The sequence below is a fragment of the Physcomitrium patens genome, chromosome 23 (assembly GCF_059467195.1).
Source record: "Physcomitrium patens ecotype Gransden chromosome 23, ASM5946719v1, whole genome shotgun sequence".
Taxonomy (NCBI): Eukaryota; Viridiplantae; Streptophyta; class Bryopsida; order Funariales; family Funariaceae; genus Physcomitrium; species Physcomitrium patens.
In genome coordinates this window covers 13,953,103-14,022,491 of record NC_143432.1, presented here as the reverse complement: position 1 = coordinate 14,022,491, position 69,389 = coordinate 13,953,103, and the positions used below count along the sequence as shown (strand labels likewise).

The 69,389-nt window shown below is 38.3% G+C and overlaps 9 protein-coding genes across 14 annotated transcripts in view; 4 read left to right on the top strand and 5 right to left on the bottom strand.

Annotated features, from left to right (window-relative positions):
- The window catches only part of LOC112275819 (cysteine proteinase mucunain), a 3,051-nt gene extending 2,010 nt beyond the window's left edge, over positions 1-1,041 (top strand). The window contains exons 4-5 of one of the 2 annotated variants that reach the window (XM_024506489.3): positions 1-413; positions 575-1,041. The exon at positions 1-413 is cut by the window's left edge and continues 101 nt beyond it. In XM_024506489.3, coding sequence (XP_024362257.1) covers positions 1-413; positions 575-648 — 487 coding nt within the window. In that variant the 3' untranslated portion in view covers positions 649-1,041. The remainder of the gene's footprint in view (positions 414-574) is intronic. The other variant, XM_024506491.3, reaches the window with a different exon arrangement.
- A 1,150-nt stretch (positions 1,042-2,191) lies between these two features.
- On the bottom strand, positions 2,192-4,831 carry LOC112276094 (glyceraldehyde-3-phosphate dehydrogenase, cytosolic). Its single transcript, XM_024507099.3, has 6 exons — positions 4,681-4,831; positions 4,280-4,378; positions 3,838-4,007; positions 3,590-3,708; positions 2,741-3,463; positions 2,192-2,611 (listed from the first exon to the last, which is right to left on the bottom strand). Exons 1-6 carry the CDS (start codon positions 4,829-4,831, stop codon positions 2,548-2,550), a joined length of 1,326 nt encoding a protein of 441 aa, XP_024362867.1. The 3' UTR covers positions 2,192-2,547.
- An 8,493-nt stretch (positions 4,832-13,324) lies between these two features.
- On the bottom strand, positions 13,325-15,552 carry LOC112276095 (uncharacterized). The gene is made up of 2 exons (XM_024507105.3): positions 15,172-15,552; positions 13,325-14,561 (listed from the first exon to the last, which is right to left on the bottom strand). The coding sequence occupies exons 1-2, from the start codon at positions 15,247-15,249 to the stop codon at positions 13,857-13,859; spliced, it is 783 nt and encodes a 260-aa protein (XP_024362873.1). The 5' UTR covers positions 15,250-15,552; the 3' UTR covers positions 13,325-13,856.
- A 15,094-nt stretch (positions 15,553-30,646) lies between these two features.
- On the bottom strand, positions 30,647-32,319 carry LOC112276194 (protein CURVATURE THYLAKOID 1A, chloroplastic). Its single transcript, XM_024507297.3, has 3 exons — positions 32,046-32,319; positions 31,252-31,346; positions 30,647-31,109 (listed from the first exon to the last, which is right to left on the bottom strand). The coding sequence occupies exons 1-3, from the start codon at positions 32,209-32,211 to the stop codon at positions 30,843-30,845; spliced, it is 528 nt and encodes a 175-aa protein (XP_024363065.1). The 5' UTR covers positions 32,212-32,319; the 3' UTR covers positions 30,647-30,842.
- A 1,704-nt stretch (positions 32,320-34,023) lies between these two features.
- Positions 34,024-36,023, top strand: LOC112275463 (uncharacterized). Its single transcript, XM_024505793.3, has 2 exons — positions 34,024-35,432; positions 35,861-36,023. The coding sequence occupies exon 1, from the start codon at positions 34,516-34,518 to the stop codon at positions 35,161-35,163; it is 648 nt and encodes a 215-aa protein (XP_024361561.1). The 5' UTR covers positions 34,024-34,515; the 3' UTR covers positions 35,164-35,432; positions 35,861-36,023.
- Positions 36,024-37,018: 995 nt separating this feature from the next.
- Positions 37,019-39,626, top strand: LOC112275495 (binding partner of ACD11 1). 2 transcript variants are annotated; one of them, XM_024505880.3, is made up of 6 exons: positions 37,019-37,197; positions 37,698-37,801; positions 37,953-38,025; positions 38,262-38,366; positions 38,460-38,805; positions 39,043-39,626. In XM_024505880.3, the coding sequence occupies exons 1-6, from the start codon at positions 37,192-37,194 to the stop codon at positions 39,345-39,347; spliced, it is 939 nt and encodes a 312-aa protein (XP_024361648.1). In that variant the 5' UTR covers positions 37,019-37,191; the 3' UTR covers positions 39,348-39,626. The 2 variants fall into 2 exon arrangements, with proteins under 2 accessions (XP_024361648.1, XP_024361649.1); XM_024505881.3 differs by having other exon boundaries at positions 39,026-39,626.
- Positions 39,627-40,710: 1,084 nt separating this feature from the next.
- On the top strand, positions 40,711-48,134 carry LOC112275533 (uncharacterized). 4 transcript variants are annotated; one of them, XM_024505968.3, is made up of 17 exons: positions 40,711-41,270; positions 41,499-41,898; positions 42,020-42,110; positions 42,471-42,549; positions 42,726-42,905; positions 43,310-43,464; positions 43,585-43,729; positions 43,972-44,104; positions 44,226-44,352; positions 44,490-44,579; positions 44,768-44,820; positions 45,178-45,250; positions 45,559-45,714; positions 46,072-46,248; positions 46,521-46,668; positions 47,134-47,465; positions 47,798-48,134. In XM_024505968.3, exons 1-17 carry the CDS (start codon positions 40,871-40,873, stop codon positions 47,984-47,986), a joined length of 2,928 nt encoding a protein of 975 aa, XP_024361736.1. In that variant the 5' UTR covers positions 40,711-40,870; the 3' UTR covers positions 47,987-48,134. The 4 variants fall into 4 exon arrangements, with proteins under 4 accessions (XP_024361736.1, XP_024361735.1, XP_024361738.1 ...); XM_024505970.3 differs by having other exon boundaries at positions 41,143-41,270; positions 41,499-41,624; XM_024505967.3 differs by having other exon boundaries at positions 40,711-41,898.
- Positions 48,135-51,984: 3,850 nt separating this feature from the next.
- Positions 51,985-55,294, bottom strand: LOC112275851 (uncharacterized). The gene is made up of 6 exons (XM_024506529.3): positions 54,683-55,294; positions 54,108-54,418; positions 53,528-53,880; positions 53,245-53,382; positions 52,846-53,133; positions 51,985-52,735 (listed from the first exon to the last, which is right to left on the bottom strand). Exons 1-6 carry the CDS (start codon positions 54,751-54,753, stop codon positions 52,628-52,630), a joined length of 1,269 nt encoding a protein of 422 aa, XP_024362297.1. The 5' UTR covers positions 54,754-55,294; the 3' UTR covers positions 51,985-52,627.
- A 758-nt stretch (positions 55,295-56,052) lies between these two features.
- On the bottom strand, positions 56,053-59,408 carry LOC112275850 (nucleolar GTP-binding protein 1). Its single transcript, XM_024506528.3, has 6 exons — positions 58,852-59,408; positions 58,306-58,585; positions 57,518-58,139; positions 57,122-57,333; positions 56,546-56,906; positions 56,053-56,387 (listed from the first exon to the last, which is right to left on the bottom strand). The coding sequence occupies exons 1-6, from the start codon at positions 59,223-59,225 to the stop codon at positions 56,212-56,214; spliced, it is 2,025 nt and encodes a 674-aa protein (XP_024362296.1). The 5' UTR covers positions 59,226-59,408; the 3' UTR covers positions 56,053-56,211.
- Positions 59,409-69,389: the final 9,981 nt, after the last annotated feature.

Genomic DNA, 69,389 nt, shown 5'->3' with positions numbered 1-69,389 from the left:
TTCATGGGGTCCAAGCTGGGGAGAGAAGGGCTATATCCGCATGGAGCGAATGGGATCCAATTCCACTAGTGGTAAATGTGGCATCAACATTGAGCCATCCTTCCCAATCAAGAAGGGGGCTAACCCTCCTCCTGCGCCTCCTTCCCCTCCTACTCCTGTGAAGCCACCCTCCCAGTGCGACAGCTCCCACTCCTGCCCCGCGTCCAGCACCTGCTGCTGCGCATTTAACATTGGCAAGTACTGCCTCCAGTGGGGTTGCTGCCCTATGGAATCTGCCACTTGCTGCGAGGACCACTACCACTGCTGCCCCTCGGATTTCCCCGTCTGTAACTTGCGCGCTGGACAATGTGTCAAGGCAATATACTCTTCACTTTTTGCACACGATTGGAATGGGCAATTAGAAAGCCTAGTTGGTGAAACCCCGGTTCCTACGCTTTGCTTGGGGGCTTTCTTGGGATTGTTTACGTCCTATGCAAGTTTTTTATAGGTTTTGAGGGAGTTTCTTACCATTGGGGAGAGGTTAGGATGTATGAAAAATATCATGGAAGGTTCTGATTGCTCTCATCTTTTGCAGAGCAAGAACAACCCATTTGGTGTGCCAATGCTGGAGCGAACGCGTGCCAAGTTCAACTGGCCAAAGGTCAGTGATGATTCTGAGAAGGGGAGGGCTTCTTTCTAAGGGAGCTTTTTATTTTTATTTTTTAGTTTAGGGTGCGGGCCCTGTTGGTCCAAGAAGGATATTATTGATTTTCTTACCCATCGGCAACCATTCTTTCATTCATTCATAAGTAGAAACCTTGAGCTTCAGATTGTAGTGGAGATGGGTGCTCCCCTGTGGGAAATGTCTTCCAGATATGACCAGTGCGTATCGTAAGGAGAATGCTCAAGTATATTATTAATTGTTTGCGCTATCCCAGTCATGAGGAAGTCAATTGTAATAGCTACCTTAATGAAGGATAAGTGGAACTTTTCTAGTATGTTTAAGAAGACATTACATGTTTTTGTAATATAATTTTATGGAGTGATGTGATTATTATCTTATTGCCCATGTTACTAAGAATTTTTAGTTATGTTGTTTCCAAATTTTGGATTTTTTTGACATTGACAATCATATAAATAGCCAAGTTTAGTAGTCAGCTGGTATTTTCACTGCATTATTCATAATAACAAAAATAGCTAATAAAATCATATATCCATAAAAAGATTATATGTAAGTAAATACTAATAATATATTGAACTTTAGTTTTTTGAATAAAAAAAACATATCGTTATAAATTACTTTTATATTCAATAAAAAATAAAAAAATAATAAAAATAATGTCAATAATGTAAAAATCAATTAAAAAAAATACTATAAAAAAATTAAATATGGATAAAAATTTAAGTTAAATTAGAGCTTAATTAGAAGACACATGCATGCCAAAAAAAATACTATTTCAAACCATAGTAACAAAAAAAAAGATTTTTTTAATCGAAATTCATTATTTTAAACAACACTACCTACAGTTATAAAATGAAAGAATCCAATCAAAACCAATAAAAAGTATAAATAAATTAGTGATTAGTGTTAATACTACTACCAATTCCAACATTATACTTTTAAAACCCAAGCATATAAACTGATGAATATTCAATCTTACTATGAATAGGTCCTTCAAACATGTAAACCAAATATTCTCAATGTTAAATTCTAATGCCTTTTGAGTGCTCACTTTCTATGATTACTTTCTCAGCATATCAATCTGCACTTCCTTCCCAACAAGTTCACCGTATTTTGACAGTTATCTCAAAACGATCCTGATTCTTAATAATAATTTATTCGATATTTAATAAAAATATTTTTAATATATATATATATATATACACACACACACTAAAATTTTGAATACGTACACATAGGGAGATTGGTTTTGGAATAGACATGTTCCTTGATATCTAAGAAGTGAAGTATCTGATGAGCGTCACCTAGACGATTAAAGGAGCAGGTTATTGCTTAAGTGGGTTTCTGTCAATGAATCCAAAACTTGGCAGCCTTAGTAAAGATAGAATTAATACAGACAGACAGACATAGACAGACCTCAAGTAAGCAAGCGAGTAAGCATGAAACACACAGCATCATGGTGCAAAAACAACATCCAAAGCCCTAAAAAAACCAGTTTGCACATCACCGCGGCAGCCAAGCACGTTGGTATCAGACAAAAAAAGAGCTCGTCATTTGCATGTCAAGTATGATTTCGGTACCGCGCCCCAACAGTGCGCACATCGTGTTTTCTGAAGCACAGTTGGGAATGATCGAAGCGAAGCTCATCATCCTGCCGAGGAAATTGAAGAATTGCGACATCTCTGCCCTCCGCTGCCGGAGGTGGACACCTTCACCTTCTCAAGATGTATGTAGCCAAATTTACAGATTCATGCAGCTTTGCTGCGCTACTCTCTAGCTAGCCCCCTTAACTGTCACTAGTTTTATATCAGTGACTTGTGTGTGTGTGTGTGTACAATCTACAAAGGGGGAGCGTTATCTCTACATGGAATTCTACGGTGCGGCGGTCAAAAATGGTATCGAGAGTGCTGCACTGACGACATGTGGACGATGAGATCCACCACGCGGTGACTGCAGCACATATCCAAACAAAGGAAACAACGTCAGAGTGAGCTGAAACATTGCAATGTTCAAGAGGCTGGAGACATGGCGCGAAGCGATTTTAGAAGAGGAAGAGTGGAGGTGGGAGATGGATGATACCTGTAGCCCCACTCGTTGTCATACCACGCGACGAGCTTCACAAAATTGTCGGCCATGGCGAACCCAGCTTTAGCATCGAAGATGCCGGACCGGCTGTCACCCACGAACTCACTAGAGACAGGATCGTCGTCGCTGTAGCCCAAGATGTCCTTCATCTTCCCCTCGGCCTCCTCCCTGATCGCGGCACAAATCTCTTCGTATGGAACTCGCCTGTAGAACCTGACGGTCAAGTCCACGAGGGACGCGTCTGGAGTGGGAATCCGAAATGCTTGGCTGCGGATCTTGCCGTTCAAGGTGGGTATGAGGCGGCCGATTGCCTTGGACGCTGTCGTAGAGCTTGGGATGAGATTGAAACCCGCCACGGCTCCGCTGCGCCAGTCCTTCAACGAGGGGCCCTCCAACGATTTCGTGATGGCAGTGAGAGAGTGCACAGTGGTCATTTGAGCTTCTGCCACCCCGAATCTGTCGTGAAGTACCTTCATGAGGGGGATCATGCAGTTGGTTGTGCAACCGGCCATGGATACGACATTGTGCTCGGGTCTATAGTCGCGCTCGTTCACTCCCACGATGAACGTCGGCGCGTCTTTGCTGTAACCCGTAATAATCACTTTCTTCGCTCCGCCCTTTAAATGCGCTGCTGCGCGGTCTTTGTCGGTGTAGTTCCCCGTGCACTCCACGACGTAGTCTACTCGGTGCTTGCCCCACGGGATCTTAGCAAGATCTCTGTTAATCAGAAAAAAGAAGTTCTCGAGTTAGCATCAATCTCCGGTTGACAACGCGCAATTATGATGCCGATGACAACGCGACTTTCACTATCACCTTAGCAATGGAGCATGATCCGGGACTCACTTCTGTCCGTAGACGGCAACCTTCTTGCCGGCGAAAGAAACTGTGTGCGCGTCCTGAGCATAGATGTCGGCCATGGCACACTTCTGGCCGTGAACTGAATCGTATGCAAACATGTACGCCTGCGTTTCAGAGAACTCGAACTGATCAGCATAAACAGATTATCAGCCACCTTGAGTGTCCATGCAACACTGACTCAATCGCAGGTGCAAAAAACACAAGCAAGATTACGCAGTGCTGGAATCACGAACCATGTAGTCTGTGCTGATGAAAGGATCATTGACAACGACCAGTTCGATGTCGTCTCTCTCGAGGGCCACTCTCGCAACCAAGCGACCAAAGCGACCAAAGCCATTGATCCCAATACGAACTTTTTCCAATCTCCCAGCTGTCTGCGAAACTTTAACAGCGGTGCCTGCACCTGCTCAAGCAGAAGCCACACATCCAATTAGACTCAACAATCACTCTTGCAATTTCCTTGTAGCTGGGCACCTTATCTTCATTTTTATTTATATCTATCGTCAAAAAACAACCTGCTCCCCCGAAGGCGGCCAGACATCGGAAGACCAATGACACCAAAAGCCTAAAGCTGGACTAGGTGTGTTCCACTCCAATTCCGACATTCAAAACGGATTATTCAAGAAAATCGGACCTGCGATAGGAATATTAGATTGAAACTGTGAAGGAGATTACCTCTTCCCATCTTCAGCGTCCTGAAGGATCCACTTTGTCTCCAAAAATTGGAAACTCCACTTTGTTTGCCTTCAATTCCCAACACTATAAAGCTAGGCTCTGCGAACACGAGCAACAAGCAGCACTGGTTTAAAGCGTGCTGAACTCGCGAGTACTTCTTTGATAGTGTTCGCCGGCTAATGTAGCCGGCTAAATGGACATAACCACTCTCTGATCACGCACTTCTGGACCTGGAGATACAATTTAGAAGCCCATCAGGAAACGCCGTTGCCAGCGAGTCCAGCAAAAAATCTACCAGCGATGCAAATTGAAAGACTTCCCAAACTTTCCACAATCGTGTGAACCAATCTCTAAAATCACTGAATCATGTCAACCTGAAACACTCAGAAATATCGATCAACCTTTTTGGTGCGCTGGATTCGTAGCCTCCAGTACCCTGTGAACTGAAGCGACAAGGGCAACGAAGACAAGCGAAGTTCCACGGAGACGCGTGAATCTCACCTCGACAAACCACGAATCGTCTCGCAGCCACCCCTCGTAACGGCACCTCATACCCAGGTCGAGCTTTTTTGGACCAGACAAAACAAATACGACAACACTAGTTGGCGCTTCTCTTGAAACTTATTTAATCAGAAACATGCAAAAGATTGCCTGAGAGATCGCGCAGCCTTGTAGGATATTGCTTAGAAAACTGAATGACCACTGTAGATAGGTGCTTCGAAATGTTACGCAAAAAGACCACCGTGAGCAGGCAGTCTTATATGGCATCTGGTTCCCCGAACATGAGGCTCGGGAAAGGCCTGCTGGTGGCAGTTGCCGAGGTCATTTCAGCCCTGCGACGATCTGGAATCGCTGGGACTAGCTTGGCAATCATCGTCTGCCACGAAATTAGAAAGGTGCACGACCATCCAGCTGCAAATTTGGGCGGCAAGCGACACTCTCCCTGGGTGGATCTGGTCAGACAGGCCGCGGTGAAAACCCGCCTCCTTGTTAATGAGGCTCCCTGACATAGTTCCAAAGCCAGCAATCTCGCCCAGCCGGATGAAGGAGGGTGCGAAAAATCTGCTTCTCCAATCGGGGAATCCTTGCTCATTCAAAGGCATCTCTCAGCTCGTTTGGGAGCTTGAAAGAAAGAAAGGGAAACAAAAAATTAATAAAAAATGATAAGTAACACACTCCAGAGTACTCTTATTTTCAATACTTTTCATAAGAATTTCATCTGCATGGAACGTTTCCTATTGTCACGCTGTTGACAAATGAAACTTTCATGTGCACGGTCTATTTTAGTACATTTTGAAGCTTTCTGTTTACTTCTGACAAGAAGTTTTCACGCTCATAAAGGTGGACTGACGAGTCGTGGATTCCATTTCGATTCGGTTCGTTTATTTAAAGCAGTTTTGGATCCAAGAAAATCTGGTTTCCAAGTTAATTCCCGTCGTTCTATTGGGGATTCTTCGGTGGGCACTTTTTTCCTTTCCTTTTCCCTTTTATCCTTTTCTTTGATATTATCTTACTACGGTAAAGCAAATTTGAGTGCACAACTAGCAGATGCAACGCCATCGTCAGCAGGTCATAAAGTGTCTGTCACAGATACAAACTCCAGACTTGTTTCTCCGTATGATACAAGACAAAGTGAAGGCTAGAGTCATGAGCGAGAGAGAGAAAGAAAGGGAGATCACTCCTGAGCTCTCTCAAGTGAACATTCTGCTAAGCTCCAACAGTGAGTAAGAAAACTGTGCCGCGGTGAATATCAAGGCCCCACTTACTCAACATCACCGAAATGGGCACCTTTCAGTCTCGTCAAAGGCTAGGCGAAGCCGGGGCCACAACAAGAGCCCGTAAACCCAATAGTGAGGACCAGGGAGAGGGAGGAGCAGGAGCAGCGCGGCGATGAAGTAGGATGCGAATGCCAACACGCTCGTCGAACCAGGAATCGAACCAAGCGGCTGGGAGCGTGAACAAGCAAGCAAAGCAGCACGGCGCGGAAGGATGTGGTCAGAGCCCGTAGTGGCAGTTCATGCATCAGAGTGCATGAGCTTAGAATTGCACGAACCCAGGACCACGACGACGACGACGACAGACGGACTGGTTCCTAACGGCTCTGGAGCTGGCAGTCTGGATCGCCCAGTCTCATCGCTGGCATTGATCTCCGGGACAATGGAAGCCTAGACGTATGAGGTGGATGCCTAGCACTAGATCCATTGACAAGTCTTGGAAGTGAAAATAAGCTTCCAAATCTCGGGCTCGAACGAAAGCTCGGCCCTAGAGGGCGGTGAAAGCAGCGTCTGCTTTCTAGATACCATGATAGAGGTTTATTTTCAGTAGTTTTTCAATTGGGAGGAAATGGTGTTTTGCAACGGGTACTCCTGCAAAATCAAACAAGAAAACTTGAACAAGCAAATAAATTTCTGTTTTGAAGTTTTATTATCTTTTATTTTTGTTTTGGTTGAGGGATTAGTGGTAGTAGTAGTAGTAGTGACAATTCAACTCATGGCATTTCCGGTAATTTGTTGAGAAAATGCAATATTTGTTTAGCGACTGGGGTCATCGGACACAACTGCACATTTTTGTCGATTTTTGGCAACTTCGTCTAAATTCCTTAAAGAAGCGATGAGGAAAGTACAACTACCAACAAGTTAAACCAATTTGCTGTAGATGAGTGTCATCAATCTAAGTTCAATAAACTAGCTAACAATCACATCGTGCTCAAAAGCTTGAAGAGGAAAGTGGTGTGTAAAAGGCAAGTTGGGTGTATGAAGATAGACAAGAACTCCACTCTTTCGGCAGCTTACGTGACCAGGATGCGATTTCTCTTCGTGTTGGATTCGTAATCGGGCAGGGAGAAAACTCTTCGCTGATCTACGGATCTCTCAATTGATCAACCGAACAATCAATGGCGTAACACCTGGCTCTTTCTCCGCATCCGAGCGTACGACGAAAACGTGGAGGATTCACCCAAAAGATTTTGTGAAGCACGACAGGAGCATCTGCATCAGGTAGTTCCAACGAAGAGTTTTCTCCCTGCCCGAGTCCGCACCAGCAGATCAATTCATTCGGGCCCTGTGTGAGGAAGTGACGACGATTGAGGACGAGGAATCCGTGTCCTGAGCTGTGTTCTCGACACCTTCCTCCCCAGTTGCTAGAAGACTCACTAGATGATAGAATCTACGAAGCCGTGGACCGCATCTAGAATGAAATGAAATGAAAAAAAAAAAAAAACAAAAAAACAAAAAAAAGAAGAGAGCAACAGGACTATCTCCGTGAATGGGAAATCCGGCCCGCAAGCTTATCAAGAAAGAGTCCGGCGAGGTCGTGTCGATTTGGCGAGGGTGTGGGAGTGGGAACGGATGCTAGCGTGGGCTTCGAAGTGCTTGCGACGCGACGAACGCATCCGTGGTTCCAGGTTCCAGGTTGCGGGCCTCTTAATCAGGGCATCCCTGTCTCTGGGGATGGTGATCCGCTGCTGCAGGCTCAGCATGGATGGATCTGCTTGTATCGATCGCCGCATCCACTCTCCCTTCACTTCGCCCATTTCTATCTTCTCTTCGCCGTGAGCTAAAGCCCTCTTGCGCTGTTGCCGCGGCGGCACCTTCCGACAACTGCCACACAGTAAAGTGAAAACACTAGACATACATACACACACACTCCCTCTCTCCCTTCACCCATTCCTATATTCTTCATATTATATATATATATATATATATATAGTTTTATAATTACTATATGTGAATTGACACATTGACTTGACTGGGGTTTTTACTTGATTAATTGGGTTCTGATCACAGTATCTTGTTGTGTACCACATAATTTCAACACATAATCTTTTGTGTTGAAGAAGAACAAAAACATGTTCATATTTATTATTGATATGTGTTACAACTAGTTGAAGTGTTAAAACTAAGTTAGCATGTCACATTCATAAATTGGTATGTGTACACAGTAAGATAATGTGACCAAAACCCAATCAACAAAGTAAAAACCCCAGTCAATGTATCAATTCCCTCAATACATATTGTTTTTATATTGGTTGCTGACTACAAGTGGGATGATTTTGACGGACACACACTTCTCATTTACAAAATAAGAAACATTTTCTGTTTTATATGTTGCCCGCAGAATTGTGCTTTAAGAGATCACACTTTGCAACACAATACACTGCTACTATTACACATCACTTGATTGATTGTTTGATTGATTGATTAATTGATTGATTGATTTGTTGGTACAAAACAAGCTCTGTCAGGAGTAAATAAAGTATGTGCTGATTTGGGTAAGTTTCCTTTTTAAATTTAAATTTTTTATTTTTAATTAAGTCCATGGAGATGCATATTTTTTAGTGGGAGGATATTCTACTTATGACATAGTCTCCCATGTTCTTGATATTAACTTGGAAGTAGGGTTCATTGTCTAGTTGCTACATTTGATTTCTTGTTTTTTTTTTTTTTTTTTTTTTTTTCCTTTCCTTTCATGGGATTCTTGTTTTTTCTCAATGCATAATATCTTGCACATGGGTGGTGATATGAACGAGGATGTTGTTATTGTTGGTATTGTTAATGGCAGATTGATAAGATTAGTGCATAGGTATGGGCTTCAGTGGAGTGGGTGGAGGTTCCATGCCATGGGACACTGGGTCACCATTACCAATGAGTGTACATACCCTCTTCTTCTGTTTTCCATAGAGAGATGTGGGGTTTTTTTTCATGGTGGGTGGAGAAAATGATACAAGTCTTGTGGTCATGGTCAAGATATTTTCCCCTTTTGTGCAAATATCTTATTGATTGAAATTTAATATGTATTTTTTGAGATAGTTGTACAATTGTTTAATGCCATTTGCATGTGCTCTCTCTTGAAATGAATGTTAAACATATCTTTCCTTTTTTTTTGTAGTTCCAGCTATATTTTTTACAATATTACTTCAAAAAAATAAAAAAAAATAAAAAAACAGAAAAAAATTATTTTTATACATTGGCAAGAATCGAAGAGGTAATTTTTTTTTACAATTAAAACATTACATTAATAATAATAAATCATATATTGTAAAATTTTGGCTTAAAGTTGAATTTACTTGTTTACAATCATACAATTGTCAAAAGCAATTCTGGTGAAAGCATCAATGTATGATGGTAAAAATATACATTTGAAACAACATTTGAATATTTTAGTTTTTATCTTCCTAAGACGTGCTTGGAAAAATAAATATAATAATAATAATAATAATAAGATACCAGATTTTTGAGATGTTTCAAGAAGACCTCTATTTGCACTAAAATTCTGATTTTATAATGAATTAATGCATATACATATCATATATATGTATATATGTACACATGTACATAGTGCATTAAGTAAGGACTTCTACAAATAGTTTACAGGCCTGATTTAAATGCACATTTGTGGAAAATTAAAATTTACTCTTCCCAAAACAAATCACAGTCAAGCTTTTAAAAATCATACACAGAACATGCTAAAATAACACACACACACACAAACTATCAAACACACAAACAGAAAAGATTTTTTCTTTGTTTAAAGACTATCAAACAAAAAGTCAATATTGCAATCATTGGAGATTTAGGAATCACTTAAAATGATTTCAAAATTCAATACTCCCAAAATAACCCAAAAATTAAAAAAATAAGAATTGTTAAGTTGATAAGGCTTAATACAAAGGGTCTTCAAAGAAGGCACAATCTCTCTCTCTCTCTCTCTCTCTCTCACACACACACACACACACACAAATGATTCAAGTTTCCACAAGTTTTGAAGGTACCAAAAATAAAATCTAAAGGTTCAATTACTTGTTCCACCTAATATGGAGAGATAATTGAGATTCTATAAAGCCTTAGAAGAAGTGGGGCCCAAACCATGAGGATTAGCCACTTCTAAATAAAAGAGAGACTAAGCATCTCAAAAAGAATTTTTTCCAACACATTTCAATGTAAGATATTTTTCTACCCTTTGTTGACTTCTTTTCTTTTGAATGTCATCTCTTGCTTAGCCAAAATAGATTCAAACTATATTGATTGCTTTAGAAGAAGATATCTGCAAGCATGTAAATAAATAAACACACATATAAAATACATATTATGCATAGTATTGTATAATGTCACTCTAAAATCTTCAATGAACAACTATTAATTTGATTTTAAGTTAAACCATGAATTATGAAATGTGTAACTAGAACCTGAATGTGATTATGTGATTGATAAGAGAGACAGGGCTACATGTAATTATTGTTTAATTGAAGATAAAAAAATGCCAATACCTATATATATATATATATATATATATATATATGTTTATTTATTTATATGTATTTGTATGTATAAATACATATATAGTTTCATAATCAAGCTTCATTTATATTAAAAGAATAATAAACATGATCATTAAAAATATTTTATTCATGTGTATGGATGTATTTACAACATACCTGTGTATTTGTATAATTAACATGAAATAAATTAGTTTGGTGACGAGGAAACTTAATAAATTACATTTTAGATTGAGGTCCACTTACAAAACTTGCACAACGATCAGATAAAGGGCAAATATTTTAATATCATCTACTTGAATGATAAATGTTAATAAGAAACATGAAGCCTAGCATGCACAAAAGCCAGCCCTCCACAGATGGTAATAACCTTTGTGAGGCACAGATCATAAAAATAAATGCTGCATGACAAGGATTGGTTCAACATTGGAAATGGATATCCAGCCATGCCTTGTCAGCTGCATTTTCTGTGCAAGACTTGGTGGATGCAATGTAACCAACAGATTACCAATATTTCAGGGCTCATGGGACAGCTCTCTCTCTCAAGGACTGCATGAAATCACTGGGGAAAAGGGGAAGCAAGAGACATGAAGAAGAGGACATAGTCAGAGAAAATGAAAACAGAGAGATCCACCCCAGCCCTGGCAAGTGGATCGCCTGCACTGGTTCATTTTCTTTATGTTCTCCATTAAAATAATAATAGTAATAATAATAATAATAATAAATGTGTGCACTCACATATTCATACATACTTACACACACCACACACAATTATATATATATATATATATTTATTGGTGGTTTTGTAAAGCATGATGAGCCATCTGGTTGAAAGAAGAAACCTGCATGGGCAGCTTACAAAAGTGAGATTCTGGAAGAGGATGAGGTAGAACAAAGGAGGACCGTGGAGCGAAGGGAATGTGACAAGGAATCAAATATGTGTTTTGGTCCTTACTCTTCCATTGACAGTTACAATTCTAGCTTTACATTGAATTCGCTTGAATTTGGTTAACTGTAGCCTTTCACACTTCTGCAATCAATCACTCGCTCATAAAGTTTTATTGGAGAAAACAAACAAACAAAAAAAAAAAAAACAAAACAAAACAAAGAACGTAGTGTTGGGTGCACTTTCTAAGAAGCTTCAGAGAATGCAGCAGGCAGCTTCAAATGGTGATGAGTGAGACTGCAGGCGTTGGTCGCAGGTTTGGAGCTCCCAGTGGCAAGAGGGCAGGAATCACCCACAATCTGCGCAGGAATTCATGGGGCCGGCCAAAGCTCCATTCATGAGCCAGAGGGGCATACAATACTGCCCAGATAAGTACAAGGTGAAAAGGAAAAAACTTGAACAACGTGCCAGATGAATGAATGCTTCGAAAGTGGAGGGTTACCGAAAGGGAGCCATCAATGGAGGTCAGGAATTCTCTCCCGGTTTCCATCCTGGTTTCACCCATTCCGTCACAAAAATGGGAACAAGTAGTAGACAATTTGCTCACTTGATGAATCAGGTCGTGAGCGCAACCAGGATGATTGCACATGAGTCGGTGGGGCCGAGACCATGGAGAGGGCCCCAAAAAGCACTGGCATGGGAAGAGAGGGACCTATTCTTGGTTGAGTGAACCGCATCTCCCCCAAGTCCTTGGTTTAAATTAGTATTCCACCTTTCGATAGGACCAGTTCAAGCCGTTGCTTTAGATGTACCCTGAGCAGCAACCATGTTCAGGGATCAAACTCTGCAACGCGATTCGCCCGACCACTACACCTCTATGAAAAGTATTCTAATTTTGGAGTAGGAATTCCACATCTGAGCCGGAAGTCGAGTCTCAACAGTTCCATGCATGTTCTCTAGGTCTCATGTTCGTTGTGGAAGTTGCCATGTGGAAAAATGGCGTACGGCCCATACCCAGTCAGTCCCTGAAACGGGGTCGTTCACAACAAATTCCTTTCGGCTAAGATGAGTTGGCTAGGGGGCATTGGTGCGCAGCGTCTTCAACCTCAACCTTCACGGCAACGCAAAGCATTTTGATCTCTTCGTGGTGAATGTACAACCTGCGAAGTAATTGGCGTCCTAGAAGTCGCCCTACCGCCAACGCGAGATTGATTGATAGCCCGGCCGCAAGACCTACCCCCACGTTATTCAACGATGAGTTAGGCTGCGCATAGAGGTCTGCGAAGTCTCTCAGATCTGATAAACCAAAAGAGTAAACTAGGTAGATTTGATAGAGCAAATGTGGTATAGTTACATTTCTTTTGTTGGCATTCAAATGATCCTAGAGTTCATAATATTGCAATGATCGTTACAGGAGCATTTTCAGATTGTCCATGTTGATTGGTACATGAAAAGAGGATAAGCTCCCAGAAAGATAGGTCCTCGATAATTTGAAGTATACACCAGGGAGAAAATGGAAGGTGAACTTAGATTCAAATGCGTGATTGCGTACCTACTGTACTCGACGTTCTTAATAGCAGTGGTTAAAAGCTCTTCACAGAACTATTGTGATGCTCGCAACCTCCAACAAATGTAGCAACCACCAATCATGCAGAGCACAGTCGTGCTGTACAACGCATGACCTCGAAGTCTCTGGTCAACAGTGGTAACAGCATTGTGCTATCCATTTTGACCAGCTATTCCATCGACAGTAATAGTAAGCTAATCATGGTAAACTACAAATATTCTAAGTGGCGCTCTTTGAAACCCCCGAGTCGATGCAACACATTCAGAGGAAGAAAAAGGTGGATTCTCTACAGTGCAGACATGAGAAGCATACAGTAGCTCATTTGGAAACCATATCGATTCTGACTCTCCAGTTGGTGGAATCAAGGGTACGTACAGTTAGAGTTCTGGTCAAGTTCACCACAGCTACACTGATCGTTGTGAAGCGGTGTAAGGTGTTAGCAGCAACAGAAGTCAGTCTCTACATGAAAGTGTTCAACTGTTTCAGCAGGGCACTGAAAAAAAAGGAAGCCTACCATCCATGCCAGAGGTTTTGAGAGAAGTAGATGTATAATCTCTGCATCATCTCATAATCTAAGTGAACGAGCTCCGTCATACACCAAACCGATCTCAAGGCTGTCTGTGGGGTGAAATATGCTGAAGATTTTCTCAAAAACTCACTACGTTGAAGGTCTATGAGTTTGGCATCCTCTTGGAAACAAATCTCACTTTGGATTCTGTTGCTCATGTCCATATGGTAAGAAATTCTGTGTTTACAACACAAACAATTACCACAGATCATGGTGTGTGTGTATGTGTGTATGTAGGTGTGGGTACGCGAGCGCACGTATTCTATTCAGGAAGAAAAGAAGCTAAGAGTCGGGCAAATTTGAAGTTGATCCGTCTTCACTACCCTGCACATCATCATCATCATCTTGGAAAGCATCCGGAACAACCTCCTTGTGGAAAACGTCTGGATATTCAAAACGAATGTCTACCATGCGGAAATTGCCCTCTTCTTCCTCATAGTCGAATGACCTGAGCTCTGTATTCACAAGCTCATGACTAAACTCCTGGTATTGAGGTCTCACCCTCCGAACAGGTACTGTCACCGAGTAGACTGTTCCTAAATCAGGATCAGAGGAAACGTTTAGCTGGATTTTGTCCTCGGACTCGATCTCCACAAAATCAGAGAGAGCCCCCACAATGTTGGTCACAATTCTCCTCTTAGCGTCGTCGCTCACAGAGCATCTATCCGAAATAAGAATCATTTTGAGGCGCTGTTTAGCGATGGATGCATTTGACGATGGGTTAGATTTCACTGGGAAAATAATAGCCCATGCGCGCACCAACCGCTCGAAGAAGCTCTCCTCTTTCTCCTCGCTCGAAAATGCCTCCTCATTGTTCATCCTGGATGGCTGTCTCTCATCGAATTGTGCTCGGCATGGCGATAGTTTTCTATTCTGTGAGTTGTCACATATGTCTGAATCTGCACCAGGTACTTGAAAAATCCTTACCCTGCCTCCAACTAAATGCTTATCCGGAAATGAAGAAAATCCGCATGGCCTCTTATTCACCTGTGCATACAAACCATCCAACTGTTGCAAATGAAATTCCAAATCCTAATGCAATATGAAAGAGGCAAGGATTTGCACTAATTTTGAACATTACATTCAGTAAATAATTTCAAGAGAGAATCTAAAGACAGCGGTAATAACTCGGCGCTCCCTGTCAGCCATATGAGTCGTAATCTACCATAGGGAAGTGAGCTACTGCTGTTTGCAAATAACTCTTACATATGCAACTCACAGCACAAGCATAAGAGACCAAAATCAGACTGACTGTAAGGAGGATGTTATTCTAAAAGCAGTGAAAATATCGCTAAACCTAAATCGCCACATCTAATACAATGACATAGTTTTACATGAGATCGATACACCACAATAGCAACGAAAAATCGGATGGTACTTCCGACGAAATGGACATCCTTGTCCGCGGAGCCAGTTCCAAAGCCCTAATTCAACATTCCTACACGAAACCTAGCCACACACTACATCACTGGGACAAACGCAGTCACTCTTATTCAGATGAACTCAGCAATAAAATAAACTAAAAATGTACAAAAGACAGTCTGCAGCATACAATATTCTACAAATCCAACCACAAGGAAACAATTGTATACCATACCTTCCAAGATCCCAGAGGCAGAGGAACTACAGTGGAGCAGTGCACGCGGTGCGATCTCGATGCAACGGCACACATCATGGCACGAGTTCCGCAGCGTCAAGGGCAGGATTCGAACAAGACCGCAAAACCCAATAAACCCAATAAGCCAAACAAGACCCACTCGATTCGCTGCTTCAAATCACCATCGCACTGAAGACGGACAAACCAAATGAAGGTGCGCGAAAGTTCTCTCCACGGCGACCCGAATAGGAAGCTGAAAATTCGCGACGGCTGCTGCAAGCGCTAATCAAGATTGCTAAGGATCACAAATTCCTACACGAACAATCTGCATCGAGGTGGAATTCTCGAGGCCGAGGAAAGAGGGTGCATTCTTTTCGTGCATCCATGTAGCTCCCTTTGGTTCATCCGGATGAGGCAAGTCTGATCACTGTCAGTAATTTGTATTTGTATATATATATATATATTTTTTTTTTCTATATTTCTTTCATCATTCTCTTGGCATGCATATTAAAGATTTTCTCATGCATTTTAATCTAATGCTGTGTGATATGGAAAATATTTAAATATTATTCTTAAGTGATTCGTCTCATGTATGTAAATTTGTTTAAATCATAATGCACTTGTTAAATAAGACATTTTATTGCATTTTATTTTCAGAAGTTTTGTCATGCAAACATAAACTCTTATGAACAAGTACGAGTGATGTTGGATAATATATTCTTAAGCACAAGTACGAGGGATGTTGGATAATATATTCTTATGAACAAGTACGAGTGATGTTGGATAATATATTCTTAAGAACAAGTACAAGTGATGTTGGATAATATATTCTTAAGAACAAGTACGAGTGATGTTTGATAATATATTCTTAAGCACAAGTATGAGGGATGTTGAATAACTCTTAAGAACAAGTACGAGTGATGTTGGATAATATATTCTTAAGAACAAGTATGAGTGATGTTGGATAATATATTCTTAAGAACAAGTACGAGTGATGTTGGATAATATATTCTTAAGAACAAGTACAAGTGATGCTTGATAATATATTCTTAAGCACAAGTACGAAGGATGTTGAATAACTCTTAAGAACAAGTACGAGTGATGTTGGATAATATATTCTTAAGAACAAGTACGAGTGATGTTGGATAATATATTCTTAAGAACAAGTACGAGTGATGTTAGATAATATATTCTTAAGAACAAGTACAAGTGATGTTGGATAATATATTCTTAAGAACAAGTACGAGTGATGTTGGATAATATATTCTTAAGAACAAGTACGAATGATGTAGGATAATATATTCTTAAGCACAAGTACAAGTGATGTTGGATAATATATTCTTAAGCACAAGTACAAGGGATGTTGAATAACTCTTAAGAACAAGTACGAGTGATGTTGGATAATATATTCTTAAGAACAAGTATGAGTGATGTTTGATAATATATTCTTAAGCACAAGTACGAAGGATGTTGAATAACTCTTAAGAACAAGTACGAGTGAAGTTGGATAATATTTTCTTAAGAACAAGTACGAGTGATGTTGGATAATATATTCTTACGAACAAGTACGAGTGATGTTGGATAATATATTCTTAAGCACAAGTATGAGTGATGTTTCATAATATATTCTTAAGCACAAGTACGTGTCACGGACATAATCATGTAAGCTAAAAAATTACATATATAAATAGGTAAAAGTAAGTTAATTCTATAGTATTTAATATGAAAGCTTCTTAGAAACTTCCTAGACACTGCTTTGACTTCATAGCTGTCTTTAATTGACTTTTTGGATTAGAAACGTGATCAACAAGTTGGCCATGTGCCATACATGTTGTTAGCTTGAAGATCAAGCTAACTATGTGGCCCACACGTAGAAAAACTTGCCTTATAAGTCAAGGCATGTGTCCTACAAAGTCAACACATATTGGAGGTCCTATAGAACGTCGCCACGTAGCCCCTAGTTAAATAGTATATATAAAGTCAAGAGTGAAGGCTTCTTCACTCTTATCAACTCCTTTCTTGCTTCTAGTCTAGTTCCAAGGGTCTCTAGTTTTCTTATATTTTGGCAATAGCCATTCCAATTTCTCTTTCAATATATATACTTGTTGTTATATATTTTGTTACCTCTCTTTGAGTGAAGGCTCACTTGTCTGAATTGTTTTTTCATCGAGTTCTTATCCTTGATATATTGACAAGAGTGTATCTAAAATATCAGAGCTTTGTCTAATCTTGATTAAGAGTGGATTACCCCTTTTTCTTGATAAGATATAAGCATATTAGAAGTTGCGGATTACCCTCTTCTAAACTGATATTGTCCTTAGTATTTTCTTTGTTCTCAAGTCCTCTCTTCTATTTGTCTTCAGCCATATTAGACATCTTCTCTCTTCTAAGTTTTATCATGGCAAAACTTGTTGAAATGAAGAGTGCAATGGTACAAATGCAAGAGCAATTGAGGGAGTTAATGCTTGTGATGCATCAACTCAATTTACCACCACAAGGAGCAACAAGATTGGCACGAAGTGAAGATATAGAAATGGTTGGAGCTGCTTCAACATCTACACCAAACCATGTCTTTTTTCTTGTGTTAGAACGTCCTTCAAATGTTAGAGAACCAAGAATCGCCCTACCTGAGAAGTTTGATGGCACCAGGTCTAAGTTTCGAGGATTTATCAATCAAGTACAACTTGTGATTGAACTTCAACCCCAAAGCTATCCAACTCCTAGATCGCAAGTTAGATTCATTGGTACGCTTCTTTCAGGTTCAGCACTATCGTGGTTTTCATCTTTTCTTGAACGACAAGATCCAATATTGGATAATTTAGAGGCTTTTTTGACAGAGTTTCGATCCATGTATGGAGAACATGATGCAATTTGTGTTGCAACTAATAAGATCCATATTTTACGACAAGGCAATCTATCAGTAACGTTATACGCTTCACAATTTTGACAACTTGCAACTGATATCAAGTGGGATGATTCTGCACTTATTAGCCAATTTCTCTATGGATTACAATATGAGGTAAAAAAATTAATGCTCAACTTACCTGATCCTCAAACATTGAGTCAAGCAATTGACTTTGTTGTGAAGTGCGACAATTGCCTTTTTGAATTTCGATCTGAGAACTATACAAGTGGACCTCAACATTACTATAATTCAATGGCAACACCAACACCTCTTCAACACATACATTTGGAAGTAGAGGATATGCAAATTAATGCAGTACGTTTCAAACCTCTTACTGAGCAAGAAAAGACTTGTCGTCGTCAAAAAGGATTATGTTTATATTGTAGAGATTCAAAGCATACTGCTCAACATTGTCCAAAGAAACGACGCAATCACAAATTGAAGAGTATGGCTGTGAAAGAAGACAATATGTCAGAAAACGAGTTTGTCCAACTATAATAGGGGCCTTTCGGTTGGAACCTTGCACAACATCTAGTAAAGGTCCTATTCTCTCCTCAGAGCCCTCTCCTTGTTTTATATTAAATGTTATTTTAGGACCTAAACATTACAAAGTCTATGCCTTGTTAGATTCAAGAGCCTCAGTGTGTTTTTTAGATGAAGAATTTACTAAAAGACATAGCATATCTTTAGTAAACAAAACTAAACCTGTTCATATAGAAGTCATAGATGGTCGTCCATTGTCTTCTGGAGATATAACTCACGAAACCCTTCCTGTAAAAGTAATAATCAATGGTCGTAATAGTTTTGTAGTATTTAATATCATAAGATCTCCTTCTAATCCAATTATTTCAGGTTTATCGTGGTTAGAAAAATACAACCCTCAAATAGATTGGATTTTCCGAACTCTTACTTTCTCTAAAAGTATAACTAAGAGTGTAATTAATCAAGTAGAGAGTCATAAGTCCAGTTCAATTAAACTCGTATTTATAGGTGCAAAAGCTTTCTTGCATGCTGCTATGAAAGAATCACCATATATTATTTATGCCACACCCGTTTCTACTGGCGAAAAGACCTCAAGTGGCATTCCAAGCCAATATCAAGAATTTCAAGATGTATTTGAAAAAAAAAATGCGGATACATTCCCGGAACATCGTCCCTATGATTGCTCAATTGACCTTCAAGAAGGAGCATAACCGCCATTCGGACCAATCTATAGTTTATCACAAAATGAGTTGGCTCAACTCAAGGAGTATATTGAAGAAAATCTAGCCAAGAATTTCATACGCCATTCTAAATCTCTGATAGGAGCTCCAATTCTATTTGTGAAGAAAAAAGATGGATCATTGCGGATGTGTGTTGATTATCGAGGACTCAACAAGATTACCATCAAGAATAGGTATCCACTACCTTTAATATCTGGACTTCTTGATCAGCTGAATCAAGCTAAGTTCTATACAAAAATAGATCTTCGGGGAGCATATAATCTAGTACGCATCAAAGAAGGAGATGAATGGAAGACTGCGTTTTGAACTAGGTATGGACATTTTGAATACAACGTCATACCTTTTGGACTTACAAATGTACCAGCATCATTTCAACATCTAATGAATGATTTTTTTCGAGAGTTTTTGGACGATTTTATAGTTTGTTATCTAGACGACATCTTGATCTATTCTAAGAATCTAGAAGAACATGAATTTCATGTTCGTCATGTGTTACAAAAACTAAGAGATGCAGGACTCTATGCCAAGATAGAAAAGTGTATATTCCACACTACTCAAGTCAATTTCTTAGGTTACATCATTGCAAATGATGGACTTATGATAGATCCTAAGAAAGTTCAAACTATTATAGACTGAAAGATCCCAAAAACAGTAAGAGATGTCCAATGTTTTTTGGGATTTGCCAACTACTATCAGATCTTCATCAAAGACTTTTATCGAGTTGCAGCTCCACTTACACGTTTGACTTGTAAAGACAAACTCCAATGGAATCAAGAAGAGGAAGTTGCTTTTGAATTGTTGAAGACAACGTTTGTTTCTGCACCAATCTTTTATCATGTTGATTTTTTCAAAGCATTCTTTATGAAAACAGATGCATTAGACTTTGCTCTGGGTGCGGTTTTATCACAAATGGGAACACATAACAAACTTCATCCAATAGCCTTTCATTCAAGAAAATTCTCAGCAACAGAAATTAATTATGAGATCCACGACAAAGAACTTCTTGGAATTGTGGATTCTTTTCAAGAATGGCATCATTATCTAGAAGGCACTTCAAGTCCAATCACCGTGTATATGGATCACAAGAACCTCGAATATTTTATGTCAGCACGCGTATTAAATCGTCGCCAAGCTCGTTGGAGCATGTCTTTATCAAGATTCGAGTTCATCATCACTTATCGACCAGGAAAACATCAAGGTTTGTCTAATGCCTTGTCTAGACGTTCTTATCTTGCACCAAAAGAAAGAGATGCAGCTTTTGAGCAACAAAGAATGGTTCTCTTGAAGCCAGAGTAATTTCATCTTTGAGCAATAAAATCAACATTGACTGTTGATTTAACTTTTTTTAAGCAAATCCAGTTAAGTATGTCTTCAGACCCTCTTGGTCATGATATCAAGAATAATTCTTCTAAATCTCATGATCCTTCTAAATTTGAATTCAAGAATAACCTACTCTATTTCGAAGGACGCCTATATGTTCCAAAAGGAGAAATACGTTTACGTGTTATTCAAGCTCGTCACGACTTCCCAGCAGCAGGATATTTTGGATATAATAAGACTTAAGAGCTGATATCTAGGGATTTTTGGTGGCCTCAAATGTAGAAGGCAGTTAAAGATTTTGTACAATCATGTGATGTTTGCTCAAGATCGAAAACTCCTCGTCATCGACCTTTTGGACTTCTTCAGCCATTATCCATTCGAGAACAACCATGGTCTTTTGTTTCTATGGACTTCATCACAGATCTTCCAATCTCAGGTTCTAATGACTCTATATTCGTGATAGTAGATCATTTTACCAAGATGGCACATTTTTTATCATGTACAAAATCTATCACAGGTGAAGAAATAGCTAAGTTCTTTCTTGACAATATCTATCGCTATTGTGGATTACCAAAGGATATAATATCAGATAGGAGAACTCAATTTGTATCAAGATTTTGGCGGACTCTTTTCAAGATTCTAAAAGTGGATATAAAACTATCTTTGGTATTCCATCCTCAAACTGATGGACAAATGGAGCATGATAATCAAGTTTTGGAGCAATATTTAAGATGTACCATTAATTACCAACAAGATGATTGGACAACTCTTTTGCCATTGGCAGAGTTTGCTTACAATAACACGGCACATTTTTCTACAAAACAAACACCTTTATTTGCTAATTATGGTTATCATCCACGATTTGATATTTTTGACTTTTCAAAAGTTGATAATCCTGCTCCAAAAGATTTGGCAATTTGTTTATCAGAGCTACATGCAACAATGAAAGCATAGTTAAAAGAGGCTCAAGAACAACAAAAGGCCAATGCGGATGTCTATCGAAAGGAACAACCATCATTCGTCTTGGGTGATAAGGTATGGCTACTTCGTCGTAATATCAAGACCATTTGTCCTTGCGACAAGTTGGACTATCGAAGGCTAGGACCATTTTCTATTTCTGCACAAATCAATCCAGTTGCATATCATTTACATCTATCGGAGTCAATAAAAATCCATCCAATATTCCACGTGTCTCTTTTTGAACCATACAAGACAGTGGACATACCAAGAAGACGACAAGCTCCACTTCCTCTTATAGAAGTGGACAATAATGAAGAGTTTGAAGTAGAAGAAGTCTAAGATTCAAGGCGGTGTCGAAATAAATTAGAATGTCTTGTCCATTGGCGCAGATATGGTATTAGTGAACGCACATGGGAGCCAATAAAAAATCTTGCAAATGCAGCAAAGGCGGTGGAGGCTTTTCATCGACGACATCCATCAAAATCAAGATGAAAATCTTCTTTATAAAAGAAACAACATCTAGGCAAGATAACATTCTACTTTCAATTCTTGTTCGTAGCTTCGTTGTAGTAGTGACGCTCAAAAGATGGAGAACCAACAACCAGCGGATTTGACTCAAGAGCCTTCATTTGCTGACCTGCCGGACGAGACATTACGATTGTCACAACCTTCAAGACGACGCAATCAAGATTAAGATCTTCAAGAACGACATGTTCTTCCTCGAATAGATGGTGAGATACAACGCGTTTGGTATCACAATTTGGGAAGGGACTCCTGATGTTTGGTGATTTTGCTAGAGGTAGGAACAATTTCTGATGGTGTTCCAAATATTCTATTCGAACGAAGTTACGAAGGCCTCAACAATGATCAAATAACTGGGTGGTCTTCTCTCAAGGACAAGAACTCGATGAAAAAATAGTTCAGACAAGTAAGCCTTCACTCAAAGAAAAGTAACAAAATATGAATAATAAGTATGTATATTGAAAAGAGAAACTAGAATAGCTATTGCCAAAAGAGAAGAAAACTAGAGACCCTTGAAACTAGACTAGAAGCAAGAAAGGAGTTGACAAGAGTGAAGAGGGCTTCACTCTTGCCTCTATATATACTATCTAACTAGAAACCACGTGGCGATGTTCTATAAGACCTCCAATATATGTTGACTTTCTAGGCCACATGCCTTTGCTTGCAAGGCAAGTTTTCTATGGATGGACCACGTAGTTAGCTTGTTCTTTAAGCTTCCAACATGTGTAGCACATGGCTAACTTATTGACCAAGTTTCTAACCTAAAAGTCAACTATAGACTCCTATAAAGTCAAAGCAGCGTCTATGAAGCTTCTAAGAAGCTTCTCTAGAAGATATTACATAATTAATCTACTTTTATCTACTTTTACATACTTTTATCTATTCATATAGGTAATTATATGTATGTCCGTGACATTACCCCCCCTTCTAGGGACGAGTTCCACGAGGAGCGGTGATTATATATTGAGAAAATCTAATATGTGGCGAATTGTATTTGCTACATACTCTGATCTTCGTTCTCTTCGAAGATAGTTGATGGGTCCTCTTAGCCATCGATAGTGTCCCAATCCAGGGCGAGAAGACCACCCTGTTATTTGATCACTGTTGAGGCCTTCATAACTTCCTTCAAATAATACATTTGAAACACCATCAGGAGTCATTCCTATCTCCAATAATATCACCAAACATCGAGAATCTCTTCCAAAGTCGTGATACCAAACGCGTTGTATCTCACCATCTATTTGAGGAAGAACATGTCGTTCTTGAGGGTCTTCATCTCGGTTGCGTCGTCTTGAAGGTTGTGACAATCGCAATGTCTCATCCGGTAAGTCAGCAAACGAAGGTTCTTGAGTTGAATCCGCTGGTTGTTGGCTCTCCATCTAATTAGCATCACAAAATGCAAAGAAGTTACAAACAAGGATAGGAAATTGAATGTTATCTTGCCTCAATCTTGTCTCTTTTATAAGAGAGGTTTTCATCTAGGTTTTGATGGATGTCGTTGATGAAAAACTTTGACTTTAGCTGATGCATTTGCTAGATTCCTGGATGGCTCCCATGTGCGCTCACTAATATCATATCCGTGCCAATGAACAAGATATTCTAGCTTATTTCGGCGCTGCCTTGAGTCTAATATCTCTTCTACCTCATATTCTTCATTATTATCTACTTCTATAGGAGGCGGTGGCATTTGTCTTCTTCCTTGTATATCCACTGTCTTATATGGTTCAAGAGGAGACACGTGGAATACAGGATGGATCTTCATTGACTCCGATAGATGTAACCGATATGCAACTGGGTAGATCTGTTCAGAAACAAAAAAGGGGCCAAGCCTACGATAGTCCAATTTGTCACAAGGTCGAGTGGTCTTGATATTGCGATGAAGTAGCCATACTTTATCACCCACGTTGAGTTGTGGTTGCTCTTTACGATATACATCTGCATTTATCTTTTGTCGTTCTTGAGCTTTCTTCAACTGCGCATTCATTATTGCATGTAATTCTGACAACCGATTTGCCATATCTTCTGCTACAGGATTATCAACTTTTGAAAAATCAAAAGTATCAAGTCGTGGATGATAGCCATAATTGGCAAAGAAAGGTGTTTGTTGCGTGGAGGAATGTACCGTATTATTATAAGCAAACTCTGCCAATGGCAGAAGGTTTGTCCAATCATCTTGTTGGTAGTTGATGGTACACCTTAAATACTGCTCCAAGACTTGGTTTACGCGCTCTGTTTGTCCATCAGTTTGAGGATAGAAAGCTGAAGATAGCTTTATGTCCACTTTTAAAATCTTCAAAAGAGTCCTCCAGAATCTCGACACAAATTGAGTTCCCCTATCCGATATGATATCTTTAGGTAATCCATGATAGCGATAGATATTATCAATGAAAAGCTTAGCTGTTTCTTCACCTGTGATAGATTTTGTACATGGCACAAAATGTGCCATCTTGGTGAAACGATCTACTATCACAAATATAGAATCATAAGATCTTGAGCTTGGAAGATCTGTGATGAAATCCATAGAAACAGAAGACCATGGTTGTTCTGGTATAAGTAATGGCTGAAGAAGTCCGTAAGGTCGATGATGAGGAATTTTTGATCTTGAACAAATATCACATGATTGTACAAAGTCTTTGACTGACTTCCACATTTGTGGCCACCAAAAATCTCTTGATATGAGTTCCAGAGTCTTATTATATCCAAAGTGCCCTGCTGCTGGAAAGTCATGACGTGCTTGAAGAACACGCAAACGTGCTTTTCCTTCTGGAACATATAGGCGTCCTTCAAAATATAATAGATTATTCTTGAACTCGAACTTAGAAGAATCATGAGACTTGGAAGAATTATTCTCGATATCATGAACAAGAGGGTCTGAGGACATACTGGACTGGATTTGCTTGAGAAAAGTTGAATCAACAGTCAATGTTGATTTCACTGCTCGGAGATGAAATTGCTCCGGTTTCAAGAGGACCATTCTTTGTTGCTCAAAAGCTGCATCTCCTTCTTTTGGTGCAAAATAAGAACGTCTAGACAGGGCATCGGACAAACCTTGTTGTTTTTCTGGCCGATAAGTGATAATGAAGTCGAATCTTGACAAAGACATACTCCAACGAGCTTGACGACGATTCAACACGCGTACTGACATAAAATACTCGAGGTTCTTGTGATCTGTATACACAATGACTGGACTAGAAGCACCTTCTAGATAATGACGCCATTCTTGAAAGGAATCCACGATTGCAAGAAGTTCTTTATTGTGGATCTCATAATTGATCTCGGCTGCTGAGAATTTTCTTGAATGAAAAGCTATCGGATGAAGTTTGTCATCTGTTCCCATTTGTGATAAGACTGCACCCAAGGCAAAATCCGATGCGTCTGTTTCCATAAAAAATGCCTTGGAAAAGTCAACATGATATAAGATTGGTGCAGAGACAAACGATGTCTTCAAGGCTTCAAATGCTGCTTCCGCTTCTTGATTCCATTGGAATTTATCTTTACTAGTCAAGCGTGTAAGTGGAGCTGCAACTCGTGAGAAGTCTTTGATGAAGATATGATAGTAATTGGCAAATCCTAAGAAACATTGGACATCTCTTACAGTCTTTGGAATCTTCCAATCCATGATTGTTTGGACTTTCTTAGAATCCATAATAAGACCATCATTTGAAATGATGTATCCTAAAAAGTCAACTTGAGTAGTGTGAAATACACACTTTTCCATCTTGGCGTACAATCCTGCATCTCTAAGTTTTTGTAATACTTGACGAACATGTATTTCATGTTCTTCAACATTCTTAGAATAAATCAGGATATCGTCTAGGTAGCAGACGACAAAATTGTCTAAGAATTCACGAAATACATCATTCATGAGGTGTTGAAAAGCAGCTGGTGCATTCGTGAGTCCAAAAGGCATGACATTATATTCAAAATGCCCGTACCTGGTTCGAAACGCAGTCTTCCATTCATCTCCTTCTTTGATCCGTACTAGATTATATGCTCCTCTTAGATCTATTTTTGTATAGATCTTAGCTTGATTTAACTGGTCAAAGAGTCATGATATCAAAGGTAATGGATACTTGTTCTTGATTGTGATCTTGTTGAGTCCTCGATAGTCAACACACATTCGTAAAGATCCATCTTTTTTCTTTACGAATAAAATTGGAGCTCTTGCTGGAGATTTTGAATGGCGTATGAAATTCTTCGCTAAATTCTCGTCAATATATGTCTTGAGTTCAGCCAACTCATCTTGCGATAAACTGTAAATTGGTCCAAATGGTGGCTGAGTTCCTTCCTTGAGATCGATTGAACAATCGTATGGGCGATGCTCAGGAAGAATATCTGCATTCTTTTTCTCAAAAACGTCTTGATAATCTTGATATTGACTTGGAATCCCACTTGAAGTCTTTACGCTTTCAGAAATAGGTGCAGCATAAATAGCAAAAGTTGATCCTTCTTTTGCTGCGTGTATAAATGCTTTTGCACCTATAGGTGTGAGTTTTACTATACTAGACTCATGGTTTTTTACTTGGTTAATAGAACTGTTACTAATGCTCTGAGGAAAATCAAGTTTACGAGAAATCCAATCTATTTGAGGATTATTCTTTTCTAACTATGATAGGCCTAAAATTATTGGATTAGAGGGAGATCTAATTATATTAAAAATTACGCAACTACTATGACCATTTATTACTACATCTACAGGAAGTGTTTCGTGAGTTACATCTCCAGAAGACAACGGACGACCATCTATGACTTCTACGTGTAGAGGTTTAGTTTTTTGTATTAATGATATTCTATGACATCTAGCAAATTCTTCATCTAAAAAACAAGATGAGGCTCCTGAATCTACCAAGGCAGAGGCTTTGTAATTATTAGGTCCTAAACGCACATCTATTATAAAACAAGGAGATGGTTCTGAGGAGAGGATAGGACCTTCATTAGAAGTTGTACAAGATTCCAGCCGCACGGTCCCTATTGTAGCTGGACGTACTCGTTTTCCGACATACTGTCTTCTTTGACAGCCGTACTCCTCATTTTGTAGTTACGTCGCTTCTTTGGACAATGTTGAGCAATGTACTTAGGTTCTCCACAATATAAGCACAATCCTTCTTGTCGACGACGAGACTTTTCTTGCTCAGTAAGAGGTTTGAAACGTACCGCATCAATTTGCATATCCTCTACTTCTGAAGGTATGTGTTGAGGAGACGTCGGTGTTGCCATTGAATTGTAGTAACGTTGAGGTCCACTTGTGCGACTCTCGGATCGAAATTCAAAAAGTCGATTGTCGCACTTCACAGCAAAGTCAATTGCTTGAGTTAATGTTTGAGAATCAGGAAAATTAAGCATCAATTTCTTTATCTCATATTGTAATCCGTAGAGAAATTGACTCACAAGTGCGACATCATCCCACTTGATATCAGTTGCAAGTTGTCGAAATTGCGAAGCATATAATGTTACTGATCGATTACCTTGTCGCAAAATACGGATCTTGTTGGTTGCAACACGAATTGCATCATGTTCTCCAAACATGGATCGAAACTCCGCCAAAAAAGCCTCCAGATTATCCAATATTGGATCTCGTCGTTCAAGAAAAGATGAAAACCATGACAATGCTGAACCTGAAAGAAGTGTACCAATGAATCTAACTTGTGACCCTGGAGTTGGATAGCTCTGGGGTTGAAGTTCAATGACTAGTTGGACCTGATTGATGAATCCTCGAAACTTGGATTTGGTACCATCAAACTTCTCGGGCAAGGCAACTCTCGGTTCTCTAACACTCGAAGGGTGTTCCATTCTGGGAGAAGGAACATGGTTTGGTGCAGATGTTAAAGCAGCCCCAATCATCTCTATATCTTCACTTCCTACCATTCTTGTTGCTCCTTGTGGTAGTAAATTGAGTTGATGCATCGCAAGCATTAACTCCCTCAATTGTTCTTGCATTTGTGCCATTGCACTCTTCATTTCAACAAGCTCTGCCATAGTAGCACTTAGAAAAGAGAAGATGTCTAATAACGCTCAAAACAAATAGAAGAGAGGAATTGATAACAAAGATAATACTAAGAACAATATCAGTTTAAAAGAGGGTAATCCGCAACTTCTAATGCGCTTATGTCTTATCAAGAAAAAGGGGTAATCCACTCTTAATCAAGAAAAGACAAAGCTCTGATATTGTAAGTGCACTCTTGTCAATCTGTCAAGGACAAGAACTCGATGAAAAAATAGTTCAGACAAGTAAGCCTTCACTCAAAGAAAAGTAACAAAATATGAATAATAAGTTTGTATATTGAAAAGAGAAACTAGAATAGCTATTGCCAAAAGAGAAGAAAACTAGAGACCCTTGAAACTAGACTAGAAGCAAGAAAGGAGTTGACAAGAGTGAAGAGGGCTTCACTCTTGCCTCTATATATACTATCTAACTAGAAGCCACGTGGCGATGTTCTATAAGACCTCCAATATATGTTGACTTTCTAGGCCACATGCCTTTGCTTGCAAGGCAAGTTTTCTATGGATGGACCACGTAGTTAGCTTGTTCTTTAAGCTTCCAACATGTGTGGCACATGGCTAACTTGTTGACCAAGTTTCTAACCTAAAAGTCAACTATAGACTCCTATAAAGTCAAAGCAGCGTCTATGAAGCTTCTAAGAAGCTTCTTTAGAAGATATTACACAATTAACCTACTTTTATCTACTTTTACATACTTTTATCTATTCATATAGGTAATTATATGTATGTCCGTGACATCTTCCCACCCTGGTATGGGACACTAATGATGGTTGAGAGGCCCTATCAATCATCTTTGAAGAGAACAAAGATCAGAGTATGTAGCGAATACAATTCGTCGCATCATAGATTTGCTCAATATATGATGACCGCTTTTCGTGGAACTCTTCCCTAGAAGGGGAGGTAATGTCACAGACATAATCATGTAAGCTAAATAATTACATATATAAATAGGTAAAAGTAAGTAAAAGTAGGTAAAAGTAAGTAAAAGTAGGTAAAATAAGTTAATTCAATAGTATTTAATATGAAAGCTTCTTAGAAACTTCCTAGACACTGCTTTGACTTCATAGCTGTCTTTAATTGACTTTTTGGATTAGAGACGTGGTCAACAAGTTGGCCATGTGCCATACATGTTGTTAGCTTGAAGATCAAGCTAACTATGTGGCCCACACGTAGAAAAACTTGCCTTATAAGTCAAGGCATGTGTCCTACAAAGTCAACACATATTGGAGGTCCTATAGAACGTCGCCACGTAGCCCCTAGTTAAATAGTATATATAAAGACAAGAGTGAAGGCTTCTTCACTCTTATCAACTCCTTTCTTGCTTCTAGTCTAGTTCCAAGGGTCTCTAGTTTTCTTATATTTTGGCAATAGCCATTCCAATTTCTCTTTCAATATATATACTTGTTGTTATATATTTTGTTACCTCTCTTTGAGTGAAGGCTCACTTGTCTGAATTGTTTTTTCATCGAGTTCTTGTCCTTGACAATACTAGGGATGTTGAGTAACTCTTAAGAACAAGTACGAGTGATGTTTGATTACGATAATAAGGAATGATCCCTATTGTCAAGTGTATGATCATATTCTTATCAGTTCAGTGGATATTTCTGCTTGAGTATATTCGCTCACAAGTTGAAGATGGAATCACGAAATTCACAATGTTACTAGCAATGAATATTCGATGGATACAATACATAAAAGTAACACTGCTTTCAACACCAAGTTATTGTTTCTGTAATTAGTTTTAGTGAATGACATAGTTTTACAGAATATCAGTACCCAGTTGACTTTGATCTTGTACCTAAACATGTAAGCTCACCATCAACAACATTCTATTTTCTTAGAAATTCTGCCAGCTTGCTAATGTTCTCAAATTCAACACGAACAAATTTTGTTCATCATTGTAGATGGAGTCAGAAGACGAAGCATACACATATACTGAATAGTTTTCAAAGTTTCTCATCTTGCTTAGGTTAGTGAAGTGTTCAAGAGCGGTTTGAAATCAAGCACATGATTGTCTTGTGATTAATGAATTTATGGTGAGATAGAACTGCTGAGTAAGTTAGACATCTCTTCAAATTCAAGTGCAAGTTGTGCTCGTAGATATTTATTGCTTCGACTTTAGGTTCAGAGGGTTTGGCAGCACAGAGTGGAGGCGCTCGAGTGTTAGTGTCCTGCGCACGAAGTAGCGTGGTTATGTTCTAGTAACATTAATTGATCAAAGAACCATTCGTCCACTTATCGATAGGCCATGCAGACAAGATTGGGTGTTTTCTTACACCACATCTCTGTACAGATGTGGGTTCTATCAGTATGAGTTTCACAATACTTGCACGAGTTCCAAGGAGAAATGGAAGACAAGTAGGTGTTGATGATAGATATTTTCCGAGGTTTGACATCGATGGTTTCAAATAGATCCAGATACGGAGCCAAGGATGCAGGATCTGTTCACATATCTGATAATTGATGACAATCATAAGGCGATCAGTGAGTCGTACCAAAGATATTCACACACAACAAATGATCCACGTGAGGGTGCAAGAAATGATACATACAAGAAGTGATGATTTTTTTGATATATTAAGCTATGAAACACAAACAGGTCGAGGAATAGGCGGCTTTGATCCTGTACTACAAACTTCGCGGCGATCGACATTCGTACACAAATTCACAATTGGGGATGTAGCATTTCCGTCCACATCGAAGAACGTCGTCTCCGAGGCGCGGAGAAAGCATGGTATTCCCTACTTGCTGCTGGCGACATCGTTGGCAGCGCCAGTGATCTTCCCCTTCAACTCCTCGATGTCCTCGACGAGCTCCTTCCTGCTGGACTTGAACAGCAGGTAACGGTACACGAACCATCCAGTGTAGCCGAGCCCGATGAGCTCCATTACCTTGGGCAGCAGCGGGACGGAGTTGATGGCACCCACGATAGTAGAGGAGAACCATAGTGCAACAAGCGCACCTCCGGCATAGATCACCACAGTGCTCTTGTTCTCAGTTTGGTCCCACTGTCATCAAATCACATTAGCAAACATGTTGATCACATGATTTCACCAGTCTGACAGTTTCTAGTGTGAGATGGCATTCAGATCCATTACGGTGGATTCACACTGCAGCAGTTAAGAAAAATCATCAGAGACAAAGGCCAACCTTAGCCTTGAGATCGTCAATGAATTCTTGAATTTGGGCGGAGCTGTCACCTTCCGCGGTGGCTCTAATTGACAGAGGTTTGGACCTCTTAGACACTGCAGAAACGGTTCAATTTATCAGGTACAGTTAAACCACACTGCAAAACAAGTGCACATATCACAGAAGTGGTTACGGAGCCCATGGAATCAAGAAGAATGAAAAGTTGTGCTGAGTCTATGAACTTTTACGGTAATATCAACATTGTCCAGTTCTTAACTCAGGGGAGAATAAAACCTAAACACAAACCCTGTGGATCCATTGGAGGCGGACATGCACTGAACATTGACAGTTTCCAAGGGTATGAATGGAATCCCAGTAACGGTACTCGTACCAGCCGCGAGGATTTCTCTAGTGAAGACAAGTTATTAAACTGCTGAGATGAGTTACTACTTAACGCGGGTCGAGACAGTGCAGCACTCCCGCCTACAGAGTCTCGTCAGTTCAACATGTGGTGGGAGAGTTTCCCACACCAGAGGCAATGTTATGACGGACGTAACACAGAACTTCTGATGCTTCTCCGGTGAACTTTAAGCAACGTGGTGACGTTGTCATCGCCATGAGCTAAATGTATCTAAATGTACCCACGCTACGGTAATAAGGCTGCGACAAATGATAGTTTTAGGCCTTTCCAAACAATCAGCAAAACAGCTGAAACACGAAAGGACGACCACGACCGGGAATCTGACACCCGCAACAATCCTAATCACTTTGCTCCACCAAGCACTCGTTCGCTAGATGCAAGCGATAAATCTCACCTGATCTCCTGAAGTTCACCACCACCTTGTTGCCATGAACGTGACTCCGCCTGAGCGACAGTGATGCAGACGCGCCCACAGACGACCTCGGGGCCGACGAGGCAACGGCGCCGGTGGCAGAACCGGCCGCAGCGACAGAGCTCGACAACGCTGCGACGCACGCCATCTAGACTGGCTCAAGCTTCGACCAGTTCAGCTCACGAGTGGATACGGTTCTGCAGAACAGTGCGACAACTTCACAACATTATCCGTGTGCCAGTTGCGGTTCAATACTACATTGCTTCACGAATCCCTGGCAATCGGTGCGCCGCGGGTCAAGGAACACGGAAGGCGGGCCTTGGCGATGGGCTGCGGGTGGAAATCTGGCCATGGCGGACGCCAACCAACCGCCGGCTCCCAGACCTGGTGTCGTTGGATAAGGTGTCAGCGTCCTCAGGATTTTTAATATTCTGCCTTTCTCATTTTCTCAATCACTTTGCGAAAAAATGGATACTTGGGTGGGGAGTTGGATGGTTTTGCCAAGGGGCATCGCCATCTGATCTCCAAGTGGACGTCTAGGTCTCTGACTGATACGTGGCCCTACCACTTCGGATTCGGTGATAGTGGTCGGATATTATATCACCCACCCCGTTATCGTTTCTAATACTCGCCGAACCATGCAATCTCAGTCGGTGCATATCAAACTCGTGGCGTTGTGTTGTTACTGGTGTTTATACCCGCTGAGCGAGCGGTCATCCTTCAAAATAAACGCGTCTCTCTCTCTTTGTTCCGAGAAATGCTCTATTGAATTGACATTTGAAGCATTTCGAAACAGCTCAGGTCTCGTTCTATGATTTGTAAACGGTGTTACGAAATTGCATTGTATGAAATCCTCTGAACTTTATCATGTTTTGTAATGAGCTGACAACCAATGTAGAACATCTTGGGCGTCGCAGTGACTGGTTAGTTTTAATAATTGATTTACACAGCTCTTTCATGGCAAGCCTCCAAAATAGGAAAAAAAATTTGGCATCTCAAACACATCTCCCATGTGTCATTGATATCTCCTTCATGTAATTTGTTACACAGCAGGTGTGAAATGAGTGTCCTGTATTTATTTTATTTGTATTGCGTCTTTTTACAGCTCAAATCCGCATGTAAATACCATGTGTTTTAAAATTTGATAATGCTTTTGTAACAGTTATATATGTGTGTATGTATAAACTAATAACACTAATACAAATGTATGTATAAATATATACTAGTTAAAAAGAAACAAAAATAATTAAAATACAATAAGAGATTAGCACATACAACGTATTATGGTAGTGAGTTTTTAGTAATGTCTTTTAAAATATTTTATTCTAATATTAGTATAATTATTTTGAGAAAAAATATGCACAAGTCTTACAAATTCTACATTACATTGCATATTACTGCAATGGTTTCGTTCAACACATCATCAATCTATTCTCTTTAAAAACATTGTAATTTTTTTTTTATTTAAAAAAAACAAAGTTTTCGTTTACTTTTGTACTCTAAATGGTATTTAATTTAAAAATTTAGAACCTTCAAAATTATGCTGCAAGGTGAGTATCAAAAAAGTTATAGATTCTTTTGATAAAGGGCCTTCTAATTCCCCCACAATAATAATGATAACAATGAAGCATGACAAATGGTGAAAATAGATGTTGAATCCTGACAAAGAAGTGAAAAATTTGACTTGAAGTTCAATTCAATCAATTATTTACAACCCCAAAATTTACTGAAAAAATAAATTCATCCAACCCAATTGCATGAAACTAACCAAAACCTAAAGCAAAGCAACAAAACTATCTCGAATCAAGTCCACGGCGACCGGAACCACCACGGTCTCAGGTACAATATCGACCCATGACCGAGATCAATGGATCCCTCGACCGCTCCTGGGCCGACGAGCCTGTTTCCGTGCCACCGACGTGCAGCTCGCTGTGCCCAGCACGATCTCATTGCACCAGCCCCACTCGCTCACAATCACGCCGTGATTCCACGCCTGGTCCATAGCCACGATCACCAAGCGTTTCACGCGGTTCGTGGTGTCGCCAGTGCTCTTTCTCGTCGCCTCAGAACTTGTGTGTTGCGCGATCTTCACCGGTTATTAGCTGCGCGTTTATGCCTGATAGAACTGCTAGCTGAAGGACGACGAGGTTGGTGCTCCACTGTTGCACACATTGAATGCGCCGCTTTGGGTACAGCATTACAGCTCTTAAAGTTGGTTGGGGGATGCGCGTTCTCATACATTGGGTTGATAGGGTGCTGGTCTGAGAGGGGTATTGTTTTTTTTATGATATTTTCCTGGGTTTGGTCTTATGTGAGTTGGGTCATATTTTTTGCGTATGTTGTGCGAGACGTAAGTGTGCGTGAGGGCCTGTGAGGAAGTTTAGTTTCGTGGTTAGGTTTGTGCCAGGAGGGGAGGGGAGGGGAGGGGAAGGGAGTTTAGTTAGTAGTACTGATGAGAGAGAAGCAAGCATTTGGCAAGATGACGATGGATCCTGAGCTGAGTGGGACGGTGGTGCCTCAGAGGGTGCCCTATTACAAGCGAAAGAAGCCTAGAATTTGCTGCGGCGTGTGTATCTTGATTCTCGTGTCCTTGGGGACAGTGGCTGCTGTTTTGAGCCAAACCATTTTCAAGTTTCGCGACCCGAAGGTGTCTTTGAAGGACGCTAAGCTGCAGACGATTTCATTTCGGTTTGATTTAGCTGCCTTGTCGCCGCTCCTGAGCATCTCTATTTCGGCAAACGTGCTGGTGGACAACCCAAATCACTACGACTTTAGGTACAACAATAGCACCATGCTTCTGAAATACCACGGCGACCAGGTGGGAGTAGTGGAGCTCGGTGCTGGTACCATCGCCTCTCGCAAGACCGTCGAGCTTCATTCTGTCATCACCGTCGAGGCGTTGAAGCTCATACTCAATGGACTGCAGGATATCAGCAGTGGAATCGCGAGGTTGAACCTCAATGCTGTGATTCCAGGGCGGGTGAACTTGGCCCACATCATCAAGAGGCACGTGACTGCCATCGTGGACTGTAATATTGATATCTTCTTGGGCAACCAGACATTGAAGCAAAACGAATGTAAACGGACCATCAAGCTGTGATTTCATTCCCACCAGTCCCTCTCACGACAATGTGGAGCTCCTCGTTCCTTTACTTCGCACTCCAACGCTTACTATTGTCGGACCGTTGAACAGTCAACACGTGAGGTACGAGATCTGGGTTGACTCGGCTTCTCAACACTCTCAATAGGATCCGAACCGTTTCAGTTCCTTCCTCATGATGAATCTTTGAACCTTGGGGAGCGAAATCATCAACCAAATGCACATCAGCACCGAAACATTCCACCTCATCGAAGCTGAAGATTGACAGAGTGGGTGTCTGTTTCCTATTCCGCTACAGTCTGTGTGGTCCAATGTGATCCTTTAAGTGAAACTGAGACTTGAAGAAGAGATTCGTTGCATAGTTTTCTTAGTTGTCAGCAATGCCCTCATGTTGATCAGTGTCGTGGACTTCATAAATGCCGAGACCTAAACTAGTTCTTAACTTCACGAAAAAACAATCTGTGAAATTCAGCAATTTCTCCTTCATTTCAAGCATCGACGAGTCTTTTCTTCTACCTTCGCTCTCCGTTATGAAACGATCTTATTCCTATTGACTCCATCAGAGACGCACTTCTAAGACCCTTCTTGTTTCGCTGAGTTTTTCTTGTGAAAATCAGCTTCACAATTCATGGCATGCTGCTGATTACCGTAATGTCTGGCATCGAACCTCTATTTCTGATTTCTCTCTATATGTTAGGAATGAAGACTGTTGTTCAACAACTGAAGGATGATGGAGGGTGAAGCATATGAAGGTAGTCATTTACAATCCTAACTTAGTCTTGCGTAATGTACTTGAATTGTAAACAACTAGGGTTTTGTAATCCTATTTTTCACAAACCTAAAGGAATTTTGGAAAAGTAGATCACATGCCTAAAGTTTCTGCTTAAATTCCTTTCCTGGTTTGAAATTAATCACGTGTTGAAACGTAAAATGTATGGCCTCGTCTTCACAATCGTTTGTATCTAATTGTTTCAAAGCTTACTACAATATAAACCACATTCATGGCCTCCATATCAATTGTTTTATGCAGTTGTTTAAGTAATGATTGATGGTGGGTTCCCACATGCCTTTTCTTGATAATCCGTTACAATTTTCTTAATGTTTGAATTGAGTAAATTAATCACTGCACACCTCTCTCTCTCTCTCTCTCTCTATATATATATATATTATAGAAAATTGTTAAATTGACCCAGACATTTACTAAATCAACCCACCCATCTTCATTGGTTGAGGATCCAACCATTTTTTCATTGAATTTTGACCAAAGTGAATCCAATAATGAAGAATTTATTAATGATGGTTAAGATGGTAAATTTAGTAACGATGGTTAGGATGGGGAATTTATTTAAGATGGTCAAGATAGGATGGGTAAAATTAGCAATTCCATATATATATATATATATATATCATTAAACTCAATCTAGTATTCTCATTTCATTTTCAATGTGAAACCTAATAAATTTTACTAACACAATGCAATTAATTTTTTCATTGTTTTTATTATTTTTTGAAAGTAACACGTTTGATGGTACCATTCATGAAAAAATCTAGTATATAACATAATATACAATATATTGAGATACAAAAAATAGATATGCATGTGGTTTGAGAAGAAGTAGAAGCAAACACACGTCACTCACCACGTCACCGATTGCTTTTCACACCAAGATTCAGTCCTAACCAGAGGGCTTCCTGATAATTTGCGGAGGCGCGGATGGGAATCCCGTCATTTGTGAAAATGGATGAAATTTCATGACGTTCATCCGCGAGGCCCTCATTTCGTTGCAAGTCAAGCAGACCGTGTCGCTGGAGCTTCATAATTGTGCTTGATGTCAAGGCTGGCGACTCTCCAGGTTCAGATTTGTCTCCGCATTTGCTTACGTCGTGTGCGGGTGCCATTCTGTTGCCTCCTGCAGTTTGTGGTTCAATAGCTCGCAGCAGAAGCCAAAGGACAGTCGACCTGCGTGCTTTGATTGGTTATCGTGACTAGGGTTTCAGTGGGAGAGGAGATTTCGGATCGCCTCAGCCATGACGGTACGACGGATGTGATGCGAGGCGTGTTGTTGTTCTTATGCGCTTTTTATCCACCTTTCCTTAGTATTTGTGTTTTTGCTCCCTCTCCTCTTTCCTCATCACTCCCCTTCCCAATATTTTGCGTTTCGTGTGTCGAAGATCTAGCTCCGGAGTAGAGTTCTGGCTGAGATCCTTGAGGTGTAGTGCTGTAAGTTTGTCGGTTGTCTCCGCGGTTCTTTTTTATTTGGTAGCGTGCGGGTAGTTGGAAACGATGGAGAAATTTGAATTGCTTTAGAGGTTGATGAGCATATCTGAGGAGATTATCCTGAAGGGGATAACTGGGGGAGTCAATTCTCTGTCCCTTTTCCTTGGGAGTGAGTTAGGTCATGGAATGAATGGTTGACGGTAGGTATATAATTTGTTTTCATAGCTTAATTTGAAAGCGCTTCCAGTGTTTAGAGTTGTATCTTGAAATATTTGGTTCTAGTATTGTGATTTCATTGTATTGTTGGTGTTTACAGACCAATACTGTGCGAGTGACCAATATCTCAGAAAAAGCCACTGCGCATGATATTCATGACTTTTTCTCATTTTCTGGAGAGATTGTTAATATTGAGCTTCAGAGGTAAGCGCTGAGCGGCAATTATACTTGCGTGATGTCTTTTTAAGGTAGAGGACGGAGTTCTGATGATTCGTATAGTCTTGAGCATTATGCGACACTCTGCCCTGTGTCCAAGGTTTGTCCGGAATCATGACTTTTACTGTCTATTGTGCAGGAGCAATGATTCACAGATTGCTCTTGTGACATTCAAGGAGCCTCAAGCTTTAGACACTGCCCTTCTTCTCTCGGTTCGTGAATTCCTCCGGCTTTTACGTTGCCTCTCATCTATTTATTTGGATCTGTCTTCGTTCGCCCTATGTTGAAATAGCCGTCAAGATTCATTCGTGATGTATACTATTCATAGTATTCTGTGTCTGTGAAATTCCCTGTATCAAATACATTTTTCTGGTATTTGTTTGGGGAGTAAGTGCAATTATGAGCCTGTCAAGGGGCTGACAATTCAATAATTATCTTGGTTTTGCAGGGGGCTACCGTCGTGGACAGAGCAGTCAACATCACCCCGCTGGAAGATGAACTACCTCCAAGCAATAATCCCATTCCAAGAGAACAAGCGTTTGAAAATGATGGGGTAGTGGTTCTCCGTTCTCATGATTATTTATTCTCAAAGAACACTGCATATAAGCTTTTCCAGTTTTCTAATTGCTTTTCCCTGATTTTTCAGGGTTATGGTGGATCAAGTTCACAAACTTCAAACCAAGCAGTCGATGTTGTTGCTACAATGCTGGCACGAGGTTTTATTCTTGGAAAGGATGCCCTTTCTAAGGCGAAGGAGTTTGATGCGAAGCATGATCTTTCAGCAAGCGCCAAATCCTCGGTAGTGAACTTTGACAAGAATACTGGGATCAGTGAGAAGTTGAATGCAGGGACTGCTGTTGTAAATCAGCAGATGAAAGCTGTTGATGAGAAGTACCAAGTTTCGGAGAAGACTCGGGCTGTCTTGGCTGTTGCCGAAGAGAAGGTTAGCACTGCGGGGTCTGTTCTCATGAATAATCGCTACTTATTGACAGGTATTTACTATTTTCATTATTTAATATCTTTTCTACTCGTTTGCGGATCTCAATTCATTTTGATTTGGGTCCTTGGAATCGTGCTTTACTCACAAAATAGGCTTATTTTTATTGTTTAGGTTTGTGGCGTATTGTTCCCCTTTTTATTCTTTCACCTTTACATTGGCTTATTTATTGTAGTTACCCATGTCCAATATGTGTTAAAATGATTGAAATATAGTCGTCGATTTACGGCAGGCGCACGTTGGGTTACTGGGGCATTTTCAAGAGTCCAGAAAGTTGCTGCTGAAGTAAGTCAGAAGACCAAAGAGAAGGCTGGCATAATGGAATCAGAGCATAACATTGGTAATTTGCATGAAAACGTTCGCGCAGCAGCAGCACCTACTTATCCAAGCTCAGAACGAGCTACTCTTTCTCCACCTTTTGCGATAGATTCCTCTGGTTCTCAGTATCCTAACTTTGGCTACAATCATTATGCTCCTCTACATTCAACAGAACAACGTTCAACAAGGGACTCTTCTTCTCGTGACCTGATTCTGTGAAGAACCTGTTAACACTTAGAGATATTTTTGAAAGTAAGCTGTAGGTGGCAAGGCTAGGGAAATAAGGTTTCAATTTTTGTGGTTATAAAGCTTTCGAAGCTGAAGCTAACTTTATCCATTTTTTGTAAGTCGGACGTGGACAAACAACAGGTGACCTTGTATTATATTGTGCATAGTATACTTTTGTACTGAAAGGGCGTCCAGCATAAAAATCATTCACATTGTGCTACATAATCAACGCCCCAGCTTCATTTTCGTGCTGAGGTGATCTCAAATGCATTCCTTGCCATCTTGGCTCTGTTGACTGCCGCTCTGGGCAGTTCTGAAAATCTGGAAAAGATGTGTATCGTGGAGATTGGGCTCTTAATCGTAAATGCAAATGCCTTCTCCGAGCGTATATTTAAAGGCAGAAAATTGGCTTGTCGACTTTCCAGGTCAAGTTTCATTTGTTTTTTGATCCCCTAATGCTCCTAAATATGAAAACACCCTTAATGTTCTCTAAAAGTAACCCCTGGAACCTAAATGATGCAAATACTTGACAGTGGATTTGAGAGTGGGCTGTAGATTCACAAAATCACTATACAACATTCAATTCCAGGATTCAATTCAATTCATTTTTGGGGACAAATTTTTTGAGGGGAGAAGGCAAGATCCAAGTTGCAACTTGTGATTGGGTAAAATTGACAAGCCTCACTTGGGTTGCAGTAGACTTTGGAAAATCAGTTAAAACATTGTGAGAGAAAAAATTGAGGTAGAATGTATGTTTTCTACATACGATAAGTAATTTTGTTCTAAAAATTTATACCAAGTCCTAAAGAGGTGGTTGTAACAAAAATCAGAGAAACCATTTTTCAAATTATTCAAATTTCATAATATTAGTAAAAATTTATAAAATTGTATCTTAAATATTTGCAACAAATTGTAATAACAAAGATATAAGTTGTCCTATTCAAAATTGTGATGAGAAAATGATTAGGTCCATTTCATAACCTCTATTCACGTTTTGCTATCTAAAGAACCAAAGTTTCTTAAGAACGACCTTTTTTTCAGCAATCATAAAACCGAAGTGAAACTTTTAAATCACAATCTTTGAAAAGTTCCTTGAAATAAAAGTTATCTTAAGAATCTCAAAATATTTGAAGAGTTTTTTGCAATCATTTCTGCAGCTTTCAGGTTCTGAGTCCAAGAATAGCAAAATTCCAGTATCTCGAAATGCCAATATTGTCTCCAAGTGTGCATACGGTGCATGTTAAAGCACGGTACACGGTTGTAGGGCGCGCAATGTTTGAACAAACCCTAAAACCCTAAACCCTTGATGCGGAGAGCTGATGAATTCTCTGGTCTCGATGTTACCTTCTTGTCAGTTTTTGCAACGATCTTCGAAATTCCTTTTAGCACAGGATTTTCCAACCTTTCGTCGACTTTTCCTTTGTAGTTTGTGTACGTGTGTGTGTACTGGAGACCATTTGAGGAGAGCGAAGAAATTCATGAGTGTGCATGAACTTGCGGATGGATTGAATTAGATGGACCTGGAGAGGTCATTGAACCTTGAAGATATGCAGAGGTCTTGGATAAAACGAGGTCGGAGGCAGGGGTGTATGAGATCCAAGCTGCTGAGCCTGGCTAATTTGTATACGCACACCTTGTCTCCTGCTCTCAGTCCATCGATTAGACGTAGAGCCGCCGGTTCCTTGCCTTTCCAAAAATTGCAGAGCTCCGATAGAATATCTTACCGGATGCGAAGGATGGCCTTTGTAATGAACTCCCATCCTTTGCGGCCCTCTTTCGGTTTGGAGTTCGTACAGCGCGGCGGGGATTTTGATGGACGTGAATTTAGGATTCGGGGAAGTTTGTCGACTAAATCTTGTAAAGAATTTGAGAGGAAATTGGTCGCTCAATGTGTGGATCGTGTGAGTTCCGAAGGTGAAAGTTCTGGAAGAGCCTCAGGACTGAAATATTTGGACCAGAATTGTGTACTCAATGGGGCCTTCGAGGCTAGTACAACAGATGGATTGCTATCTTTCTTAGAAGAAACAAATTCTGTTAATTTGGAGTTAATCACTAGGGGAACAGGAGATAGTATAGGCCTTAGAGATTTTGATCCTGATTCGTCTAATCAAACATTATCTTCGTCTACTTCTGCATCCTCAGAAATGGTCACGTCAAGTACTCATGGAGGTTTCAATGCGAGCCAAGAATCGATGCCATCGATGAATCTAGGAGCCGCAGAAACAATCTTTGAGCAATGTTGTGGTCGCAGCCAAGTCAAGAGTGCAGGTGTGTGGGGTGCAATGCAGAGCGTCTCTGTTGATGAAGCGGTTGCTGTGACTTGTAATCAATCTTTGGTGTCCGCAATCGGTCACCAGTCAACACTTAGGGCAAGTAGCAGGCATAAGCTACTTGCTGCGTCAAAAGGTGCGGTGGAAACCGCGGACTCGGAGAGTGAACACCCACTAGTTGACGGTGATATTTTGGATAGGGTTGAGACGCTAAGGCGTGTGATTGCGGATTATTCATATCAGTATCACACGTTAGGTAATCCATTAATAAGGTAACTTAAACGAACTCAATATTGCACGTTATTCTAAAGAAAGAGGTTTTCTATGTTAATTATCAGACTCATGAGATGCATATTGTAATCTCACTTCTTTGTGTAAAACGTATTGCAACAGCGATTCAGCTTATGATGCATTGGTGCGGGAGCTGAAAGATCTGGAATCTAAATTGCCTGCAGAAGCTTCTGAAGAGTCAGTGACAGCCAAAGTACGTGTTCGTCTACATGCAAAATTGATTGAGCCCTTTAAGAACCTTTCTTAATAATCATGTCGTTTCTAAAGGATTTTGTTCAAATGATTCGAATTTGTGCTTGATTCACTGGGTGCTGTGCTGAACAGTAATAGTCGTCACTCTGACTTCCGTTTGTTTAAAGTTTAGAGAATGTTATTCAGAAGTTTTGAAGAGTGATTTCTACAGTGGCCTGATCATATCTACACCCCTTACTTTCTGGTTCTTGTTTCGCAGCTACGGATCATGAATATTTGTTCTAAATTATGGCCAAACACTTGAATTTATAAAAGATAGACAGATGTGTTTAGTCTACGTTTTTATTTTATATTTTTGTAGGTTGGAGCTCCTCCACCCCTGGAGATTGCCAAAGTACGACATGCAGTGCCTATGCTCAGTCTTGCTGCTGTTTACAAAGGTGAGCAATGTCTGCTTGTTTTATTCTTATACTCGATGATTGATCTGTCTTCTCTAATGCTGTGTCTTCTTTCTGCTCTGCTTTGAATTATTCAGATATTACTTTATCAAGGTCTATCTAGATGAATGGATAATAAGAATAGAAGCAGAGGTAACTCGCTATGTATGTACTCACAGAAGACGAACTGAAAGCATGGCATGAGCGATTGCAGCAACGGCTAAATCGAATGTCAAATGGAGAACAGCCTTCTACGGGAGCTTGGGTAGTAGAGCCAAAGGTGGATGGCATTGCACTAACTTTGCTCTATGAGAGAGGCAAATTGGTCTGCGCTGCGACTCGCGGGGATGGTGCTGAAGGTGCAAGTCAATGAGATTCACTGATATTTGAACTGGATGCATTATGGATTAAATGATAGTTTTGTGTCATGACTTTAACTTGAATCTTAATTTTAATTTTAATGTTCATTTCATTTACTTTGAAACATATTTCAAATTTAATTTGAATTTTGTAAATATTCCGAAAAGGTAGGTACCGCTGACCTGTTTTTGTTTGTATGACTCCTATTGCTACATTCAATTTTTCGATTCCTTGGTGGGTTAAAACTTTTTACAGTACACGTATATTTGAATTATACGATCATATCTAACGATGACTCGTGTTCAAAATAATATTCTCCAGGTTTAGGGATAACATTGATTTATTGGACGTCATTCGTCTGCTGAATTACTAAATATAATATTTTCGAGCACTATGATTTCAGGAGAGGATGTGACTCATAATGCAAGAAACCTTAAAGGGGTACCTGAAGTTCTTTCTGACCACCATAAGGAAATTAACCTGCAAGAATCAGTGCTTGAGGTCCGGGGAGAAGTTTACATGACGCTGCTTGACTTTCAAGAGTTGAATGACATGAAGGTTAGGTCGGTTACTTTATTTTTGTCGGTTTTTTTTTTTTTACCATGAACTATTTCCAGAGGCCTGTCATTTGATGTATTATGCAATTTTGATGCATATAGCAGTTGTCTTCTGGTACAGGTAAAGGGAGGAGAGAAGCCCTTTGCAAATCCTCGAAACGCAACAGCCGGTTCAATGCGAATACTTAAGAACCGAGATGGTGATGATCGTCGACTTAGTTTCATGGCATATGCAATTCTTTCGCCCGAAGATAATGTTTCTGCGGGTGAAACTCTACTCCAAACATCCGTTAGTTTCGCCTAATTTTTCTTCTGGCTAGAACATTTACAGCGTTCTTCTCCGATGGCTTTGTATGGTTTGACGATATTGGATTAGCTTTTCTGGTACTCATGCCAACGCCATCATTGTGAATCGCAAACCCTTGTTCATTGGTCCGAAATCTTTCCAAACAATTAATTTTCTGTAGGTGCATGGTCTTTGAACTAAAATGTGTTCACTTTGTTACAGGAGTTGAGACTCCGCCGCGGTTGGTAAGAGCACAGTGGGATGCTCTCAATTTACTCAAGCAGTTGGATTTCTCTGTCAATGATGATAACCGTAAATTTGCATCATTTGATGATGCTCTACACTATGCAACAAGGTACCACTTCAGCCTTGAAATCACTACTTTGCAAGCATGATGTACCGCAGGAAAGCTTGCGTACAATGAGAATTTCGAATAAGAGGATGGTAGTAATTGCATAGTTAATCTCGTTTGGCAGATGGCGGGATTCAAGGTCAACTCTCAAGTACGAATCAGATGGTGTAGTGTTCAAGATTAATGACTTAGCAACTCAGGCGAAACTTGGTGTAGTTGGGTCAGATCCGCGTTGGGCTGTCGCCTGGAAGGTAACTAAGTTCATCTCATGCTCTCATTCTCAGAAGCACGTATCAAATTTTGCTATGTAGAACGCATCTGTAATGGTTGATACCTAAAGAATCAGTCCTAGGGCCCTTGGCGTTGATGTGTTCTATGATGTCTACAGTTTGCTGCAACAGAGGTTGTGACCATACTGGAGGGCATCGAGCTTTCTATTGGACGGTCTGGCGCTATTATTCCAAATGCAAGATTAAAGGTTAGTTTTTTTCCGACGTCTCTTTCTTTGAAGATTGATCAGGATATTACTGTATCAAGCTCTTCCGATGGTTGTCCCTTGCACTTTAATCCAAAGTTCATGTTTGAGTCTGAGAATGTAGCATATTCCCAGCTCTTGAGTTTATATTATGTTCAATGGTTAACTTTCAAAAACGACTGTTTCAACAGCCTGTGGGGTTAGGGGGAGTTACCATCTCTCGCGCTTCTCTTCATAACTTTGGGTGAGCTATTTTCACAATCATGCTAGTTCCTGGGATGATGAGCTGTGCTCTCTTGAAGTGGATGTTTATCAAGTTGTGCCTCATAATCAAGAATCTTCAAGAACGTTGGGTTGCTTAATCGATCATATTACTTTTCTGGTTCCTTACTGTAAGCCTTTAGTATGAAAACCTTGTTTACCTACATTAAAGCTTATTGTAATTTAAATTGCTGGAACAGTGTCGCGGTTTGCTTGTAACGAGTACTTATCTAACTTTTCACCCGAAGATAGGATATGGTTCTTAACTTGTAATGGTAAGTCGAAGAGCATATGAAGGCTCTGTTTTGGTTTCTTGCTTTCTAATTTGCTTATGGGGCAGGATGGTGGAAAAATTGGGAATCTGTGAAGGAGACCATGTTGTTGTTCAACGAGCAGGAGATGTCATACCTCAGGTAGACTTGCGCACACTTTGACTAGTGAATAGCAATGACGAAATGATGGAGCTGATGTTTACAAATTAATGTTTCAGCATTTTGCTAGTTTGTTTCAAAGAATTTTTTGTTTTACTTCTTTTCAAAATAAGAGTTGGAACTTCAAGAGATGCATGTGTTGTAATGTCAGACTCGTTGGAATGCCTGTGACTAATTTTCTTTTCACTGATTAATCGATCTCATAATCGCGTAGACCTATCAATACATATTTTGCAGTCTTGCTCTCCAAATTTCTTGTGTCCTTCACATGTCACTTTTCTCCTTGCCAGGTTGTACAGGTCTTGAGGGAATTGAGATCAGATCATATGCATTCATGGGTTCCGCCAGATCGTTGTCCATTCTGCAATGGGGAGCTAACTGTGTCGAAGGATAATAACATCACAAGTTGTTGTAATAATAAATGCCCTGGTCGACATTCTCGTAAGGTAATCGCAGTTAATCTTCTTATCTAGATGCTGTTAGTAACTTAGGCTCATCACGTTTAAATCAGTTCTTACGTGGTTCCATACTGCCATAATTAAGAAAGTACTTTGCTGCTTGCATTGGATGTGCGTTATCGCATTTATTTCCGACAGATTAGCAAAAGGTGCGGTAGAAATTCTAATATTAAAAGCTTAATCGTTTGAATTTTCTGTTGTCTCTTTTCAAGAGGATGTATGTTTAGTTTCCAGATTCGCTTCGATGGCATCTTCCTCAATATCTGCTTCTTGGTATTTGAAAACATGGACTTTTACTGCTTTTTGAAACTAGCATAACCTAACCAGGGTCATGTTTGTGAACAGATTAAACATTTTGCGAAGACTCTTTTCAAAGGTTTAGGACCCTCTATACTCAGTGACCTTGAAGAAGCAGGGATGGTGGTAGATCCTGCTGACTTTTATGCGCTGGATGTTGTATCTCTCTCTCGCTTAGACGGCCTTGGCGAGAAGAGCGCTGCAAAGCTGGTTAAGGCCATTGAGGTCAGTCAGCTACTTAAGTTGATGTACTTCAACGGTAGAATTTGTATATTTAGTGCTCGTAGAATACCTCTGGTTTGATAAAAGACTTCACTTGACCCTCCATATTTTTTGTTATTCAAGTTAATTCTGGACCATTAAATGCTTCGTATTTCGATAGCGTGTGTACGTATCGCAATTTTGCATATTCTATCTGCTCTAGAGCCCGTATCTCTCTCGATTTGTCATGTTGTGTGTTTCCATTGTATGTGCTGAAATCTTTGTATTGAGTGCAGGAGAGCAAGGGCAAAGCATTGTGGGAGCTTATAACAGCTTTAGGCATACCATCTGTTGGTGTCACAGCAGCCAAGTTACTTGAACAATGGTTTGGAAGTATGGAAAGACTTTTAGTAGCATCAAGAGAGGAGCTTTTACTTGTGCCAGGTATATTCATCCTTTGCTTTTCATTCTGTGTTGTTAAATGGTCTTCTTGGGCGTGTTTCTAACGTATCGAGATTATTGGTCACATAAGTAACTACCTACAATGCACATAAGACCTCTCATTGTAACTTATATGTCAAAAGTTGAACTTGTTATTCAGAGTTCGGCAAACTTGTTGCACATTTTGATCACATAGTAGTTGGAATAGTATATGGACATCTTGTCAATATAATTTAGAATCCCTAGACTACAAACTTTACTTATTTATTTATTTATTTTGTGTGTGTGTGTGTGTACATTCAATTTTGAGAAAGTTGCATGCATCAACTTCTCCCTGCACAAAGAGTTTACATGTTTATTATGTATTATCTCTTTAATCCTCAATATTCTTTTTTAGACATTGAATCCTGATCCTCAAAATCGCTCATTCACAATACTAAAAGTGGAAAGGCTTATTCTTTCGTGTAGGTATAGGCACAGTCTCTGCATCTGCTATTCATGACTGGTGCACGGATCCATTTAATGTTCAACTTGTGAGCAGCATAAAAGAGGCCGGTTTTTCTCCCACCTTCAATGACCCAGAAATCGAGAATCATGCAGCAGGTAATGCGTTATCTGATTCTGCCTCCCAGACGACCACTTCGAAGGTTCGGACTACAGACAGTGAAGAATCAAAGGGAAATGTCGAGACACCACGTTTGCAAGGGAAGAATGTTGTGGTTACAGGGGAGTTTGAGGAATACAGCCGTGAGCAAATTGAACAACTTGTGGTGTTAAATGGAGGACAATTACGAAAATCGGTCAGTTTTTCTTACACCAGAATTCTGTTTTTATTTTGGTACCATTGCACCTCAATCATTGATACTTGCTCCGAGGTTTTATTGGAATAAATCTTCTTTACATCATCATGCTTAATTGCTATTGAAGTAGCCGTGAATCAAAGAGTCTCTTAAGATTGTGTAGATACAAGTCCATAAAACACGTATCAGTTGTCACCAAAAAATCCATATTGAGGTTCACGTGATAAAAAGTATGATGGCACCGATTTGCTTGGGTAATCATTAGGCAGTATAATGGCACTTTCTACAACGATTTCTATTCTGACTCATGCATGGGGGCATCTCATCTGCAGGTTAATTCGAAGACTAGTTTCATAGTTGCTGGGCAATCTCCAGGACCAAGTAAAATGACTAAAGCGGCTCAATTAGCAGTTCCAGTCTTGGATATTTCCAGTTTCCAGCAGTTGCTTGAAAATGATTCAAGGCCAGATAATAGCATACATTCGCCGGCTCCAGAAGTTAAGGTAGCTGTGTCAGGGTAGAGCCGAGAAGTTGATCTTTAGAGCTACGTAATTAAAAACTCATTGCCCAGATCCAAATTCACCTCATGAACAATTGGGGATGTGTGAGCAGTGTAACACTAAGTGATTCTTTGATCAATATCAAATATACTTTTTTTTCTGGGAGAAAGCGGGCAGGTTACTGGGACAAAGTTCGTTCCAATCTTGCTCAATGGTTTGGTTTGGATCATCCATAAACCCTAAGAACATCTTTGTGGGGCTTTTAAAATTATTTTAACCAAAAGATTGATGTGGTGTTCTATTCTGTAGTTGCTCTTGTATGAATCGAAAATCTTGAGACTTCACCACTTGTAGTTATAGATTTATAACATGTGATTAAATTAGCAACGCTTGATAAAGGTGTATGTCTCTATTTATGCTAAAAATAATTAATAGCTAAAATATTTGATCATAGCTTTATATAATTGATTAAATTAAATTAAATTTGATTTTTTTAAATTATATTTTTTTTATTGCTTACATGATGTGCAATGAGTTTTAATATTAAAAATGGCTATTCTAATATTGAAGGAATGGTCTACTTATATTACTTAAGTTAACAAAAGTAAGAAAAAGTAGGTAAAAATATATTAGGTAGATAATGTTTTCATTAAAAAAATTGTTGCTTATATAAAATGTTTTGTTGAAGATTTAATCACTAGTTTAGTGACCAACCATGGATATTGTTTGATATAGTTTCTAATTACATTGGTAGAATTAACATATGCTTGGTATAAATCTTATACAAGAAGATTATTTAAAACTTGTAAATAACTCCTATTAATCCTTTTTTGTTAGTTTAGGTTTAAAAATAGATAATAACAAGCTCTTATTTTATTAGCAATTATTACACAAAAACCTTTTAAAGATATCACATCTTGAAATATGTTTGCAAAATAAAGAAGGTTTTTATTGTGTTAGAAAGTATGAGAAACAAAAGTTGGTCTAAAGCCATGGATAATTGCATTTGAGAAATTATTATTCTACAAATTCAAGAATTTGTGTATTCTACAAATTTAGAATAATAATTTCCTAACTATAATAGATTAAGATCCAAAATATGCAAAAACAGAATTTAAGGTGGATCAAAAATATCATATTAGTGTTTAGTATATTTAAAAAAAATTATTTAAAAATAAAATATTTTTGAAGTCTAAAAATACTTCAACTTGTTTATACTTTATCATGTTGTCATCTTATAAGTCCTAAGACTATAATCTAGACCTCCTCACTTTGTTAACTTTCTCTTCTTCGTACTCCTCTTTCTCTCTCTTTTTACCCTCTCTTGCTTCTTGTCTCTTTTTTCTCCCATACATATTACTTTGAAAAAAAAAATCTTAACAATGTCAAACCTTCCTACAAGAAATTTAACCAAAAAACAACTACAATTATATAAGCACATACTATTCTATCATAAAATCGTTTAAAAAAAACTTGATTGAATTGATAAAGTAATAATTTTGTTTGTCTAAAATTCTATTTTAAAGTACTAAGATAAATACTTTAAAGAAGAAAAGAAAATATGAAAACATAAAATATGCCATGCTTGTAACAACACAAACATGGACAACTACTTTTTTAAAAATGGATATTACTCTTGCAAATCAAGGGCTTCAATGTCAAGCTTATTCAATAGCTTTGTTAGGTTATTTGATAAAGAAAAAAATAAAAATATTTGTTAACCACTTAGATATTAACAAGGCCCTTGAATTTTTTAATAATTGGCTATCTAAGTTCTAAAGTTGTTGTGGATATAAAGAAGTCAAGTTGTATAATAAAAGTAATTCTACTCATGGCACAATCATTAAAGTTGAGATGCATGCACTACAAGTAAAAATAACATGATATAAATTATAGAATATAGACAATATGAACAAAACCAAATTCTTTTATTGCATGGCATTTGACAAAACCATTGCTTAATACCAAATTGAAGTTTCTAAAAAAGATAAAACTATAATTATAATTGATTTTATAATCAATTATAATAATTTTGATTGAAGATTTTATTATTATTAGACATACTCCAAATCACAATTGTTCAACTGACAAAGTGATGACCAACTTAGATTTATTACCAAAAGAATCAAAAATCTTGATTGACTAGACTTTTGTTTCCAAAATGGCTATAAAAATTAGACAATGTTATAAAAATAATTAGCATAAAAGTATTGCTTCTACTAGATAATATTTTTATTATAGAAAAAAAAGAGATTTAGAGTTGACAAACATTGAGATATTAATACTTCTTACAAATACAACATCAAAGATCCAACCTATACATGTTGGTATTATTATAGCATTCAAAAGAAGATATAAATGCTTATAATTATCATGAATTTGAAGATGCAATTCACATTGATGAACATGAAAACATAGACATTTACAAACTTAACTAATATTGTCTTATATTATTGCTATTGGATGAAAGAAAAAAGAAAGAAAAAAGAAGAAGAAAAAAAGAAAAAAAGAAAAAAAAACTCTACATTACAAAAGAACCTAATTTAAGACTTAGTAAAAAACTTCATTTATGAATCATAAGTAAAATATAGGAAGAAATAGGAAAGCAGTATTTTTATTGCCTTTTTTGTAAAAAGTGCTTTTACTTACTTTATAGAGCTATAAATAAGGTAAGTTAAGATATATTAGAGAAAATAATACTATAGGCATCTCTAAATAAAAAGTCAAAGATAATTCTCAAAAAAATTCACCTTAAAAAATCTTAGGTTGATAGAAGCAGAAGAAGACTACTTGTAAGCCAAAGTTGAAACTAGATCTTAAGACACAAAATTGTGCACCTATGACATATGCAAGGTTCTTTTGTCAATTAGAGAGCAAATCTAGAAAAAATAGTTAAGATGGATTTTATGTGCATTAATATTGAATAATTTTAATTTAAGTTGACTTTGTAAGAATAATAAAAATTTAAGATTGGATTTAGGTGTTTGTATTTGGAAGAAATAATGTGGGACTTACATTTTGGAGAAATTTTATAAATTTTGTAATAGATCTGCATGTGAAATTTGGAAGTTTGAGTATCTACTTATGTTGGAATTGTGGAATAAATTTAGAGCTCTATTGTTTGGTTATATCTAAAGTTGTTAGAAGTCAAGTAGATTACAGTATTCAAAATTGGTAATGTAAGGGCCAATGAAGATTTCTAAATTTGTATCATTTTTAAAATTAAATTGAAGTGAAATTTGCTGAGTTGATGGTTGAATTGAATTCCAATATTTATATATAAAAAAAAAATGGAAGGAAGTTAACAATGTAATAAAGAGATATTGGCACTAGAAGCTTAAAATCAAAGTTGAAGTTGGATGCTTCCTAACATCTATGCAAATTATGTATCGTTCCTCTAATACATAAATTCAATTCTCATAATTGAATTGGAACGTTTTCTTTTGAATCAGTGATTGGTTACACAAAAAATTATCCATCCTACTCAATCACAGTAAATATTACCTCTAACCTCTTCTCCTGGGGATGCTACCTAAGCATTGCATTGAGTGGGATTCTTTGATTAAGTACTGTAGTGCGATCATAGTTGATAGTAAATTTAAAGGATTCTGAAACACTGACCTAGAAAATACATATTACAGCGTTTCTATTTAGCATCATGATTTTTCTTTTAACTGAAAAATATACTCGACTTGGAATTGGCAAATAAGTATACAATGGGCTTGAGGTAATAACTTAAGGGTAACATAGAGTAATAAAAAAATATACATATACCGTTTTTGCTCATTGCTGATCATGAAGTTGAAAGTGATTTTCCAAAAATCTTGATTTCATGATTTTGAGATGAGTAATTAAAGAAATTAGTCTGATAAAACGATAAACATATTAATTATTACATTTCAATGCAATCACTAATCTTGGGAAAAGTTGTAAATTTCATCAAAGATATATTTATAAACCCAAAACTTCATGCTGTCAAAACACAAAGCATTATATTAAAAAGATGGTGTTGACGAATGTATCTTCAAGATAAACCTTTGTTAATTGATGCACTGGTGTGATGCATAAAGTACAAAAGAAAAACACCAAAAAGTCTTAATTCTATGCATATTACATTACAGTTTTCAACCTTTTAAACGACTTCTCTTCTTGTTCAATGCAATTTTTCCAACATAACCTCTTCACGAAACCTTCATTCATACAAATTTTTGGATGAATCAATTCAACCTATGCAAGCCTAATCATCATAAACATACTTCAATTCTTTACTCTATTTCTTGAATATATTCCATTACTGATGAAACTTCTTGTACAATACAACATCAGTATACTACTCTTGGACTTGATTCTTCAGCCACAATCATACTTATCAGGTCAGTATTACAGTTCAAGGCAGCTCACAAACCATATTTGAAGGGTGCTCGGAAGGCCTAAACAATGATAGAATTGAGTTGGGGAGATCATCAACAAAGGTTGTAATCCCGAACCTGATGAGTAAAAGGATCACACAAAGCATGATCCAGAATTTTACTTGTCAAACTGATGAAGGAGAAGGAGGCACGAGACATGAATCCTTGTACCGGAGAAAGAATGAGAGACAATTCGCAACTCATCAATAAAAATGTACCTTGTTCATTAAGGTTGGTAGCATTTCCAAAACTGTCATCTAGTTGTTGAAGTAGCCACTTCTCTCACGCGATACACAGGCTGGGACTGAGACTCGTAATAAATCCTCACACAAACTTCGGCTACGAGCCCCAAGCACACAAGCTGCATCACCAGAAGGCCAAGATCAGACATCAACATGGATTGCAGAGCATTTCCTGGGAAGCATAAGCAACCAGTTGGGTATGTGTGAAGAGGAGGTGAAGAAGAAGTACCTGGAGCCCCATGATGAGGAGTTGCAAGGAGAGCACAAAACCTGGGCTGGCGCTGGATATAGCCATGCTGTATCCCCAGACATGGGCAGTCTTTACAAGTGACCGACTCGTGGACGCTGCCGCTACAATTGATCCCAGCATGCACACACCACCGAGAAAGCCTATGAAGTGCATGGGCTTCTGCCGAAAGCGTTGGAGGAAATAGACGGTGGTGAGGTCCATCAGGACTCGGAAGATTCGGCCCAACCCATACTTAGATTTCCCCAGGGTGCGAGGATGATGCCGTACCTGCACAGATTTATAGGATTTGTTGCCCCTGTCAATGCTCCATTGCTGGATATACACCGGAAGGAAATTGAGCCATAGTGAGGGTGTAGAGTTTGAATACGAAGTCAATACCTCTAGTTCAGAAATGGCAGCACCTTCCATGGCAGCCAGTGTGGGAATGAAGCGGTGCATTTCACCGTAGAGGAGGAGAGTTGACAGGAGAGGAGCACGGTAAGCTTTGAGGCTGCATCCGTAATCGTGAAGCCTCACCTGCGTGCATCCAACTGCTGTTGATTGTGTCATCATGGTGAGAATTCATCGCCGGAATTTGATGTCGAATTGGACGTGCAGAGACAGAACCGTTTGACACCCTGTTTCGAAGTTCAAATTCTTTGATAGGAGATTGGTCACGTACCCCAGTTAGAGCTCCGATGAGCATATTTGCGACCCACGAAGGAAAGTTTCGTGTGAATGCGTTGTCCTTGCGTTTACGGCGCCACCCGCAAACCAAGTCGTATCCACCATCTTCACGGACAACGCCTGTGTTCACAGGGTGGCCACCTTGGTTTCCATATACCAGCTGGTCGACGAGCTTGGGGATATCTTCAGCGTCGTTCTGCAAATCCCCATCCATGGTGACAAACACGTCCCCAGCCGCAAAGTCGAATCCAGCCGCCATAGCTGCTGTTTGGCCGAAATTCCTTCGAAATATCACCACCCGCATGTCCTCCCTCTCTGCCGCCATCTGTTTCAAGATCCTCGCCGTCCCTGAGCATCCCAAAAGAATGAATACTCCACATTAGCCTAACATCTCCACAATTTTTTTTGATATTCAACCCTAATTTGATCAGATTTCGACCTTCTTTGGGAGTGCTCCAACGCTGATACACATGTATATTCCAAACGTCTGATCTCACAAAGCTTGTTGAATATTATATGAGAAATGTGCAAAACTAATGAAACGAATAGGTTCAAGGAAATTCATCAAGGTCTACCATCTGTTGACCCATCGTCGACACAAACAACCTCATACGGCCCTCCACGCTTCTGCATCACGTCGCCCACTTTCTCTACTAGCGTCCCTATGGCGGCAATTTCATTGTACACGGGGATGATCACAGAGACAGCCGGTGAGTTCTTATCCTCCTCCCGAGGTTCGCTTTCCTCACTCACTGGCCCTGAGGCGAATTCCAACACAGCTTGAGTGACTCCCTTTCTTGAAGGCGTTGTTTTTAAACTCAAGGCCTGCATCCTTCGTTTTTTAAAGCTCGGAAGCTGGAGTAGAACCTCGTCTGCTACGCATCCCCTGCAACAAATAAACTCTAAAACTCTTAGCACAAAAATAATTCCACAACAATTCCTGCATCATGTTCTACTGCAACTCTAGACATGAAAAATTACCAGAGGCATCGTACTAGAACCTCTACAACTCTCGAAAATTTCTTATACTCAATCCGTATACAGATTGCAACTGGCGCCAGTTCCCTCACGCAACTGCAATCACCACAATCGTACCGATGGAAAGACCCATCATTGAGAGCTACGAAGCAATTTTCGTCAGAGAACCCACCTGGATTTCGCCCATGGCTGAAGCTTCACGAAAGTGTAGCGCCCAACGAGCGTCGGCCCGCTCAGCAGCATGATGGAAGGCTGGAAGCGCGAGTTCTCGAGATCCTCAGCTCTTCACAGAAAGCAATCAGAAACAAATAGCTAATCGAGAATTTCACATGAAACAGTCTTCTGATGAAGAGCTATTGAAGGATCATAGTGCGGGGGTGGTGATCATTTTGAAGCTACTTCAGCGGAATTCGAAGTGGAAGCTCGAAGGTGGCGAGCTATGGCGAGAGCATACAAAACGATAATAGCCGGAGTAGTCCCACTTCACAGCAGAACCAGTCTCATCAACGTTAACCAGAGCTTTATCTACAGAAACCAAAATTCTAAGGCGCGATGTAGACTTGACGAGTTTTCATCAGTTATATAGTCAGAGAAGAGGTCCTAAATGTGCTCCACCTACATCGGAACAATTAAAATAATAGTTACATATTCACCCAGGTAAAGAATAATCTCTAGACTTCATAGTCTGGTGCTGAAACGCTCCTCGCCAGTGAACCGTTGTGAAGCTCTAGGGTTGTGCGGCAGCCTTGCAGAGATGGCATTTGCATCTATTGAGGTAAAATTCAGATCACATCTGGTGCCACAAGAGAATATTATCCAACCTTGTACATCCCAGTGAGATCAGTGAAGCTGTCAGAGAGGTTGCAGAATTTTCTGGAAGCCGCGTCTTCGTTGGCCTTGCAGGAGTATTGACATTGTGTGTATTGATCTTGTGATTGTGGGGCCTCGTGTGACGAAGGAGATGAAGAAATATTGCGATTAGCTTGGTTTTGTGTGTGCTCTCAGCTTGGGGATCACACCTGTGCAGATCATCTGCTCTGGCACACTCTGGAACCGACAAAAGCGACCTTCAAGCACCTGCCTGTAACTTCACAACCCTTCGATCATCTCTGTAACTAAGGCCACCCATGTCCTAGGTTTCCAATGAAACAAAATGCTGCGCGAGGCTTGAGATCTACACACGGAATTACTAAACTCTGGCTTTTCCCTCCAACCGCCGTTTCAGTCACAAGTTTAGAAAGGCGTGTCGCGTAAAAAGTCTGGTGATGAATTTGTGACAATTAGGGTTGTCATAAAGTAGGGAAATTGAGATGAGCATATCCATGCTGCATTATATGAGTTTCGACAGCCTGCAAGCGTATGAAGTACACTATGCATACGAACCCCACTGTCGACAATCGAGTATGAACATCTATGATCGTTCTGCAACGTGTATTCAAATCTCTTAATTGGTATGATGCAAATTAGGTAGATACACCACGTAAATGAGAGGGACCTTTTGGAATGTCTTGATAGACATAGTATCTGTAAATGCAGGAAGAATTGAAAACAAGCTCGCCCAAATTAATAGTGTGGTTGAAACAATTTGGCGGGAAAAAGTTTTCACTCCTGAAGGATCTTTTGAAGTGGAAGCCCAATCCTAATATACTACAACTGCTAAGCCGAAGGAACATTGTCCCGCACCGAGGTAATCCAGACCAACTACCTCCGGTCTGTCTTTCCAGTACCCCTTTTGCCCGAAAACAAATGCTTAGGCTTTTTGTTGTAGTGAACACGATCCGCCTCACCCTTCCTAGCATCCTTATTTCTTTCTTTCACAGCATTCTTGCCGATCTTCATTGCCTTGACCTTTTGAGCACTGTCCTTGAAACCCTCACCTGCACACACACAAGAACGATCTCATTAGACGGGAATACTGGCAACAAGTCAATAACAACCTAGGAAGAGATTCTTCAGAAAGAGAGTAGGACGCAAAATATAACAAAAGTGTAGGCAGGTTCCAACAGAATGACTAAATGATTAGAAGAAGCTTTACCAGGTAGTGCTTCCTTATGCGGCCGGGATAAGGAACGAGTTCGTGAACGCATTCTTTTGTTAGCTTGCTCATCCACTTCCATGTCATCACCACCTGCTGCCTCGGATCTCTCTCTCTTCCTGCTTCTTGTGCCAGCTGCGGACCTACTCCTTGCTCTATTCACTGCAGCAGTAGGATCCAACCCCAAGCTTGAAAGATGCCTACCCATTCTGCTGGTATTAAATTGTCGTTCTACATCATGCCTTCTGGGGACCACAGGTTTATTATCGGCAGTTTTCTTCTTAGCTCTGTGCTCAGCTAACATGAGCTTCTTCTTCCGTCGAATTGCAGCAAGGGCCTCAGCTTCTTCGGGTGTTAAATCCTGCGTAATAAGATCAACGTACCACTCGATAACTAGACACAACGGTTTTAAATAAGATCAATGTAAAGGCAGTACAACATCTTTCAATTCGCATACAGTACGTACTAATTTTGTCAAAGGAGGTCATTCAATTCTGTTCCCCAAACGACATGGGTAGAATCGAGACCCACTTTTCACCACTGAGCAATGATTGGGAATTTAAGGTAGAAATTGACCTGATCACTCATGTCCTCGTCCTCATCCATTCCGTTCTCTGCTGCAGCGGCACGCTCATCTTCCTCTCTTTCCAATTCATCCAGTCTTTGAAGGATGTCAGCATCCACGAAATCAGCAATATTATGACCATCCATGATCTCAGGAACAATGTCATCCTTCCAATCAGGATCCAACAGCAAGTAATGTTTGTGCAAGTTCGCAGAGTACACTCCTGCAATCACACAACCACAGAAGCATGGATTCGTGAGGGGTTGTCAACATTCACTGGAGCCTCATGATATCCCCACATTTAAACCATAACAAAGGTCTAGAAATATTCCTTAATAATAATATTAGAGATACAGACAATATATCCAATGCAAGAATCACTGAAAAATCAAATCGTAAAAACTGACCTGCACCACCATTCTCGTTCTCAAGATCCTTCTCCAATTTCCTCTTGTTCTCAGCAGCGTTATTCTGAGCAGCCCTAGCGTCAAGAACTGCCTGGGGAATAACAGGAGGACGCTCCTTCTGGTCCCTAGCTTTAGGCACAGCCACATGAATTCGATTCAGACAATCATTGATCTTCTTCGACTTCATCTTCATCTCCACACGCATTTGCAGCAGCTTCTCACAAGCAGCATTCTTGACATTGATAAGGCCCTCCTCTGTCATAGTACTCATAGTCAACATGCAATTCTCTTCATCCGGCGGGGCACCATCGACAAGACCTGCCCCAGCTCTCGCAGCTTCTTTCCTCATCTCTTCAATAAGTTTCTTGTCAGACTCTGGGAGTGTCTCAAATGGCTGAAGATCGGTTTTGTTACAAGCGATGATGACAGGCTTGTTAGCGAAAAGGGCTCTGATCGAGTGAAACAGAGCTGCTTGCTGGGCAATAGTGTAACCACAATTTCCAGACAGATCAACAACGAACAGAACAGCTGCTCTAAGATACGCAAGTGCTGTAATACTCAACATCTCGATTGTATTGCACTCTTCCAGGGGGTGATCCAAAATTCCGGGAGTATCGATCACCTGTAGTGTATGAATCAGTTAGTAAATGCAGAACCAACACACCACTCACCATAACAAAAAGTCAAGATAAGTTCCAATCATTCGAATGCAGCCAAATGGGCAGAGCAAATTTCCGGTGCATAATTTGAGCGTAGTCAAATGAATAATGTAGTCATGTGTTGCATACCTGCCACCGCATGTACTTATAATCAGTGTGACCGACAAACAAAGACTTCGTGGTGAAAGCGTAGGGCTGCACATCGACATCGGCGCGGGTGATTTTGTTGATAAAACTGCTCTTCCCGACGTTGGGATAACCGCAAATCAAAATAGTCCGGGTGTTGGGATCGATTGAGGGCAACCTTGACATGTGCTGTCTAACCTGCTCCAAGTACGCCAAACTGGGGCTAACACGTTTCATCACTGTGCACATTCTACCCAGTGCAGCTTTCTTCAGATTCTTGCACCTGCCAAAAACCCATGTTCAGTAAAGGTCGCACTGGAAATGCTTGAACTCCAAAACACATAGATAAGTAGATTCCATACGCTGAGTTCTTCAAACATCACCATATTCCGAGATCAATTGCAGCGCTAGGGCCTAAACCTCTAAAACGCAAGAATAAAGCCCGAACTGAAACGCTCAACCCTAAACCTCAAACCGCCACACCAAAATGATCCTTAAACCCTAAACCCGCAAACCTTCAGGGCGAGGCGCAAAATTACTAGCACCAACCTGTAAAGCGAGTCGCCATATTTCAACAAACGCACGTAATCCTTAGCAATCTTCTCGATCAGGTTGCGAGCGGTATTAAGCTGCCCAAGCGCAAGCTTATAATGGTCCTTGTCATACAAATGATTCAAGAGCTCCCCGTAAAAAGGATGGATGTCGTCAAGACGGGGGAAATCCTCTAAGATAGTGGAAATCTTTTCGTGGAAGTTCGTCTGCGTGTACTTCACCTTCCGCATGTAGAATTGCCGAATCCGGTTGATAGCGTAGCCCTTGTGTACCACGGTGGGCGTCTGGCGCTGCGTCCGGGACAAGATGATATCCACGAACTCTTTGCCCGAAGGCACCACCGTAATCTGCTTGAAATTGTAGAGCACCATGGTTGCTGCCGCTACTGCACCTGGCAACCTCAAATGATCCTTACAGCCTCGATATCAGCCCAAACACGTAATAATCCAACAAAACCCACGAACCGGCTAACAAAACCTGGATCCCTAGGGCTCCGAGGCTTGAAGCGAGAGGCTCCGGTGAAGAAGGCCACAGCTAGGTCGGAGAAACAATGCTCCGCCAAAGAAGATCCTACTTAGGTCGGCGAGGTTCTGTACACACACTCGGGTTTGAAGCGGCAGTAAGCGTCCAAAAGCGGAGACAATTCGCGGCAAGGCTCTGCTCCTAGCGGTCCGCACAATCAGGTCCTTAAACCGTGCCAAGTATTCATCCGATGGATGAAATTTCGGGACGGGTCAATCCCAGTTACGCATCCCCCCTGGGGCTGGCTCCCCGTTTTTGCCTCCCGGGCAGCCCGCCGGGCAGGACCCTTCGTTTTGTTTTCCAGCCTTGTCTTTGCCCAATTCGTTTTCAGTTAGCCTCTTCTTAGTGATTTCTTTGGCCTTTCTCTAGTTTGCTGGTGTTGTCTCTTGTTGTGTACAAAGGAAGAAGTACCTCAAGAGGAGTTTTCGTGAAATTCCAAATGCGAAGTGGGTTCAAGCATGCATCCTCATCGAGGATTATCGCAGCTAGGATCGCATCTAGATTTTTGATGAAAAATCTGCTGTCCCTCATGTGAGGGTCTAGCTTCTTGAGGTGATCAACCTTTCCATCGTTGTATCACCAACGCAGTCCTTATTTTTTATAGGTTGCACAGACTGTACAGAGGGATGATGGAACCATTGAACTGTAGCAATGAAATGGACATTAGGCCTGGTTAACGATCAGTTGTTGATGAATTCACTATATCTGATGCTTCTTTCTTGGTTACTCCGGGTGGTCCATGTCTAAAACTAGTTTTTCTTGTCGCAGAAAAGCACCTCAAAAAACCACCACATGAGCCCATGCTGCCGCGGTTGTGGATTCATATTCTTGAACCATTCTCGTTCTCAAAAATTAATTCCGGGACCCTGAAAACACCATCAGAACAGAGTCTTGTAGTGTTGAGCTGCAATATTCAAGCTGAGGTTAGTTTGTATTCTAAAATCTCAAGCCGAACAGGATGATGATGCTCAAAGGACTTAGCGATGGTTCTGGGTCACGGCGGACATGTCAAGACACACACACACATACACACATACACACGCACACAAAACCAGACCTGATGCCTAGCCAACAATCAACGCGCACTTCTGCAAAGTTTATGCAAGTATTTCAAATCGCAGGAAACGTCAATCTAACCATTCGGCGAGTTCACAAAGTAAAAATGCTTCCAGTTCACAGAACGACGTTACGCAAAATATAATCCAGAAAGGTAAGTGACACGCATGAATCCTCATGGATCCAATCTGCGAGGTAAGTATCACCTTGAAAGACTCCTAAGCTTTCACAACCATCGGCGTTCACGATTCTAGAGCTTGACTACAGTTCCTAAAGACTCCTAAGTTTTCACAACCATCAGCATTCACGATTCTAGAGCTTGTCTACAGTTCCTAAGGATTACGGTTACCAAAACACACAGAACACCCCACAGACACACAGCCAAACCTCCAGCATTTCATCATCTGGACAACCTGAAGGAAGACAACGACGATACAACAAACTGAACATGTTGCAAGCATTAGAATATTGTGAAAACATCTTGTGAAGGTTTAAGTGTGGTAGCAATTTATCACAATGCAATATAACAAAATGAAGATTTGTAATGAGAGAGCAAATGCCGAGCTTGGTGTCTTCATGCAGTGTAAGTTCCACAAGGTGTAGGTACCTGAAGCATTTGCGGTAATAAAGCAGTGAACTCTTCGTCCTGGTGGCAAAATTGAGTTTTATAGATTTGCACAACACCCTTTGATTAATATTTGAATATGTATGTGCTTCAGTTTCTGGGTCCCTGTAGAATTTATAGATTTTGATAATACCGATAGGTTACAGAATGCTATAATTTTTTAAAACGAAATAGAATTAAATTAAAATAAAATCAGAATACCAATTATGATATATGAGTGCAATCGCTTTACATAACTATTTGGAAATTTTCCAAATACTTCTTAGACATGAATACTAACATGTAGTAGTGAATCAGGGTGATATCTTTATATTTACATGTGAAAAATCGAAATTCACTTAATTGAGCAAAAACACATTAGAAATTTTAGAAAATAATGTTGATTTAATTTTTTAGAAGTAATATTTCTATTTTTATAAAAAAACATAACTCCTATGAAAGTAAAAAATATTATAATTTGAGTAATATTTATATTAATAATCTAATAAATATTAGATATTTTCATTAACTTAAATATTTTATTTATATCTTAGAATTAGAATTTATTTACAAATTTTTGCTCTCAGAAAAAATTCTTCTAAACATTAAAAAATATGTAAATAGGAAATTAGTTTTTTAAAAATATAAATAAGGAATTTCTCTTATTAAAAAATAATATAAAAAAATCTATATAAATTTTTTATTTTTTTAAATTCTAAAAAATTAAAATAATCCATTTTTTAAAAATTATTTTAAATTTAATGTACTTAATATTTAAAGATAAAATATTAAATCAATGTAAAAAAAAGAATTTTAATTTTTTTCAAATTTTTCTTTTTACAAATCTAAATATACTCACACATATACTTGTGCAATAGATAAAACTAAAAAAAATACATTAATAAAAACATTAAATTACTCTCTTATTAAACTTATGTATATTTTTTTGGTTTTAAAAATATTATCTATCTATCTATCTATCTATCTATCTATCTATCTATCTATTTATCTATCTATCTATCTATTCTTATACAAATCTAATTTTTATAAGATTATATGCTATAAAGGTTTTTATAAAAAAACAGATACTATTTAATAATTAACCATTTAAAAATACTTATCTATTTTTGATATAAAATTAATAATAATTAATTAACTTACTTTTATAAATTAGTGATAATTTTCAAGTCAACAAATGATGTACTTGAAAACTAAGTAAATTAACTTTTAATATATATTAACAAAATATCTAATGATACTATAATTTAATATTACATATATACTGATAAAGCATCTAATACTACTATAATTTAATATTATATACACAATCACTATATGCAATGTATTCCCAATTCCTTTAGCAATAATTTCAAATATAACTATTCATTTATATCTAAATCTGTCAAAGATGTAAGGTTGTCTAACTTCTTTGGTAATGATATTAAGTTTAAACATCTACTTATATTTAATCGTGTTAAAAATTTAAAGTCCCATAATTTGCTTGGTAATGATGTCAAATTTGAAGACCAACTTGTATCTAATTATGTCAAAGATGTAAATTGAGCAACTACTTTAGTAATGATGTCAAGTTTAAGCATCTATTTAAATTTAACCATATGATTAATATTAGGTTTTAATTTTTTTTATCAATGATGTCAAGCTAATCATCTACATATACGTAATATTATCAAAGATGTAATTTCTTTGGTAATAATATCAAATTTAAGCATTGACTTATATCTAACTTTGTCAAAGATATAAGGTTGTTTAATTCTTTTGGCAATAATGTTATATTTAAGCATCTACTTATACTTAATTTTATCAATGATTTAAAGTTGTCTAATTCCTTTAAAAAAAGATATCAACTTTGAGCATTTAATTATATCTAATTCTAATAAAGATGTAAAATTGTGCAACTCCTTTAGTAATAATGTTAAGTTTGAGCATCTTCTTATATGTAATTTTATTAAAGATAAAGTTGTTTAATTCTTTAAACAATGATGTCAAGTTTAAACATTCACTTATTTGTAACTTTATTAAAGATGTAAGGAGATGCTCAATTTTTATTCAATTTTCATCTTTTCCCATCTTCTTATATTTAATTCGAGCAAACATGTAAGTTTGTCTAATTCCTCAAATAAAAATTTCAAGTTTGAACATCTTCTTATATCCAATCATATTAATAATATAAAGTTGCTCAATTTCTAAATGATGATATTGATTTTGAACATTTTTTAATTTTGAGCAGTATCAAAGATATAAGGTTGTTCAACTCTTTTTATAATGATGTTTAGTTTAAACATTATCTTATAGCTATTTACATCAAAGATATAAGATTCTTTAATTTCTGTGGCAATGATATTACATTTGAACATTGAATTATATTTGTTCATGTCAAAGATGTAAGATTATCCAACTCTTTAAGCAATTACTTATATCTAATTTTATCAAAGATATAAGATTGTTTAATTCTTTTGTCAATGATATCAAGTTTGAAGACCAACTTATCTCTAACCTTATCAAATGTGTAACGTTATTCAACTCCTTTGGCAATAATGTCAAGTTTGAACATCAACTTGTATCTAATTCTAGCAAAGATATAAGATTGCCTAACTCCTTTGATAATGATGTCAAATTTGAGCATCCTTTTATATCTAACTATATCAAAGTTATAAGATTTTTTAAATTTTTTAGTATTGATGTCAAGTTTAAGCACCTACTTATATCTAATCTTGTCAAAAATGTAAGGTTTCTAATTCCTTTGATAATAATGTCAATTTTGAGCACCTAGTTATATTTAATCACATCAAAGATATAATGTTGCTAAACTCATTTGGCTATGATTTCAAATTTGAGCATTCACAAATGCTTAATTGTTGTAAAAAAATGAAGTTTCTTAATATTTATGGTAGTATTCTTAATCTTATACATCTTTTTAAATTGACGATTCTTAATGATGTTAAATAATGCATATTTTGTGGTAATATTTCTTGATTTGAAAAACCTTCTAAATCAAGCTCTAATAATGTATTCATTATAAAAAATAAATTTAAAAAATTTTGTATAAATTTAAAATTCTTCAAATGTAAAACAATTATTTCTTTCAATGTTGTTGAAACATCTTTGTTACTAATTATAAAAGAAAAGTTTTATAAAAAATCATTACATACAAATCTTTTTGTAGGCATATGTAACAAAAGTATTTTTAATTTTTGAAAGCCTTTTATTAATAATAATAATATATTCCATACTTCTATATTATTATTTAATATATTTTCTTCTAATATATAAATTATCAATCTAAAAATATAAAAACAAATATACATCTCTAATGACACTTGACATGATATTTTATTCATTTTTATAGCATAAACTTTTTAGTTGTCAAACAATACAATAAAAATAAAACATAATTCAAATCTAATGCATTTTATTTTTATTTGAAGTAATTAAAATTTTAATGTTAATTTCAAATATTTTATAATTATGAAAATATTTATTTACCATCTAATACTACTATGATTTAATATTGTATATATAACTACTATATATAAAACATTTTGTAACATAGTTGATTTTTTATATTTTATTTATGAAAATATCAAATCACTTATTTTTGTTGACAATCCATGAATTGGCACTGACTTCATGTTTCATATTCTTGTGCCTTTATAAATAGATTTTTTTTTAACTATTATTTGATCCATATCTCTTAAATGGTCATGTATTTTGATATTTTTATTTCCATTAATATTCACCAATAAATAATAAATTAATATTTCTACTATAGATTTTATATCTTATTCTAAATCCAATGTTTTATTATTTATTTATATTTATAATTTTCTTTCTTTCAAAATGCCATATAAAAATATGTCACTAGCCAAAAAATAATATATTCCTTAGAATATATTTTTTTCTTTAATTTTTAGGTCGTCAAAGCTTTTTTTAAAATGATCCAAATCTTATGATTCATATCTTCTTCATCTTCATCCAAATTTCTTGCCCTTTTTAAACTTTGTAAAGCTTGCTCTCAATATCTTAGCTTCATTTGTACTCTCAAGAATGATCCTATAACTTTTAGGCTTAATAATAAGGCATTATAAGCCTCTACAATCTTTTAATTTATATTTTCAAGTTCTATAGATTATCCAACTTGGTTTCAATATGAATAAGTCAAAAATAATTCCAAACTTGTACCATCTTAAAGTTCTTTTAGGTCCATTTCATGAATATCTTTAATACGATTTTTCATAGAATGTCATGGACATACACATGTAAACCAATAATTACCTATATGATTAGTAAATTAGGTTAATTCCATAATATCTTCTATATTAGCTTCATAGAAGCTTCATAGAAGTTTATTTGATTTTATAGGTATCTTTAATTGACTTTTTAGGTTAAAAACTTGGTCAACAAGTTGGCCATATGCCACATATGTTGGTAGCTTGAACAACAACTTAACTATGTAGTCCACACATAGAAAACTTACCTTATAAGCTAAAAGACGCGTCCTGCAAAGTCAATACATATCAGAGGTCTTATAGAACATTGTCTTATAGCTCTTAGTTAGATAATATATATAGAGGCAAGAATGAAGTCTTCTTCACTCTTGTCAATTTTTTTCTTGCTTCTAGTGTAGATTTAAGAGTCTCTAGTTACTTTGTCATTTGGTAATAGCCATTCCAATTTCTTTTTAATATACATACTATTTTATTTCTATTTTACTACTTTTCTTTTGAAACATATTTTTGAAGTTTATGCATCTTCTTTCAGTTCATATCCTTGACAGATTGACAAGAGTGTACTTACAATATTAGAGCATTGTCTTCTCTTGATTAATAATGGATTATCTTTTTTTCTTGATAAAATATAAGCGTATTAGAAGTTACAGATTACTCTCTTTTAAACTAATATTATTCTTAGTATCTTCTTTGTTCTTAAGTCTCCTCTTCTATTTATCTTGAGTAATATTGGATATTTATTTTCTAAGTATTATCATGGCAAAACTTTTTAAAATGAAGAGTGAAATGGTACAAATATAAGAGCAATTGAGAGAATTAATGCTTGTGATGCATCAACTCAATTTACTACTACAAGGAGTAATAAGAATGGCTGGAAGTGAAGACATAGATATGATTGGAACTGCTTCAATATTTAATTCAATTGCAATACCAATACTTCCTTGACAACTACATTCAATCATGTCTCTTCTCTTACAATGGAACATCCTTCTAGTATTAGAGAACCAAGAGTTGTCTTGCCTAAAAAGTTTGATAGCAAAAGATCTAAATTTTGAAGATTTATCAATTAAGTACAACTTGTCATTGAACTTCAACCCCAAAGCTATCCAATTCTAGGGTCACAAGTTAGATTCATTGATATACTTCTTTTAGGTTGAATATTATCGTTTTTTTCATCTTGTTTTGAATGACAAGATCCAATATTGGATAATTTGGAGGCTTTTATAGGAGAATTTTGATCCATGTAGGGAGAACATGATCCAATTCATATTACATCCAACAAGATCCATATTTTATGATAAGACAATCAATCCGTAACATTATATACTTCATAATTTTGATAACTTATAACTGATATCAAGTGGGATAATATTGTATTAATTAGCCAGTTTTTCAATGGATTAGAATATGAGGTAAAAAAATTAATGCTCAATTTACCTAATCATTGAATCAAGCAATTGACTTTACTTTGAAGTGCAACAATTGACTTTTCAAATTTCAATTTGAAAGTCAAACAAATAGGCTTCAATGTTACTATAATTCAATGGCAATATCAACGGCTCCTCAACAACTACATGTTAAGGATAAGAATTCGATGAAAAAATAATTCAGACAAGTGAGCCTTCACTCAAAGAAAGGTAACAAAATATAAATAAACAAGTATGTATATTGAAAGAGAAACTGGAATGGCTATTGCCAAAAGACAAGAAAACTAGAGATCCTTGAAACTAGACTAGAAGCAAGAAAGGAGTTGACAAGAGTGAAGAAGCCTTCACTCTTGTCTCTATATATACTCTCTAACTAGGGGCTATATGGCGACATTCTATAAGACCTCCAATATGTATTGACTTGTAGGATACATGCCTTGATTTATAAGGCAAGTTTTTCTATATATGGGCCACATAGTTAGCTTGATTTTCAAGCTAATAACATGTGTGGCACATGGCCAACTTATTGACCACGTTTCTAATCCCAAAAATCAATTAAAGACACCTATGAAGTCAAAGCAGTGTCTATGAAGCTTCTAGGAAGTTGTCACGGCCATAATCATGTAAGTTAATAATTACATGTAGAAATAGGTAGAAGTAAGTAAAAGTAGGTAAAAATAAGTTAATTCTATAATATTTAATATAAAATCTTCCTAGAAATTTCCTAGACGTTGCTTTGACTTCATAGGTGTCTTTAATTGACTTTTCGAATTAAAAACGTGGTCAACAAGTTGGCCATGTGCGACACATGTTGTTAGCTTGAAGATCAAGCTAACTATGTGGTCCACACGTAGAAAAACTTGTCTTGTAAGTCAAGGCATGTGCCCTACAAAGTCAACACATATTGGAGGTCCTATAGAACGTCGCCATGTAGCCCCTAGTTAGATAGTATATATAGAGACAAGAGTGAAGGCTTCTTCACTCTTGTCAACTCCTTTCTTGCTTCTAGTCTGTTTCAAGGGTCTCTAGTTTTCTTGTCTTTTGGCAATAGTCATTCCAGTTTCTCTTTCAATATATATACTTGTTTATATATATTTTGTTACCTCTCTTTGAGTGAATGCTCACTTGTTTGAATTGTTTTTTCATCGAGTTCTTGTCCTTGACAGATTGACAAGAGTGCACTTACAATATCAGAGCTTTGTTTTTCTTGAGTAAGAGTGGATTACCCCTTTCTCTTGACAAGACATAAGCGTATTAGAAGTTTGCCGATTACCCACTTCTAAACTAATATTGTTCTTAGTATCTTCATTGTTATCAAGTCTTTTCTTTTTCTTTTGTCTTGAGCAATATCAGACAAATTTTTCTTCTTAGTAACATTATGGCAGAGCTTGTTGAAATGAAGAGTGCAATGGCACAAATGCAAGAACAATTGAGGGAGTTAATGCTTGCGATGCATCAACTCAATTCACCAACACAGGAAAGAACAAGAATAGCAGAAAGTGGAGATATAGAGATAATTGGAGCTGCTTCAACATCTGTACCAAATCACATTCCTTCTCCAATTGTACAACACCCTGTAAGTACTAGAGAACCAAGAATTGCTTTATCCGAGAAATTTGATGGTACAAGATCAAAGTTTCGAGGGTTCATCAATCAAATACAATTGGCAATTGAACTTCAATCGCAAAGCTATCCAATTCTAGGATCACAAGTCAGGTTTATTGGCACTCTACTTTCTAGTTCTGTATTATCCTGGTTTTCGTCTTTTCTTGAACAACGAAATCCAATATTAGGTAATTTAGAAGCTTTTTTGGTAGAGTTTCGATCTATGTATGGTGAATATGATGCAACTCGTGTCGCAACAAACAAGATCCAAATTCTGCGACAAGGAAACCACTCAGTAACAATGTATGCTTCACAATTTTGACAACTTGCAATTGACATCAAGTGGGATGATGCTGCACTCATCAATCAATTTCTTTATGGATTATAATACGAAGTAAAGAAATTGATGCTCAACTTATCTGATCCTCAAACTTTGAGTCAAGCAATCGATTTTGCGGTAAAATGTGACAATCGACTTTTTGAATTTCGATTCGAGAGTCGTACACGGGAACTTCAACGTTATTACTCAATGGCAACATCAGCATCTTTGCCAAATGTACATTCGGAAGTAGAAGACATGCAAATTGACATGGTACATTTTAAATTCCTAATTGAGCAAGAAAAGATTCGTCGTCATCAAGAAGGATTATGTTTATATTGCGGAGAACCTAAGCACACTGCTCAACATTGTCCAAAGAAACAACGTAACTATAAAATGAGGGGTACGGCGGTCAAAGAAGACAACATGTCAGAAAACGGATTCGTCCAGCTACAATAGGGACCGTGCAGCTGGAACCTTGTACAATTCCTAATGAAGGTCCTATCCTCTCCTCAGAACCCTCTTCTTGTTTTATAATAGAATTATATTTAGGACCTAAGAATTACAAAGCCTTTGCTTTATTAGATTTGGGAGCCTTAGCATGTTTTTTAGATGAACAATTTGTTAAAAGTCATAAAATACCTTTTGTACAGAAAACTAAACCCGTACATGTAGAAGTCATTGATGGCCGTCCTTTGTCTTCTGGAGATGTCACTCATGAAACTCGTCCTATAAAAGTATAAATAAACGGTCAT

Bases quoted from the DNA above. Each gene is read 5' to 3' on its own strand.
- LOC112276094 (XM_024507099.3), bottom strand. From the start codon at position 4,831: ATGAGGTGCCGTTACGAGGGGTGGCTGCGAGACGATTCGTGGTTTGTC. The intron at 3,709-3,837 runs GTTCGTGATTCC...TCTGAAACGCAG, and splicing joins TCATCAGCACAGACTACATG to GCGTACATGTTTGCATACGA. The intron at 2,612-2,740 runs GTATCATCCATC...TATGTGCTGCAG, and splicing joins GACAACGAGTGGGGCTACAG to TCACCGCGTGGTGGATCTCA.
- LOC112276095 (XM_024507105.3), bottom strand. From the start codon at position 15,249: ATGATGTGTGCCGTTGCATCGAGATCGCACCGCGTGCACTGCTCCACT. The intron at 14,562-15,171 runs GTATGGTATACA...TTGTATGCACAG, and splicing joins TGCCTCTGGGATCTTGGAAG to GTGAATAAGAGGCCATGCGG.
- LOC112276194 (XM_024507297.3), bottom strand. From the start codon at position 32,211: ATGGCGTGCGTCGCAGCGTTGTCGAGCTCTGTCGCTGCGGCCGGTTCT. The intron at 31,347-32,045 runs GTGAGATTTATC...CCGTTTCTGCAG, and splicing joins GGTGAACTTCAGGAGATCAG to TGTCTAAGAGGTCCAAACCT. The intron at 31,110-31,251 runs GTTGGCCTTTGT...ATTTGATGACAG, and splicing joins TTGACGATCTCAAGGCTAAG to TGGGACCAAACTGAGAACAA.
- LOC112275463 (XM_024505793.3), top strand. From the start codon at position 34,516: ATGAGAGAGAAGCAAGCATTTGGCAAGATGACGATGGATCCTGAGCTG.
- LOC112275495 (XM_024505880.3), top strand. The intron at 38,026-38,261 runs GTTCGTGAATTC...TTGGTTTTGCAG, and splicing joins ACACTGCCCTTCTTCTCTCG to GGGGCTACCGTCGTGGACAG. The intron at 38,806-39,042 runs GTATTTACTATT...GATTTACGGCAG, and splicing joins TAATCGCTACTTATTGACAG to GCGCACGTTGGGTTACTGGG.
- LOC112275533 (XM_024505967.3), top strand. From the start codon at position 40,871: ATGGACCTGGAGAGGTCATTGAACCTTGAAGATATGCAGAGGTCTTGG. The intron at 41,899-42,019 runs GTAACTTAAACG...GTATTGCAACAG, and splicing joins TTAGGTAATCCATTAATAAG to CGATTCAGCTTATGATGCAT. The intron at 45,715-46,071 runs GTAATCGCAGTT...GTTTGTGAACAG, and splicing joins CTGGTCGACATTCTCGTAAG to ATTAAACATTTTGCGAAGAC.
- LOC112275851 (XM_024506529.3), bottom strand. From the start codon at position 54,753: ATGCTGCTGAGCGGGCCGACGCTCGTTGGGCGCTACACTTTCGTGAAG. The intron at 54,419-54,682 runs GTGGGTTCTCTG...TATTTGTTGCAG, and splicing joins CAGCCATGGGCGAAATCCAG to GGGATGCGTAGCAGACGAGG. The intron at 53,134-53,244 runs GTATTGACTTCG...AAATCTGTGCAG, and splicing joins CTGCCATTTCTGAACTAGAG to GTACGGCATCATCCTCGCAC.
- LOC112275850 (XM_024506528.3), bottom strand. From the start codon at position 59,225: ATGGTGCTCTACAATTTCAAGCAGATTACGGTGGTGCCTTCGGGCAAA. The intron at 58,586-58,851 runs GTTGGTGCTAGT...GGTTTTTGGCAG, and splicing joins TATGGCGACTCGCTTTACAG to GTGCAAGAATCTGAAGAAAG. The intron at 56,388-56,545 runs GTAAAGCTTCTT...GTGTGTGTGCAG, and splicing joins GCATAAGGAAGCACTACCTG to GTGAGGGTTTCAAGGACAGT.